The sequence below is a fragment of the Brassica napus genome, chromosome A6 (genome assembly GCF_020379485.1).
Source record: "Brassica napus cultivar Da-Ae chromosome A6, Da-Ae, whole genome shotgun sequence".
Taxonomy (NCBI): Eukaryota; Viridiplantae; Streptophyta; class Magnoliopsida; order Brassicales; family Brassicaceae; genus Brassica; species Brassica napus.
The window spans coordinates 9,833,785-9,902,590 of NC_063439.1; the positions used below are offsets into that span (position 1 = coordinate 9,833,785).

Sequence of the window (68,806 nt, forward strand, 5' to 3'; positions counted from 1 at the left end):
CAAATGATATAATGAATTCACTTTCTTTTAAAACATTTGTAACGATATCACCTTAGATTTCGGGATGATATTTAAACAACAAAATCATGTGATATATTTTTTTTAATCTGGATACATAATCTAACTTTCTTTTATTCTTTATATACAACCGTAATTGCAGATGAATGCTTACTGGTTATAAAAATCAATCAGTTAAAATTAGAAATTGATATGTAATTTAATTTGTCCAAGCAGAATAATCTAACTTTCTTTATATACAACCGTAATTGACGATAAATACTTAATGACTTTAAAAGCTAATCAATGAAAATTTTGAATTGATATCTAATTTAATTTGTCCAAGCGGACTAATGAATTTTTCAAATTGTAATAACATACGTAGCTAACCGGTGAAGGTTATAGCTTAATAAATCTTTCGATATATTCAATATAACTATACCTATAATGAGTTTATATATGTGAGGTTAATATCAAAAAAATTAACATATGACCACTGGACAATATAGGACTTCTGAAATAAGAAAATTAATACAAACCGTATAGAGCAAGCAGTCATATAGCTCCTTCTACATTTTGAAGATATTGAAATTTCCTTATAGTTGATATCATTTAAGTGAGACGAACCCTCTTACTTATACAAAAGCAGATTTATACTTGAGATTTCTATATTCTCAAATTGATTTATACAAAAGGAAAATAAGAATAATTGAGTAAATAATTATTTCGAAGAAAAATAGTGACCTTTTCATGAATAACTTGAATTTATAGGGTGAGTAATACAAATATTTTTTTTCAAAGATTATTTGTGTTGACCACAGGTTTTGAATAATTTTTGATCGAAGCTAAGTTGGAGACACTTTTAATAGAAGTTAAACAAATTTCTATATAAGATAACGTATAAGTTTGAGCACATTTATCCAAAAACACGGACCAATCCGTACTAAACTGAAAAACCAAAATTGAACTGAATTGTATAAATAATAGAGCAAACCATATATCTATGACTGAAAAATTGAAACCAATCCGAGAACCAAATGAGTACATGAATTTTCAAATAAAAATTATATATTTAAAAATATTAATTACATTCATTTTAAATAATCAAATATCCTAAAAATATTTATAAACCGGATAACCCGAAAACTTGAATTACCCGAATGTTTTTATTTGGTTGATAAATAATTTAGTTAACCGAAAGTAAAAATTATGTATATAATTATTTATTTAAAATATATATATATTTTTTTAATATAACACATAGTATCAAAACTATTTTCAAAATAATATTATGTTTTAAAATAAGTAGCTTTTGTTCTAGAACACAATTCTACTGCTAAGCTATTCTAAAGTATTGATATAGTGTTAATAAATAACAATGTGTTTTCAAAGTTTTTAGAAGTTATCACTAACTGATTTATAATTGGTTAGACTGAATATTTAACAGAACCAAAGATAAATAGCTATTTTCTGAAAATATAGCAGATGAATAGCTATTTATAATTGGATTCGTATAGGAACTGGTTTGCTATTAAATAATACAACCAATTTGGAATATTAAGTTGTGACAAACATTGTTTAGTTTGTGAATGATAATGCTGAAGTGTTCATATATATAACATGGTTAATGAAATCAGTTTAGTTAATAAGGTTGGTATAAAATAATGGTTGCTCTCTGTAAAAGATGCAATTTTTTTACAATGGATATTGTATTATGTTTATAGTCTTCGAAAGTATTTACTATTAAATAAATCACAAGTAACCATATATACAAATATAGGGTGGACGTTATTTAGTAATAACACAAAATAAGTATGATGGAATAATGTGTATATAATAAATGTATGTGTAGAGAATTAGGTTAGTATCATTTTGTATGACTAATTTGTCTTTAATGAAGAATAATGAAGTTCGTAGTATGAGAAATAATAGAAATTCTAGTTAAATGAAATGATTTTACTATGATTTGTTTTAAGTAAATTTTTTAGCACTCCTTCTCTGTATTATATTTTTTGACAAGAAGTGTTGCCTAAGCCATGAAGTACACAATTGGATAAATGAGAAGAAGAAAAATTGTATGGCCCCACTTAGCGTCTTCACAAAATTTCCAAAATACTAGTGTTACAAATTTAAAGAGAGGACATATTTTATTTCAGCAAAAATGAACAAATCTTCTATCTTCCAGACTGAAACAAAGAACTTGGTGAAAAAACCTTTCGATTTAACCATGGACTGGAATATCAAAGAGTGACGAAAATAACAAGTTTTAACCTATGTTACATGGAAACGGAAGCGGGTACGTGGAAGCGGAAGCGTAATGAAGCACAGAAACGAGATTTTTTAAAATATTAGGAAGCGGGTACGTGTTGGAAGCGTATATCCATATAAATAAATTTATATATATATATATATGTAAACTTTTTTAAAAAAATTAGGACTAAAAATTATATGATTTAAATTTGAAATAAAACATTTATTCATTTATAATAATTTTGAAATGATTTTATATTAAAACTGTAAAATACACATAAATTAAGTTTACAAAAAAAATATTATATTAATTATTTTTAATTTTTCATAAATAATTGACACAATGTGTTTCAATATGTGCTATATCTTTAATAAAAAATCTCAATGTATAAAGATAATTTATAGTATTATTTTTGATATTTGTATATTTATAACTCAATATTCATTACTATTCATTTTTTTATTTTATATAGATTAAAACTATGGTTTTATATTTTATTGATATACATTGTATTTTTTTAAAAACGGAAGCGTGATTCCAAATCGGAATCGTAAGCTTCTAACATGTTTTAAAGATAATATTTTAGAAACGTTTTGGAAGCAAGATTCTGCAAGCTTCCACAAGGTTCCGATTCCAATTCCGGTTCCGAAGCGGACCTCCGATGAAGCTTCCGTGCAACGTAGGTTTTAACTAGGAAATAACATGCTTTTTAATCTGAAGGCAACATTAATAAATAAAAAGTTAGGCAAACAAGTATACAGAACAAAATGCATGAAGATTTTACAACTTCAAGTATATTAGAAGTTTGCAGTTTCGATTGATAAGGATATGCCTGTCTAAAACTCACAAAGAGTAAAACATAAATATTTCAAAGAACCGGTAAAGATAACAAGTTTTAAAGACCAAAGTAGTAGTAGCAGAGAGAAATAAAAGTATCCAGAACTAGTAGTCTAGAGAACAAATTACAAGTTTGCATAGTACTCCAGATTTCTCCCGTTCGATCTTCGTTGCCATGGAGGAATCGCAGCAATCACTCACTGCCTTCCCGAACCTGAGGAGATAATTTACAACAAGTTTCAGATTGATATGTTTATCAAAAGTAGTATAAAATGCAACTTTTTGTATACCTTGGCAGGAGATTTTGAAAGAGACCTGGACCTGGACCTAGACATTGCCCTAAAATGAATTCAATCAAAATAAAAATTAAAATTAAAAGAATCACTTTAATCACAGAAGTAAAAGAACGGTTTAAAAGGGGGAGAGAACTTTACCTAGGGGGACTCATCTTCCTGTCAGGAGAAGGCGACCTAGATTTTGATACCGATCTTGAAAGGGATCGTCTTGGTGATTTACTGCAATAAAGATTTGATAACACACAGCTCTATTTCAAAGATATTGTTCAAAATGGGATTATTATATATAAACAAAACAAACGCACCTCAGATCCTTTCTTGGGCTCCTGCTTCTGCTAACGCTGCGGCTAGGGCTGCGACCACGGCCTCGGCTACGGCTCCTGCTTCTACTTGGGCTCCTTGACTGAGAGCTTTCATATTTCGTAACCTGTACGTAAGAACATATTTTTATGGTTTACAGTCTGAAGAAGGCAAACATATACATAAAGGTAAACCAATTAAGACAGTACCCGGATATAGCCTCTAGCCCAGGGGTTTCTGAACTCTGTATCATCCAGTTTCCTTATCTGAACGAAAAACAAAATCGCAAGTTATGAACACTGGAAACAATACAGTTCATAGCTTCATAAACAGCAAGAGGAGAAGAAGAGAGTGGGAAAACTTACCGCATACTTCATGTCATCATAGTTGGTGTAGTCAACAACACCATAAGTTCCTGATCATATTATTATTAAAGATGTAAGAGAAAAAGAAAAGAAAAAAGACATAACCACAAACGCTAATACTGGTAAGAAAGTGTAAAGTAACGCACCTTCACTGTCTCGAGTGACCTCAGCAAAGCACACATCACCAGCTTTCCGCATATGATCCTGAAACGATTGTTTTAATATGAAGAATAAAAAAAAAAGACAGCAGAAACATTAGAAATCAATCAACACACCTTCAAATCCTGCCATGAGGCAGATGATGGGAGCCCACGTACAATAACTGCATCCAAGAAAACATTCAGAAAGAGATGCAGTCAAACTTTACCAACAGCAAACAATTACACAAACCTCGGAATTCGGAGTGTCGTGAGACACCAAACCGGGCTGATCCACCACCACCACCACCTCCACCGCCGCCATAGCCACCACCCCCACCACGGTATCCACCACCGCCACGACGATCACCTGAAGACTGTCCTCGACCACCATGAGCAAGCTCAACCTGCTTTCATAATATGATTAGAAACAACGAGAAGAAAATATATAAAAACCTGAAAGGGTAATGTAAAGCAGACTCAAGTAATATTACCCTCAAACGACAGCCGTCAAAGTTGTACCCATCACGGCCATCGATCGCATCTTCAGCATCCCGAGCATGCTCAAACTACAAAACATCCAACACAAAGCTTGGTTAACCGTAATAATATCTTGTAAACTGATTAAGAACATGTAAGAAACGTACCTCAACAAAACAATAACATGGAGGACGAGGTGGAACCTTCAATTCGATATCCACTATGCGGCCGTACTGCAATTGCGATAACTCGTTCAAAACATTCTCTTACAACAGTTGGAATGTCATCCAAAACAAAACAAAAACAAGGTAGCCAGAACTGACCTTGTAAAAGAGATCTTCAATCTCAGACTCCCTAATGTCACCGGGCAAGTTACCAACATAGATGGACCGAGAAAATCGACCACTCATTGTTTGCTGAGGTTGTTACAACAAAGAAGAGTGGTAACTGCAGATACAAATTCAAGGATTCAAATAAATAAAGAACCAAAGTTTATTTATAATGACAAAGAATCTCCACTCAGAGACAGATTCCAAATCAGCATCACTGCATGAGCATATAGAAAAGATGATGATGATAAGACCAAAAAATATAATGAAGCAAACCAAGTGAGAGCAATCCATGGTAAAGAGCAGTGCTCCACAAGCTCCACAATGCTTATTTGCTCCAATGTGCTCCCAAAAGCTACTATAAAATTTTGAAATCTATTTTTTTTTCTCCACATCTTCCCATGATTTAAGTAAACAAACTCCAACGCTTAGATAAATAAAATAAATGAAACAAGTCCACATTGATCTCCCATTCCCTCTCTATATTCCTATGAACCATTGCAATGCTCATGTTCCAAGCGCTTTTGCCATCTAAAATAAAGAAAGCATGTGTCATGACATCATGTAACATAGCCTCATGCATCTATCTACCTTCCTTACTCAAAACATAGAAAAAGTTCGAAGCTTTATAATTCAGCAATACAAATTGTTTAAAGATCAGGAAGAAGTTCGATAAAATTCGACAAATAAAAGATATATACAAGATCATAGATAATCCCACGACCAAAGCCCAAAACTTTTTCACGGTCTTGACATGATTCAAGAACAAGCTTCTCGGAAACAAACAAACAAAAAAAAGAGTATATTCTCACGGAGCGCATCGGAAACACAAAGATATATAATCAAACGAACAAAACATTAACAGTACAATGAACGAAAGCAAACACAACAGTAACGCTCAAACAAAACACAATACGAGTAATGAACGGGGAGAGAGAGATAGAGATGTGTGTAATAATTCGTACCAGGGATTAACAGCACCGGACAAGATTCGGACGAACCAAGGCTTGGTAATTAGATATGTCGGCCTTGAAAGTTTGTTTATCTAGGGACTAGGGTTTCTTTTATACATGAGCTTATGTGAATTACCAGATTTGCCCTTCTAACTTTTATCCCTTACTAAGTCTTTCTTTTTTTTTCATTTTGGTCCCTAAGAAATTTGAATACCAACAAAAAGCCTTATACATTTAAAAAAGGTTATATTTGAGGATATCATATGTTACAATGTTTTTAAACCCGACCCGGACACTGAACCGGACGACTTACCGGATCGCTTGGTCACTGGGTCGACCGCGGATGAATCACGGATTAATAAATTAATTAATTTTATTATATAGTAATATATTAGCAATTACACCTAACCAATTACACAAGTTAAAAAAAATAATGGAAGCTTACATTATATAAACATGCACAATTTTGTTCAATATTTCATTATATAACATGTAATATTTGTGACTATGACTTTTAACTTTTTTAATATATATTAGTTTAGAAATTATAATCTTTTTTAGTACACCAACTAGTTTTTGTGTTATTAGCTAAATGAATCAAATTAACCATAGTGAGGAAGAAGAACGTGACACTTTCATGAGATGTGCAAAGATAGTGGAAAACAAGATAAATCCCGTAGAAGAGTTGGGGCCAAAGAAACAGCTTACAATTTCTGCATAGTTTCAATACAAGCAAAGATCATAATATAAGTATATTATGTGCTATGGTTCACTAGAAATACACAGAATTTCTGATTTTTTTTGTCAATGTGGTTTATGTTGTTTGAACATGGGCTTGGTAGATTTAGAGACAGTGGAAGTCGAAGAGGTTGGAACTGATCACTCCGCTTTATGTTTGTGTTTTTCTTGTCTTTTACGGCTCAGTGATTTTCATTTTCTACTTTAATTATGCCTTGGCTCTTTTTCTGAAACATACATTGGCATCAAAACATGTAAAATAACATTTGATTAATTATTATTAGTTCTATCAAAATACTGATAAGAGTTGAATTTATGTCATTTTTGTATTGATTTCTTTTCTTTTCTTCTTTTTGCTTAACTGTATTAAGGTTTATGGACACTTTATATGTTTATTTGTAAGATAGTTGTCTCTTCTTGATGCAAAGATTGATGACAAAGGTCCTCATGACATAATGGTCAAGGATCCTTTTTCTTGCTTGTTTTGGTTTCTTCGTGAGAATTTATGTTTTCTTCTCTCTTTCTGATGCAGAGGTGACAAGTAGAAGACCATCAATGAAGCAACGAAGGAGGTTGGTCTTTTTGTGGATGAGGTTTCAGATGAGAAGGAGGAGAAGGAGATCATGCATGCTTTACCAAGGAGGAAGCGTCGGAGGACGAAGTGTAAACACTCCTTTCACCAGTTGTGGCGGTAGTGACGGTGGTGGCGCCGGCGGTAATGATCCCCTACCGGGGATAATGATCCTTTAATTTATGCTCCATATTTTATTCAAATATAAAAATACTAGTATCACAAAAGAGTAAAGAAGGTAAAGTATGTTTTTAACTTTAAAGTATGTTGTAAGCCACATTTAAAGTTTTTACTATTTCCTAAGGAACATCTATCAACAAAATTGCAAAGAAGAACATGAAATCTTTAATTAACTAATATTTGTACATGTTTTTAAAGTATATGTAAATGTTCTTTGTTTGACTAAATCTGCAGAAACAAAAAAAAAGTCAAAACAGTTTACCCACTGATACCCAAGACGAATTCTTCTCGTGACTTGTCAAAGTAATTGAATGACTTTTTCTTTTCTCACATTGAATGAGGAGTTTTCAACATCTACAAGTTAGTGATACCATTTGAAGACTTGTTTTCCTCTTGTAATTATGATAGTTTAAGAAAATATATATATATATATATATATATATATATATATATATATACTTTGTCAACACACGTAAGGAGTAAAGAATTAAATATAAACATAAGTATCCACTAGTAGGTCTGGGAATTTGAACCGAATCCGCCGAACCGATTCAAACCAAAATTTTGGTTAATTCGGTGAAAAGTTCAGTTCGACTCGACATGTATATAAAAAGATCTTTGGTTTTAAGTTCGGTAATCAATTAATTCGATTTTTTTAATAAAAACAAATCGTTAACCAAATTTTGAATAGAATTAACCAAATTCACCAAAAATTTTAACTGAAGTAACCGATCAAACCAAAATTACCCTAAATATAATTGAAACCAAAAACTTCAATAAGTTTTGGTAAAAATAATTAAAACCAAATTATCCTAATACCGAACCAAACCAAACCAAAATGTTTCTGGTTCAATTGGGTGAGATTTTGATCAAACTGAACTATCTGAATTTAAAACTACCCGAATTCCAAACTACCTGAACTGTTTGAACCTGTTGGCCTATCCACTAGGATACTACCCTCGTTGAAATGCATTTTTTTACCAAACCAATAAACATTATGTATATGTACAGTAGGTTTAGTTGGATATTCATTTTGTTTTATCTTAAATTCATAATTTGTTCAATACAATATGAAAAATATTCATGTAAATTTATTTCTCTTAAAAATAAATTGATTGTTCTTTCCATGTTTTCATATTAGTAGAAATACATATGAACTTCATATTGCTTGTGTGGTCTTTGAGATCATTCACATTTTACGGAAACGTATTAATAATTATTTGGTAAAGAGATTTTAAAGAGTTCACTATTGAACGGTAATACGATCTGCTGGCTGGGAAGAACTACTTAGGGGGTGACTGGTTTTCCCGCTACCACCCGCAAACGCAGCTTTTGCGGTTGGTAGCGGTTGTCGGCTGTTTGCAACAATCACTCAAATCGCTGTAAACCACTTCAAACCGCTCCGAATCTCATAAATTCAAAAGCTGGCTCCAGCTAGCGTTTGCGGTTGCGGGCGGTTGCGGGAGGGTAAATTTTTTTTTCTTTTTTTAAAACAATATATATACAAAAGTAAAAATATTTAATAAAAAATTAAAACTGAAATTATGAAAATATTAAAATATATCTATTATATTTTAATTAATATTATAAAATTTTATAATAAAAAAATTTCAATAAATTTTCAAAAATTAAAATTATAACTTTCTAAATATAAATTTTATATTTATTATAATTTTATGATTTTTGATATTTTTATAATTATATTAAATGTAAATATTGTTAATTTATTATTTGACTGTTACCGCATTTGGTAGTTAACTAGTCATAAATCACCCGCAAACGCACCAATTTTTAACCGCAGTACCAGTCGTACAAATCTCTTAAAACCGCTAGAAGCCGCAACCGTCCGCATCCACAAACTTCCGCAACCGCTGCGTTTGAACCAGTCAGGCCCTTAGTAAGGAGAATCTCGTTTGTTACTTCCACCAATTCATTCGTATTGTAAACTTTTTTCCTTTTGTTGATAAGTAAATTTAACATTTTAACAAACAAAAACGGCTACATTGTCTTTTGACTTGTGGAACTATAATTTTATTTCTTAGTTGATCTAATTAATTATATTTAAATATTATATATGCAAATTTATCACAATGAATCAAGTAATTAACGTTCTTTTACTATTGAATATCAATTTATCCAGATGATTGTAAATGTGACATATTTTGAATAGAGAAATTTTCTAAAATATTTTTTTTTTAGTTTTTTTTAACGCTGATTTATTATGATATTAAAATTATGATATGAGAAAGATTACGTAGATGAATTGACAACCAACAATACTACCTGCTTTATGAAGACTTATGCCTAAATGCATCACTGAGCCGTCCTATGAAGATTCACGTCTGACCATATTTACTTGCACCATGTTGAAGATCTCTTGTGAAATTTTTTTTCTGTAGTCTGGAGACTTGAAACATGGATTTCCTTTAATCTGTAAAAAAATTTCATAGTCTCAGATTCGAACCTTAGACTTGAGTTTATAAGCCTTTAAACTATAACCAGTGGGTTACTGTGCTTCCACAATCCTTTTTAGTTTATATATTAACAAAATAGCCATCAATGAAGAAAATAACAAAAATAAGTTTTATTAGAAGGTAAAAAAATATTTTTACCCTAGGGTTAACTAATCTATACTTAGGATTAGAGTTGAAGTGTAGAGTTTGGGGATAAAGTTTTAAATTTTAAAAAATTAAAAATAAATATTAAAAAAATTAAAAAAAGGTTTATTTTGCTCATTTCTGTAATAAATTATTTTTACAAATCTAGTTGTTTTTATGTCTTTACGTTTAAAGACTTTTAACAAATTACTAGGGTCGGTGTCCGCGCTTCGCGCGGATTACATGTTTAATAAAAGTCTAGTGAATTAAAATTGATAATTTTGAAGTATCCGTAAGGGTAAGTTAACTTTTGTATTTTTTTTTATGATGGAGAGACGTTGGAAGGGGTGATAACTATCTTTTATAAAAACATAGTGAGTTTGAGTAAATAATTTTGTTGAGGACTGGTGGCGTTTGCTATGAGGCTTAGGATAGCAGTTTATTCCTCTTTTGGAAGCGTTGAATGATTTCAATTTCGTTGTTAAAGTAGAAGCGTGTTCCAGGTGTTGCTGTGAGTGATAGTTTTCCTGAAAAAGGTGAAATATTTGTTAGCATTTAGTTTTTTGTGAAGTTTATGTTTAGTTTATTACCTTCATGTATCCGTGGAATGATACTTGTGATGATTACGACATGTTTTTTCCTTGTTGATATGCCATTTAACTCCCTGAAATTAGACGCCTCCTTGTCCCATAAAGTTAGACGTACCAATTTTGATCTACAAATAATTATTGTATTAGATTTTGTATAATTGTAAACCAATTATTACTTAATTAAAAGTTTGTACCTGTCTAAACGCAATCCAATGATGATTTTTGAATCTGTGTAGGGGTTATATAAATCACTACCTTGGATGAGGCAAATGCGGCCGACAACATCTGTAGGAATAATTTGGTTGTTTTAAAAAAAATTAGGATTTATTTTTATGTGGGAGAGTTGTAGTTTTTTTTTTACCTGGTAGGAAGTTGGTTTCACTTGCTAAGATGATCAACTGGGTGTAGCGTTGGGGCCGGAATATGTATGAAGGGATCGGTGGAATGTTTTCTTTAATCAGTGTAATAGTTGTTGTTTCTTTGATATTGATTATGTATGGTTGATCGGTAAGCCTGTAACGTTGGTTATTGGGGAGGAGATTAAAATATCTAATGTGATAAATTTTCCCTTCCTCGAAGCGTTGGGACATTGTGTCAGATGTAGAAGTAGGCACCCTACCCTCCATTTTTTGTTCCTGTTTAGTGGTTAGAAGCAATTATTTGAAATATAGTTGGAATAATTAAAAATATGAATTTTAGACAAACCTGAATGTCAAGACAGATGAAAGTTGTTCCTATGAAATCATCTTTATTTTTGTGATTTGTGATGGGCCAGACCCTAAGGATCCTAACGATTATTGGATGAGGTCCGATGGTGTTGCCCCAGTTGCTTTGATCTTGTGCTGCATGTGCTACATTGATAAGAAATAATATTTTTTTTTTGCGCAATATTGTTTTAATTTTTTTTGAAGTGAACATAGATAGTGTTTTTTTTTTTTTTTTTAAGTATTGTAAGGGTTTTTTAAAATTTTAAGTAGGTTGGGCCATAATTGTAGGTGGTAGTAGTAAATTAGTTGGGTGGGTTTGATAGTAGGATTTAGTTATTTTTAGTAATTTACAGGGGCTGTGTGTGAAATGAGGAGACTTTATTATCTTGGACGTACTATTTAAGATTAAAGGGAACTTAGGCGGTTCGCACTTTGTTATAGAAAACATTTGAAATTAAAAATTATCTGAAATAATAGAAAATGCAAAAGATAATAGTTCGACAGTTGAAATAAGTAATTCTCTGAAGGAAATAGTATTTGATAGGTAACGAAAATGAAATAAAATAAGATAAGCCGTAGACGATGGCTTGTAGGGTTATTGTGAAAGGTCTTGTAGAGCGGCGATTTTCTATTGGGGGCGGACCTATAGATAAAAACAATTTTGTTAGCACAGGTTCATTATTGGGTTTGAAGAGTTTCGGACTGGAAGACTTACTGGTAGCTTGCATCTTATGGTATAGGAAGTTGTTGAAGATTCCGGGAAGCCTGCTCTGGGTGATCATTGGATATTGATTCTGGAGGAGAGAGAGAAAGGAGCTGAGTATTTTTGGATAATGTTGTGAACTGGGTTGCAAATAATATTTGATTACCTGGTAAACCGTTGTATATTTCTTTGTAGACAATGTTTTTGACCCTTCCTATCTTTTGATCCTTTCCTTGTATAATTTTGAGGCCTGACTTGGTAGTAACTCGGGAAAGACCAACATAGAGCTGCCCATGGGTGAAAACGGGCTGGGGCAAATACAGTACGATCAGCTCTGTTGCTTTTCTGCCAGTGAGCTCTTTCCCAGCATCTCCGAGAATGATGAACGTGCACTGCTCCTCATTATCATAGACAGACATCTCCACCCGGTAGCTGTTTCAAAGGCAAGTGATTAATACATTGTAGGATGAAACATGTTAGAATGGAGAATCTTACTTGGCTACTGCAGTTGCATTTTCATTGTCGCATTTTGGACAAAGCAGTGTTGTCGGCCCGCGGTTTAGCTTCGTCTGGCAATCCTTGCAAGCAATGTAATACCACTCAGTGCCATGCTTGACATCATCAATTGTGGCAATGCAGTCAAAGTAGGCAACCTGAAATCACATACCAAAGGTTATCAGCAACTTAATTCAGAAAATGTTTGATTTTAATAACCAAATGGGGATTACCTTAGCAGGCTCACGCTTGATGAAGGCAGCAATCTCACTTATTGTCAGTGTTTCAGCTTTAACCACCTCAACAGGATTGACTGAAGAAGTTGCACCAGGGTTCGTGGTCAACCTTGCCAAAAAAATTAACAACAGGCGATCATCAAGGTTCTTAAAAGTTTTTCAAGAAAAATATATCTGAACAATAACCGAGTGTAACTGAGTGCGAGTGATTAGTGGTAGGGTTATGTAAAATACTAACCAGGCCAAGTATTCCTTGGTGGGGTCAACCTCTTCATCCAAAAACACTCTTGATGAAGACATTGAGCTTAGGCATAATTTCCCTGGCAATACAGAAGCAGTTAGTGATAGAGCTATCTAATTGAATTTGAGTAATAACGAAGTCTAATATGGAGTGTGAGATATTACCACCGAGTCTCTTCGGATTGACAGTTGTAACCAACAGAACCGTTGGAGTTTCTGCACATGCGTCAAATTTGACGCGGAAATTCTCCGCAGCCTCGTCCCATAGGTACACGTTAATCACTGGACCACTGCAAAGTAAAAAAAAAAATAGATGTTTCAGTAGTAAGGATCATAAATTTAAAAACAATGGCTGAATTATAGTAGCTTACTCTTTAAGTTGCAAATGAACCATCACTTTCCGAGAAGCTGAGTCATCCTTGATGCACAAAACCGGACGCTGATGAAGAGGATGCCCATCAACCAGCTTAAGGTGGCCGACAACATCTACAACACAAAGTTACACTCATTGTTACTCAGACAGTTACAAACAATCAACTGGGAAGCTGTACTGGTCTAAACTTGGTAAGAGAACAACTAAATCTTACCATGAAGATCTCCTCTGAGATCACAGTTGGCTTCAAAATCTGCAAAGGAATGGATTCTGAAGCGCTCTGTCAAAATGGCTTCATTGTCTTCTTCCACCTTCCTCAGCTCAGAGGCGTGTGAGATGCAAATGACCAGCCTCTGGTCAGCAACATGGTACATCACCTTGCTGTTCGATGCATAGTAGTTGGTCAGTGTGTAGATCATCCCACGCTTGAGCTCTGTCTCGTATTGGTTGCGACGGTTCAGACCGATGAACCCCTGAGCCACAGTACCCTACATAACAGAGAGACATTATTGGGTCAGCCACTGATCATTTCTTTAATTTAAAAATACGCTTAGAACCGGAACCAACCAATCAAATTTTCAATCAACAGACGCCTATATATAATTTAATATCAAACCAATCTATTAAGTTTTTATATAGTGGGATACGCCTATATAATTTCATCCCAACACAACTGATCTTTTTTTTTTAAAAGACGCTTAATACCAGAACCAACCAATCAAGTTTTCTATAAACAGATCTCAAGTGAATAATGAAAAGAGGAAAACCAATCAAAGATAATCTAAATCAAGATTTTTACGTATCAACCAAGTTGTTATTTTAATCATGCTACTTTTTATTTACCAACATACGCTAACATAAAACGAATCAATCTAGGTTTTTCCGAAAAGAGATCAAGTTTTAAATTTTAGTCAATCAAGTTTCTTACGAATCAATCCACTTTTTTTTATTTTAAAACCAAGTTTTTGTTTTCCCACATACGGTAACATCAAACGAATCAATAAAAAAAATTTCTTTTTTTTTTTAAAAGACGCTTAATACCAGAACCAACCAATCAAGTTTTCCTAGAAAATAGATCACGTTTTTATTTTTATCAATCATGTTAAACGAATCAATCAAGTTTATATTTAAATCAATCAAGCTTCTGTTTTCCAACATACGCTAACATCTCAACCTATTGGACGCAAAACTAATTAAAAAAAAATACCTCCGCATTGATCAACAGCATCTCGACCCCAAGAAGGATCTCTGGTCCTCCTTTGACGTTCTTCCGAGCATTCCAGAAATGGAGAAGCCGAAACTGCAGGGTGGAATCGCTGGGTCCGGGAGAAACTTGTCGGAAGAGGAGGGGAGGGGAAGATTCGCCGGTGCGGATTGCGATCTCTTTCGACATGATTAGGGTATACAGCTTTCGATCTGAGGTAGGAGATTGTAAAGGATGAGCTGAGGTAAGAGAGATAAGGGTATAAATAGGATGGTAGATATAAGGCGGAGGGGGGATGTAGAAGGTCTGTAGGGATCTTGAATGGAGGCTTTAAGGTCACGCATTGAAGTTCAACCCCTTTCATCGGAGGCGTTTTGCGGGGAGATTAGTGGGAGATGAAGAGAATCGCCATGCGTGAAAGAGAAATGGGGGATACGGCGTTTAGGGTTACTGAGTATCAGAAAGCTTGAGACGTCGTTTTAATCAAATGGCTATAACGGGTTATGGGATGGGCTGGGAAATTTTTATAAAATCTGGCCCAACTCCAAAGTGAAGGAGACATTTGTTTTGTAAACGAAACCATATACCCGATTACTTGAGATTAATGGTTTGGTTAGCTGGGCTGCATTTACGATTTTTTTTTAAAAATCTCTAGTAAAAGTAATATATTCAAAACTATACGAATCATGTAACAACATTTTTAACAGTAAAATGGATTTGTAGCATGGAAATTTATAATGATGTTTTGACATGTCATTTACATGTTATTTATGTGTATAGCGTTGCATTTTTTCATGGTTAATGTTTGGCATATGTATTAATATTTTTAATCACTTGGTTATGTTTTATGATTTATTTTTTCATAGTGCTGTTTGCTGTTTGCTGGACAATATCAAATTCCAAATCCTACACATTTATTTGGCTATCAAAACTATGTTTATAGTGAACACTATAACACATATTAGTTCAAAGATGTTGTCATGTGAGTTATATAGTTTACGTAATTTTAATATAGTCTTACACGAAAGGAAAAATATGTGTATCCACCTAATATCCACCTAGGCAAAATATGCCATTTGGCCCAACTCCAAAGTGAAGGAGACATTTGTTTTGTAAACGAAACCATATACCCATTACTTGAGATTAATGGTTTGGTTAGCTGGGCTGCATTTACGTTTTTTTTTTAAATCTGGCCCAACTCCAAAGTGACGGAGACATCAAACGAAACCATATACCCGATTACTTGAGATTAATAGTTTGGTTAGCTGGGATGAATTTTCGATTTCTTGGTATGGGTTACCAGTGACGTGGCAAAACGATTGGTCTGGAATATTTTGCCTAGGTGGCACCCTTCAGAAGCTCCAAAATTAGTCCCTATTATATAGTGGGATTTACAAAATAGGGTATCAATATAGATTATAACCCAATTAATATTTTACACAGTAGATTAAATGATTCAGTAGTATATTGTATAATGAGTAAATAACATTATGAATAGATCCAAAATTTAAATGAAAATTTTTATCATCAGAAAAAACATGACAATTGCAAATCTAATCTTAATAAAATAGAATTATTAGAAAATAAGTCGTCGATAACATGGACAAATATGTTTTATTTCTCTAGTGCAGCGACTTAGCAAAATAGAAAGATCTCATTACAAATTATTGAGGTGGCTTTGGTAAAACTCATAATTTCAAGTTTTCTAATTTGTACCAAATTTTTTAAAAAATACATTAGAGATGTACTAAATCTATAATTTTGAATGATTTGTGTATTTAAAGCATTTATATAACTTGTAGTTAGGTTAATTTTCTGGGTTTTAGCTATTATTGTAAAGAAAACCTTCTGTTAGAAAAAAAAGAGTTTATATAACTTATGGTAAACTGAAAAGTGCTAAAATGTAACCATAATAGTTCAACTACTTGAGTAAGGGTATGACTGGTTTTTCCGCTACCACCCGCAAACACAGGTAGCGGTGGTTGGCGTTTTGCAACAATCGCTCAAATCGCTCCAAACCGCTCCAAATCGCTCTGAACCTCATAAATTCAAAAGCTGGTTCCAGCTAGCGTTTGCGGTTGCGGGCGGTTGCGGGAGGATAAAAAAAATTTCTTTTTTTTCCAAAACAATATAAATACAAAAATAAAAATATTCAATAAAAAAATTAAATAAGAATTATAAAAATGCTAAAATATATCTATTATATTTTAACTAATATTATAAAACTTTTAAATAAAAATATTTTCTATAATTTTTAAAAAATTTAAAGTATAACTTTCTAAATATAACTTTTATATTTATTATAATATTATTATTTTTGATATTTTTATAATTGTATAAAATGTAAATATTGTTAATTTATTATTTAATCGCTGCTGCATTTGGTAGTTAACCAGTCATAAGTATCCCGCAAACGCACCAATTTCTAACCGCAGAACCAGTCGTACAAATCTCTTAAAACCGCTAGAAACCGCAACCACCCGCATCCGCAAACTCCCGCAACCGCAACCGCAACCGCTGCGGTTGAACCAGTCAGACCCTAAATCGATAGTAAGGCAGCAATTGCAAATTTTCATTTTTAATATTATTAAAATTTGTAATTAACAACTTATTTAAAATTTTGTTTAGTTAAAATTTAAAGGGAAATATATCATTAATATTTTTCTTTTAGCTTTTGTTCCCAAAATAGAAGTTAAATGTCAATATTTATTTATTTTAATATGTTAAGTGATTTACCTTTTTAATAAAACCTATTTTGTTTAATAAAACTAATCTTGTGATACTTTTCGGGTTATGGTAGGGTATTTTTCAAATTTAAACTAATACATCTTAAATTTAGGGTGAGTTATTAATTTAATTAAAACCAGGTTTTCTCCTTAAATTTTATTTATCTAACCTCTTTGTTGACTATTTATCTAGTTATCTATATTATTAAAACTGAAATATTTTTTGTACTGATCGAAAACATATATAACATTATAAATGAGAATTGTTTGGAAACATAGATAACAATAAAAAAAAAAAGTATAGTGTCTTTTTGTAATGTTATTTATATTATTATATTAATTTTCTTTCCATTTTTCAACTAGTTTAACAATTTCATTAATTATATTACATTAACAGTACATCACATGATTAATTATATTACCATAATAATAGTGCATATTTTATTTATTAGTTAATCAACATTAGTTTTTTACCAATTATAAAATAAAAATATAAAATAATTGGGTTTTGCATATAGTTAAACGGTATGTTTAATTTATTTTAATAAAACTTTTTTTTAGTTTCAATCAGTAAAAAATTACGTAGCCAAAAACGTAATATAAATACATGTTTTTGTGAATAAAATAATAAATTAAATCAAAATAATAAAAATATATTACATTTGTTATGTCATTTAATTTTTCACTCCATATAATAATTTTACTAAATATTTTTTTTTCTATTTCACTTAATTTAGCCAAACACATAGAAAGAATCATTTTTATTAGTTTATAAAATCAGTAAGACATGAACATTGACTATCTATTTAGGTACGGTTTTTTTTTACGGGTATCATCTTTTTTTTTAAATTAAGCCTCTTTCAAATATTATAAATGTATGTGTGGATTTTGAGTTTGGTCATTCTGAATCTGGATGAGTTCAGTTATGATGTATATAAAAACCTAAAAATATTTAAATAACAATGTATCTGAAACGAATTCGGATATTTATACCAAAAATAATTATATTAACCGATTCGGTTCATGTATTTTTAATACAATTCGTTATATTACGACTTATATAAAATATATAAAAACAAATATCAGTAAATAAAAAATGTAAAAACAAATATCAATATACAAAAACAAAATATCAATCTCTTTTTTTTTTTTTTTGAACAAAAAATATCAATCTCTAGTTTCCCTTAAAACTCTTTTTTTTTTAATTGCTTTGTGTCGAGTGGCTCTTGTGGCTGATTGATATAAAGTTGGGTTTTTTCTGACATTTATGGAAAACCATCGATAAGTCTCAGGTTTCGTATCGATTCACATTCCTCTCTCTCTTTTGTGTTTTGTTTTTACAATTCTTCTGTTTCTCAGTTTGGTTTTAGCTTTTGATGCAGAAATCGGCAAAGCTCGTAACTTGTGTCTGAGATTCACCTCTTTGTGTCCGATCATGGCCGTCGCTGAGAATGCTGGTGTCAAAGTTGAGTCGTCTTCCTCAGCAGCCGACACGAAGCCTTCATGTCCTGATGATGATCAGAGCCCTAACTCCGATTCCTCGTCTCTTGACTCATCGGATCCTCCGACTCCAGATTCCGACGATCGGACTCAGACTCAGACCACTCCAAATGGGGAGAGTGGAGGGAGTCTCAACAAGAGTGAGATTAAAGATTTGTCTGATGCGTTTTCGAAGCTCAACCCGATGGCTAAGGAGTTTGTTCCTCGAACTCAATCCGTGGGGAATGGATTCGGCTTTACTAACAATTTTGCTGACGGGAGTGATCATCTCCCTACAAGGGTATGCTTTTGTCATTAGTGTGTGTTTTGATGTTACAATAATTATAAAGGTTTGACCTTTTCTGTGTGTTTTGCTTACCATGATGAAGCAGTTATACTTTGAGTGTGGTTTGTTAAGTTACAGTTGTTTGCTGTTACAGTTACAATTCCTTTTTATATGTATGACTGTTGAAGTTTTCAGGTCTTTTCATCTGCTAGAAAAGTGTGTGATATCAATTTTGTAATCCTTTTGTTTTACCTGCTGTGGCTACAGAGAAGGAGCTTTGGGCAAGGGAAGAGAAGGATGAACAAAAGAACCAGCTTGGCTCAGAAGGAAGATGTCATCAGGAGAACTGTGTATGTCTCTGAAATTGATCAACAGGTGAAAATTATTGGCTTTTAAAATACCATTTTTCTTGTAACGGAATCCATTTTGTATAACCAAATGCCTCTCTTAATTTGTCCCCTGTGTGTAGGTTACCGAGGAGAACCTCGCAGGGGTCTTTGTTAACTGTGGACAGGTACTTATATAATCTTAGCTATGTTTAGAATGTTTTCATCTGCAATAACTCGTTTCCTCATTTTGGGGATGCAAAGGTTGTTGATTGTCGTGTATGCGGTGATCCAAAGTCTGTCCTCCGTTTTGCATTCGTTGAGTTTACTAATGAAGGTACATTTTTACCTTTCTTTACTAGTTGACAGTACTGTTTGTTAGCTAGTGTAAGATATATATTTGCTGCAGAGGGAGCTAGGGCTGCTTTGAGCATGTCGGGAACAGTGCTTGGTTTTTACCCTCTTAAGGTGCTTCCCTCCAAAACAGCTATCGCCCCTGTTAACCCCACTTTCCTTCCCCGGGTAAGGTTCACATAATCATGGTCTTAAACTTTGCTTATCAGTTTAATCGAAGCTTGAGCATAATTATGATGCTTCTTTCTTTCTATCAGTCTGAGGATGAGCGTGAGATGTGTGTGAGGACTGTTTACTGCACCAACATTGACAAGCGGGTAGTTTGATTTTCCATAAGAAACTGTTAGCTGTTCAAAAGTAATTTGAGAAAACTAACTAAACTTTCATCAAATGTCTTTTGTTTCTTGAATCTGCAGGTTAGTCAAACTGACTTGAAAGGCTTCTTTGAAATGCTTTGCGGAGAGGTAAGGATTTGGTTTACGCTTTTTATATGTGTATATGTGTTTTACTGTTCAAATATTTGTCTCATAATCTTGTTGTAGGTTCATCGTCTGAGGCTTGGAGACTATCACCACCAAACCCGCTTTGCTTTTGTTGAGTTTGCCATGGTAACTCTCTCTGCCTTGTTTCTTTAGTTAACCTGTTCCTGTTTCACTTTCATTTGGTTGATCTCATCTAATGGGAAACTCACACTTTGTTCTAATGTCTCAGGCGGAGAGTGCAATTGCTGCTCTTCACTACAGTGGTATTGTATTGGGAGCACTCCCAATTAGGTAAAAAGATTTATGTATTGTATCCCCTTAATGTCAATTTTTTTTGCATGATAGGTTGTACACTATTAGGCATTACTAGATTCTATTTGTGATTTCATTTGGGAATGTTGTAATCAATCTATGTGTATGTGTGTTTGAAGGGTAAGCCCATCAAAGACACCAGTAAGGCCTCACCTTCACCGCCCTGAGTGCAAATGAAATGTTGGCAAAGCTGTTGCTGGAGATCCCAAAAGATATATATAGAAAAAGAGAGAGAAAGAAAGAGGAGAAGAAGTCTAAAGAAGAAGAAGGTACTTGAGGCGTTTTAGTTCTTTTTTATTTTTGAGTTTGTTTCGCAGTCGCAGCAGAGCCTGCCCGGTATCTTTGAACAACTTTTAAGAACTTTTATCTTTAACTTTCTCCTCTTTTCTATAGAGTCTGCTAAAAACCAAGATTGGTTTCGTTTTTTCTCTTTTGTTGATGTTATTGTCGAAAACACCTTCAAGACATTTGCACAATTCACTGTTTTTTTTTTCTTTGGGTTCTTGATTTCAGTTAGATCTTGTCTTAGTACGGGTCTAAGTTTGGCTTTCTTAATCTTTGTATTGTGCTGCTAAGCAAGTAAGCATTCGTTAGATAGATCGCATCATTCGTTACAATGTACCCTACTAGGTTTTCGTCTCATATGGTTTTGATATTTACCTGTTTGGTTAGCTAAACTGTTTAATGTAGTTTTTTTATATCTTATTTGTTCTAAAAATGAAATAATTTTAAAATATATTAAAACAAAAACTACAAAGAGAAAAAAAAGAGTTAACCACTTTCTGTTTGCCCTATTTCTTTACTTTTTGTTGTGTTCACAATTTTTGACTGGTATTGTTGTTAAGTAAATTAATTAGTTATCAAACTGTTTTAAAAGTATTTTGATCTAAGAGTTTTATGCATGATTTTGGTGAAGTCATATATTATATTAATGCATTAGAGAGTAGAGTATAGGTTTAGTAATTAACATACTTTTTTTAGTTCAAATGCAAAATGCTAGCACAATTTAACATGCCTTCATTTTTACCAATTAAAATGTAGTTGAACTGTCATCTTTTACGCATCACCATTTCCTAATATTGACCCTCTTACCATTTTTGTCTGTGTTTATCAGTACTTTTTACCGCACTTTGAGACGCTTTATCGTTTCACCAACGGATAACTATATTTTCATATATGGCTACGTTAGAACGTCTCCATTTTCATATGTGGTTACGTTGGAACATTGGAGAAGTCCTCAAGTTTGGGTATCTAACAAAAATGAAAAAAAAAAGATTTAATTAAATAATATTTCATGTCAAAAACTAAATAGATAATATTCCAACATTTGAAACGTTCATTTTGTTGAAATATTATTAATTAAACACTACAGTATTTTTGTACATTTTTGTTAGGTTGAGTCAGAGAATTCTTTTTACTGGAGGTGCTCCTTAGCAATTGTAAATATACTTTAAAGAATATGATCATATATTTGTCCTTCTATTGTGGATCGCAATCAACTTCCCAAACAATCGAAGCTATAATCACAGTGAATACACAAAGTCATGATAAACGAGTCAAATAGCGACGTTAATGGCTAAAGAAATGATTATACTTATATGATAACGAAAGAAGAGGAGGAACAGCTTTCTGCACTCTCGAGGGATGCATTTCACATTCTTTCATGTTACAAATAATTCCTATTTCTGACACAAACCTATCTAATTTGCAAACACAAAGCATGCCTACCTACCTATTCCACTCTTCTTTTGTTTCCTTTACCTTTTACTTTATTTTCCGCTTCGTTATTCTTCTTTTACTCCCAACATCTTTCCTCTTTCTCGCAGCTTTTTCGGATACATTATGTGTTTGTTTTATATCTATGGATACACAATATTCGGATATTCGTTTTGCATTTGGCCGTTACTTGTGAGTTGTGATGGCTACGAAGCATGTACATGACAAAAACATATTTGTTCTTGTCGTAGAGATAGTGGATAACTACACATTTGAATGGAACTGTTAGTCTGTTATACGTACGAGACACTAACCCGAGCAGAATATTAAATAAAAATTAGTATAATAACACATAAGATCAATATAGGTCCGAGTTTCACTTTTTATTGCATCACCAAATAAATGTACATGTTCCGAACTTTTTAATTTAATATTGAGCAACAAAAAGGTTCATGCTCTTCATTTATAAAGGAGGGTGTTCCTTGTCGGCTTAATCTTACCATCAAGGAGGGTGTTCCTTCTTTGCTCAACCATTCCTTACTGTTCCGTTGCTTCCGTATTACCAAGAAAGTGACAATAGTTAACAAAGATTAAGCCGACAAGGTAAGATCTTGATGGGGAAGAACGGTGGAAGTTCGTGGCTCACGGCGGTTAAAAATGTTTTCCGGTCACCGGAGAAGAAATGTCCCAGAAGAAGAGAACGTCAACAAGACAACGGCCTTGTCCAAGAAGACGAGGAGGAACAACAGCAACAAACGGTACTTGATTTACACAATTATATATAGTGGACCTTTCTTGATTTTTAAGCTTCATTCATACTATATACACTAATATTTACAACTTTTTAATTCAATATATTCCCAAAACGTACCTTTTTCCCTTCAGGTTAGTATAATTGAAAAAAAAAACAATCGTCATTAGCATCAAAACTGAATTTTGATGAACTGAAATTTTTGCATTATATAAACGGATCTAGAATTTGGAGATTTACATAAATCTTTCATACTAAAAAGCTTATAAATAATAATAATTTTGTTGGTGCAGAAGAGAGGAAAAAGAAGATGGCTATTCAAGAAAGCTTCTTCTGATTCTTGTGCAAGAGACGTCGGAATAAACATTAAAAATGCCGTCAACACTAATTCAGCTTCTGTTGACGCGATTGCGGTCGATGAAACGGAGAAAAAAGCGTCTCCGACGGCTAAGGAAGCCGTCTTTTTCTGTCGGACATCTGTCTACCTTAAAAGACACTTGGCTGCTATTCTCATTCAGACAGCTTACCGAGGATGCCTGGTAAACTTAATACTTACTATTGCAGCCTCCATACTTTTATATCATTTCCAGTTTCTGGTAACATAGTTTTAGGAAATACTAATAGTGATCATACAAACTTGAAAGTTTTAAAATAATTTTATAATTTCAAACCATTTTGAGGTATATTTATGCTAAAATCGTTAAATATATATCAGTTTATAGATGAACATGAGTTTGATTTTGTTGACTTGTGACTCAAGGCACGAAAGGCCTTCAAAGCCCTAAAGGGAGTTGTGCTACTACAAGCCTTAGTGAGAGGCCACAACGTGCGTAGAAGAGCTAGCATTACTTTGTTTCGGGTTCAGGCCTTAGTTCGGGTCCAGGCTCGGGTTCTAGATCACCGGAAGAAACTCACGGCCAGTCCCGGCGACGGAACTACCTTGTCTCGTGCTTTCTCTAAACAGGTGCAATTTCAATCAAAGTAGTGTACTATTTATTAGTTTTCTGGTTTTCTACATTTTAATTCAAATTATATTAATAAGCGAACCGGTCTTTTGTTTGGTTTACAAATGAAGATGTGGAGAATCACAGCGAGAGAAGCACATAGTGAAAGCGAGTTAGAGGACAAGAGACCAAGTAGATTAAACCGGTTCGGTTATCAAGAAATCGGAAGAAGACTGTCAACCGATCAGACAATTGTTGAACCGGTCAAGATAGTTGAGATCGATACGTACAATACATACTCACACCATCAACAACTCAACGACCGAACACCGCGTGGGAATTCTCGCGTCACGAGGCAAGGCCATTCGATACCAAATTACATGTCTACGACTGCCTCGACCGTGGCTAGGTTCCGACCACAAAGCGCACCTAGGCAGAGATCAAACCAGACCGGTTTAGATGACAACGAACCAAGATTACAATTGGTTAGAAAGAGATTGTCATTTCACAAAGATATTCCGCAATCGCATGGTTACTTTTGGTACGATAAGAAAACGGATGATCACGATCACGAGGATGTTCAGCACTAAATTAACTTGATCGGTTATGGGAGCTGATTGAACCGGTTCACGATTGAAATTTTATATATGTATTGAGTATTGACTGACCCATGAGATTTTTGGTTTTTCATTAATTAATATGCACCAGGCAAGACTTCTTTAACGTTGATTATTTAGATGTATCGGTTGACCCATAAACATAATTGTAGTTCTTTTCAGCACCAAACAATAATCAATTTATTTAGACTTCTTCAAAGCTCAAACGACGTGACTATTTCGATGTCAAATGGATTTAACACAGTTTTATTAGAATTTAAATAGATTAGTAGGTAGCCGTGACTGTTTCATTTCCGCGTGTTGCAAAGTAGGGAATAATATTTTTCGTCAACTATGCTGAATCACATATTCTCTTATCTACTATTTATTACTATATATTCACTTAATTTATCCAAATTACGTTACTCCAGCATATAAACACCCTTTCTAATTGAAAAGATTGTCAAAGAGATTTTTTTGATTTTGTATTAAAATATTTTCTACTTATACAATTTTTTTTTTATTTCGTCCTTTTTTTTTTATTTTGGTCAAAGAGTTTATCAACTTTTAACTTCGATAATATTAAGATGTCTAACACATTATAATGATCTTTTCATCGAGTTTTCCGTTGGTTTACATGATAAAGAACTTAATTACAGCATAAAAATTTTCACAAGGCAACGCACTGTAATGAAATCACGTCACCACGCTCACTTGGCTGTTGTAGGAGTCACGTTTCCGTCGCTGTCGTTGTAGCAAACCACCGGCACTTTTTCAACGCCTTCTCTTCCGTTATTTTTCATTACAAAAATCTTCCTGAACTCAAACTTTGTTTTGTAATAATTTAATTAATTATTTATTATTCATCGCCTTGTTTTCTTTTTTTTTTTCTCCTGTCTCCTCATCGGCCGTTTAAACATTTCTCTGGTTCTGTTTATCTCTAAAGCTTACTATTCAACGTCGTTTCCTGACCGTCCGATGATTTGACTTTTTACCGATCAGCTAGTTGACTTCAAACCATACGGCGACGATGGGTCATTGTTACAGCCGGAACATTTCCACCGTTGAAGATAAGGACGGCGATGTCCCCAACGGAGTCGCCCAGCTTCAAAACAACCACCGTACGTCAGTTCCCAGTTCTCCAGTTGCGTCTGGCTCTACCGAAGCCAACCCTTACACCATTAGCCCATTTCAAAGCCCGTTGCCGGCGGGAGTAGCTCCTTCTCCGGCAAGAACTCCGGGAAGAAAGTTTAAATGGCCGTTCCCGCCTCCTTCACCAGCGAAACCGATTCTGGCGGCTCTGAGACGGCGAAGAGGTACGGCTCCTCAGCCTCGAGACGGTCCTATCCCTGAGGAAAGTGAGGAAGACGATCACGGAACAGCCGGCGGAAGCGGTGAGAGGTTGGATAAGAACTTCGGATTCTCGAAGCACTTCGAAGGGAAGTACGAGCTCGGGAAGGAGGTTGGTCGAGGGCATTTTGGTCATACTTGTTCGGCTAAAGCCAAGAAAGGGAAGATCAAAGGACAAACGGTAGCAGTCAAGATCATCGCTAAAGCCAAGGTTTGTTTCTCTCTCTCTTGACATATTTTGTGACAAAAGATTAATGATCAAAGATATGTTCTTTGTATTGATACAATGTGTCAAAGGTATCTTTATTTAATACGGTGACGAATTTGAGGGGTTTGTTTCAGATGACATCAGCTCTATCCATTGAAGATGTTCGCCGAGAGGTGAAACTGCTGAAAGCTCTGTCCGGGCATAGGCATATGGTTAAGTTCTACGATGTGTTTGAGGACGCAGATAATGTCTTTCTGGTTATGGAGTAAGTATGTCTCTGTCTAGTTAATGCTAATCTCTTTGAGTTAAAGATTTACAAAATTCTTTTGTGGCTTAAAGTTTTGTTTCAAGTAATTTCTTATAGAGATACTAACAGTAGAGTTGATTTAAGTCATTGATCTTCCACTATGATTCCAGGTTATGTGAAGGTGGAGAGTTATTGGATAGAATCTTGGCAAGGTAATTTTTTTTTTTTTTTCATTTTTAGTTTTTGTTTCCTGTAATTAGCTTAGCTTTGTATTGCGTCTGGAGTTTATACTTGTACTGACTATATCTTACTACAGAGGTGGTCGGTTTCCAGAAGCAGATGCTAAGCGTATTCTTGTGCAAGTTCTATCTGCAACTGCTTTTTTCCATCTTCAAGGTGTTGTGCACCGTGACCTGAAGCCTGAGGTTCTGCTTCTACCACTGTAAAAAATATTATAACTGTGTAGCTTGTTTCTTAAGTAAACCCTCTACTCTCTGTCTCCAGAATTTTCTGTTCACCAGCAAAAATGAGGATGCAGTACTCAAGGTCATAGATTTTGGTTTATCTGATTTCTCCAGATTCGGTAGTGATCTTTGTCTTTGCTCCCTCCTTATACATAACTTTTGCTTCCAGAGTTTTACTTAGGGTGCTGACAAATGACTGTGTTAATGTTTTAATCAGATCAGCGTCTCAACGATGTGGTAGGAAGTGCATACTACGTTGCGCCTGAAGTACTCCACAGATCATACGGCACTGAAGCAGATATATGGAGCATCGGTGTCATATCTTACATATTACTCTGTGGAAGTAGACCTTTCTACGGACGAACCGAGTCTGCCATCTTTCGATGTGTCCTTAGAGCGAATCCTAATTTTGAAGATATGCCGTGGCCTTCTATATCTCCTATTGCCAAAGATTTTGTGAGAAGGCTACTGAACAAAGACCATAGGAAAAGAATGACAGCTGCTCAAGCTTTAGGTATGCTCCTTACTATTACTAGTGTTGATTAGTGAAATGAAAAACATGAGTATGGTTAAAAACTTGCAGCTCATCCATGGCTTCGAGGTGAAAACCCTGGTTTGCTTCTTGATTTCTCCATCTACAAGTTAGTGAAGTCTTATATTCGTGCATCTCCTTTCAGACGAGCAGCACTTAAGGTACTTGTCTGATAATAAGAGATGTGACCATATTTATACAACAATGTATACATCTTTATTTTGCTGTAACTTTGTACGCACAGTCTCTATCCAAAGCTATACCAGAAGAGGAACTTGTGTTCCTTAAAGCACAGTTCATGCTCCTTGAACCAGAAGATGGAGGCTTGTTTCTTCACAATTTCACTACGGTCAGTGTGTTATTTCCACTCTCTTTTTTTTTGAATGGCTAAGAGTTTTTGAGCCAGACATACATCATCCCTTAGGGCAAGTTCCAAACCATTTTAAATTCACCCCTTTTAGGAGAGCATACCATTCCCAGCTGAAATTGAACCAATGAAACTTTAGATTCATACTAGGTAATCCAAGAATTTTATGTAATATATAGGTCAACTCCTCGACTGTTCTTCCTGGTTTAACCATAGCTTCTAATCCATTTTTCCTGGTTTAACCATAGGTTTTGATACAACTGTTCTTCAATTGGTGAATGCTACATTCTTGTGATCCCTGATTGGCCGTTTAAATTCTTGTGGTAAGTGCAGGCTTTGACAAGATATGCTACGGACGCTATGATCGAATCTAGACTTCCTGACATTTTAAACTTGGTACGCACGCAATAACACATTGATCCTTGAGTCCCAAGCGTTTTCAAGTCTCTTGCATAATTACATCTTCTTCTTTTTTTCCTTTTGGTTGCTTGAAGTTGCAACCCTTAGCACATAGGAAACTCGATTTTGAAGAGTTCTGTGCAGCTGCGGTTAGCGTTTATCAACTAGAGGCTCTTGAAGAATGGGAACAGATCGCAACTACAGCATTTGAGGACTTCGAACGTGAAGGAAGCCGAGCCATTTCAGTCCAAGAACTCGCTGAGGTATGCAGGGACTTCAATATATCTCTGAGATCTGTAAAACCACAATCATTGGCATGAATCTTGGGGTTTACGAATGTGCAGGAGATGAGTTTGGGACCAAATGCGCATCCTTTGCTCACGGATTGGATCCGGAGTTTGGATGGGAAGCTGAGTTTCTTGGGGTATAAAAAGTTCTTGCACGGTGTGACTGTTCGAAGCTCGAGCTCGAGACCTATTAGGTGACTTCCAACTTTGCAAATCACACCCTAATAATACTGTGTGGAGAAGAAAAGGTACCTCTTTGTATTGAGCATTTTGCTTTCATCGGAGCCGTTCCAAAACCAAAAACAAACAAACATGGAAAATATATATATATATATATATTTTTTGTATTTTCTTTTTTAAAATATTCATTTCGGTTTGTAGAGAAAGAGTTTATAAAATGGGTGGTGGTTGTTTGGCTCTGGTTTTGTTTCCTCTAAGCAGTGGTATTGGAGGTGTAATAAATCAACTGTTTAGGTATAAAACTTTTATGATATACACATTGAAATGTTGTATTAAGACATGGTATCATGCATACGCGTGCACTTACTACAGACTGTACTATTGATTTTGGGGCCTTGTCGGTCTTATTGGCAGTCGCTACTCGCTAGCGACCAGCGACCGCATTTAATTACTGTTCGTTTGGAACGATCGGTCGTTAGTGATATGTGATTAGAAATTGGTAGCAGATTTTTCAGTCTTCCGACCAAAAATTTGGCGCAAATATTTTAACCATCAAATAACAAAAGTATCCTCAAAATGTTTACAAGATCACAAACAAATATCCCTAAAACTAATTTTATTCTCTCCACAGTCACGCTCCATAGAGTTATAGATATTGGAGATTCTTTCACCCACAGTTATTATTATGCCTTTGATTTCGGTTTATTTGGTCAAATTGATTCAGATCATTCATTTCTGATTAGTTCTGTTTATCCAAAATCTCACCAAATTAGAAAAACTTTGTAAATTATATTCACTTTTTTTCCTTATTCAAAATATTATGCCATCAAATTATAGATATGCATAGGTTATCATTTAAACAACCTTGTTATTTTGGATTCATATAATAAATTAACATGTATAATATATTTGAAAATTGATTATATAGTTTTTGTAATAAAATTAGTAATTACATGATATTTTGTAAATAGTATTGACAAGTTTTTATATAATCTATGAATATAGAATGTTAAATCAGTGATAAATAAAAATGACAGTTTATCACTTACAGTTAATAAAAAAAATGTAACATAAAAGATTCACAAAAAGAAGAAGAAAATCGAACAGACAAACCACACCCTTATGTTAAATCAGTGTTAAATAAAAATGGCAGTTTATCACTTACAGTTAATAAAAAAATGTAACATAAAAGATTCACAAAAAGAAGAAGAAGATCGAACAGACAAACCACACCCTTAAGACACAGATACAAGTGCATTTCACTTGTTTTCTTTGAATTTTGTACCCTGTTTTGATATTTTTATAATATTTAATTAACACAATCCCGCCCGCTGTAACACCCACAGTTTACATTCATAACTTAAGGAGACGTACTTGTTAGCTTTCCGAAATGACATCAACAACTTGACGTTTTGCACGGTAAGCTTTTAAATCACAAGTTCCTATTTTTTGTATTTTCTTTTTCTTAATTTTTTTTAATTTCCGGTATGTAGAGAAAGAGTTCATAAAATGGGTGGTAGTTGTTTGGTTCTGGTTTTGTTTCCTCTAAGCAGTGGTGCTGGAGGTATATAAATAAACTGTTTAGATACAATAAAACTTTTATGATATACACATTGAAACGTTTTGTATAAAGACATAGTATCATGTATACACGTTCTGATTTAGTAACTCCAAACTGTATTTTTGATTTTGGGACCTTGTTGGTCATGTTCGTTTGCCAGTCGCTAGCTAGCGACCGGTTTGATTGTTGTTCGTTTGCTTATCGCTACATATGATTTGTCGTTGGCAATATGCGACTGGAAATTTGGGTTGTTGATTTTTCAGTATTTCAACCAAAAATTTAGCACACAAAAATTTGAAAACATTAAACTAACAAAAGTATCCTCAAAATGTGCACAAAATAACAAACAAATCTCAGTAACCCTAATTTTATTCTCTCCATAGTCACTCTCCGTTGATTTGTTTTTCAAATGCTATAGAGTTATAGATGTTGGAGATTCTTTCACCCACAGATATTATTTCGCCTTGATTTCAGTTTATTTGGTCAAATTGGTTCTGATCATTCGTTTCTGATTAGTTTGGTTCATCCAAAATCTCACCAAATTATACATAACCTTTTTTGGTTTAACTTGGTTTTTAGTTTTCAATTTTTTTTCCGAACTGAACTGATATTTTGATTTAAACTATTTTAAAAACTCAAATATTTTTGGTTAAATTTGGTTAGTTTGATTCAATTATTATAGTTTGATCGAGCAATCGGATTGGTTCAAGGCCACGAGTACTGCTATGGGACAGGCCCAATTTGATAACTGAAAAATTCAGTTCACACGCCAGCCCAGCTAAGCCCAAGTTCATGTAGATTTCGTTTTGGTTATGGTGTTGGGGGGTTTTCGGTGGGATTTCCTAAACTGTGTGTATCATGTCATATCCTGACGCATAGCTCAGCTTTAGTTCTTTCAAACCTTCATGGCTCCATCACTGTAATACTGGAACTAGAAGCTTTTGTCTTAACTCAATGTTCGTGGCTTCCTTAGAAGTCCTCGTCCAGCTCCATTCTATTTTCATTGTCATGGATATGGTCTTTTTCTCTTTGTCGAATTCACCTAGTCCATGCTTTCAAGCCTCAATCGTCTCACCATCCTCTTCACGATACATTATGCTCTCCGATGTTTTAAGCTTTATTGGTTTCAAAGTTCTCCGTGTTTGTTTGAGTGTCAAATATAGTCAGATAGAATTTTATAATCTCGATGTTACCTATGGTTCTAGAGCTTCTCACTAAAAGTTCTTGTCGGTCGATATTTAAACTTTTTTTATGGGTGCATCAACGTCGTTTTATTTGACTATCATTTGTTCTTTCGAACAATCGCTTTAGGGACTAAGATAGAGCCTGCCACATTTCTTCATACTCCTGAGCTTGATTCGCCCTTTAACAATTCTATCTTCAAATTATTGTAATGTTTTCTATCTACGTTTTACCATATAGCATGTCTCTAGGATCTTCGGTTTCAGTTGTAAGATTTGATACTCACTGAGGTTTTTATAATATGGATAGTTGCAAAAAAAAAGCTTTTGTATGTGGGTAGTTTTTGAGTTTTAAACTTTTTTTTTTGTGAAATAGGTGTTTTTACTGTTTAGGATATATCATTTTTTTTATATACGATCATGTAATTTAGTTACCACATTATTAAAACTCTACAACATTTCTTATAATAAATTTCCCAACTAATTGGGCTACACACTTTACTCAGCCTAATCATCATGCGTTAATATAGCTCTCGGATTGGATATGAACAAAACATAGGTTCACCCTTAAAGTGAACCTTTAAATTTACCTCTTATTTTATTACCAATCAAAATGCTACATAGATTAATAATAAAATATATTATTTTTAAAAAAAAATTAAAAAAATTAAAAAAAATAATAACGTTCATTTTAATGACGCTAACGCCAATAACTAAACCCTAAATCTTAAATTCTAAACCCTAAACCTTAAATCTAAACCCTAAATTCTAAACCCTAAATTCTAAACTCTAAACTTTAAATCTAAACCCTAAACCCAAACCCTATATCTTAAATCCAAATCCTAAACTCAAACCGTAAACTCTAAACCCAAACTCTAGACCTTAAACTCAAACTCTAAATCCTAAACTCAAACCTAGACTCTAAACCCAAACTTTAAACCCTAAAGAAACAACATCAACATTAACCCAAACTTTTAAGATATAGAATTTGGGTTCAGAGTTTACGATTTCAATTTATGGTTTATGGATTAGGTTTGGGTATATAATTTGAGTTTAGAGTCTAAGATTTGGGTTTAGGATATAAGGTTTGGATTTAAGGTTTACAGTTTGGATTTATGGTTTAAGATTTGGGTTTAGGATATATAGTTTAGGATTTGGGTTTAGGGTTTAAGATTTAGGTTTAGGGTTTAGTTAGTAGTGTTATCATTAAAATTGACAATATTTTTTTTTGTTTCAATTATTTCAGGTTTTTTTAAATAAAATTAATCTATTTTATTATTTATCTAGGTGGTATTTTGATTGGCACTAAAATTAGTGGTGATTTTAAAGGTTCACCTTAGGGGTGGTGAACCTAAGTCTGTTCGTTGGATATCAATCGTATTCATATAACCTTTTGAGAGCTAACACACGGAGTATCGTGTAATCGTTCGAGATATTTTCTAGTAAATCTTTTGTAGTGTATATACTTCTTTTAGTTGTGTACTTGTGTTCAAAAAAAAAAATACTTCTTTTAGTTTTTGTTAGTAAATCTCTTTTGAAAAACTGAACACAACAAAACGAATAATTATTTATTTCTGAAAAATGAAATTTGAACTCTGGAAGTTGCGGTATCTAGGGCCAGACCCCAACAAACGTCTGTAGATTGCGCGAACCTATATTGTCTGGTTCTTCTCAAAAGCAGAAAAATATATATACGTACGTATTGGGCATTTACTTGATTTCGTAACGTGTAGAAAATTAGCAACGAGAAGCTAGCAAAATATCTTCTTCGTAACATGTAGAATATTCAAACGGAAAAACATGCACCGTATATGCACCTCACTTCATACGTTAATCTATAATCTCTATATAACACCACGTTACCATAGTTTCTTGGCAACCAAGTCATATAAACCAAAGCATTTATATCAAAACATCTCCTACTTTTCTCTATCTAAAAGAATGGCTTCGATAGTTTTCTTGATTATGTCCATTGTGCTGAGTTATATAACCTCTGGAGCCACATCTCGTGGAGGAGTCTTCAAAGCTTCCGCCATAGAGAAACATGTGCAATGGATGTCTCGATTCCATCGTGTTTACTCCGACAATTCTGAACAAGCGAGTAGATTCGAGATCTTTAAGAAGAACTTAGAGTTCATTGAGACATTCAACATGAATACGAACATAACGTTCAAGTTGGATGTCAACCAGTTTTCTGATCTCACCGACAAGGAGTTCCGGGCGAAGTACATGGGCCTAGTGGTCCCCGAAGGTACGAACGAAGTTTCAGAAACCGACAAGACTATGTCGTTCAGATATGAAAATGTCAGTGAAACCGGTGAGAGCTTGGACTGGAGACAGGAGGGGGCCGTTACATCTGTTAAGAACCAAGGCCAATGTGGTAATTAATTATCATAACTCTATATACTCTATAGTACCTTATAATTTTTTTTTAAAACAATACGTATTTTAGTAGATTTAGATTAAAATGATGACACAACGTGTTGATACTTGATACTAGTACAAAGTCCTAACATTATATAGTACAAATTAATGTTCTAAAGTTCAGGTGCCACCTTATGAGGCATCCCGCCTATACGGCAAATCAGTAATAACCAAAACAATTTTCTAAAAATCTGATTTAAATTGCTTAAATCGGTTAAAATTGTCTAAATCAGTTTAAATTTTTAAATCGATCTAATCTGGTTTAAATCGGTTAAATCACTTAACCTAAAATAGATTATGACTCATTTAATTATATCATCTTCACCATCAGTTATTTCTATAAATAAATGATTATCTTTTTTCCTCCAATTTTGTTTTTTCTATATCTAATTTTTAGATATTTCATTAAAGTAATTTGAAATTAAACACAAAAACTTAAGATATGTAATATAAATATAAGACACATAATAATTAAATAATTGCATTGAGGTATAGACGAATAAAAGCCCGAATAATCCGAATAAAGAATGTTAACCCCTAATTACCATCTACCGATTTCTTGGACATTGGTGCAATCATTAGCCCACATGTGGTCCACCAAATTTTTGGGTGTTTCTTTCTTATCACATTTCAAGAGAGAATATAAAATGAAATTTCTGGAAATATGGAACAGGATGTTGTTGGGCTTTCTCGGCGGTGGCAGCCGTGGAAGGTATTACAAAGATTGCAAAAGGTGATCTTGTATCCCTGTCAGAACAGCAGCTGGTGGATTGTAGCAGAGACTTTAACAATGGATGCAATGGAGGGATAATGTCTAAAGCTTTCGAGTACATTATTAACAACCAAGGAATCACCACGGAGGATAACTATCCTTACCAAGAATCACAAGGAACATGTTCTTCAGCCACCCAAGTTACTGATTTCATTGCTGCTACCATAAGCGGATACGAGACGGTTCCAAGTGATGACGAGGAAGCATTGCTAAAAGCGGTATCTAAACAGCCTGTTTCTGTGGCGATAGCTGGATCAGGGGCTGCGTTTATGCAATACTCCGGGGGGATATTTGACGGAGAGTACTGTGGGACGCACCAGACTCATGCGGTTACGATTGTTGGTTATGGGATTAGTGAAGAAGGGACTAAGTACTGGTTATTGAAAAACTCATGGGGAGAAAATTGGGGAGAAAATGGTTACATGAGAATCAAGAGAGACGTGGATGCACCTGAAGGAACGTGTGGTTTGGCCCATTTTGCTTACTATCCACTTGCATGAATCCTGTTATGTTGTTCGAATATATTTACATGGGGTTGTTCATAGTAATTGACAACATCATTATCGGATATCTTATGAAACTATATACCGGCGTTTTCGTTGGTTTATTTCTATTTTGGAATTTATGTTGATGAAACCATGTATGTCGACGTTGGTGTAGTAATGTATAACTATTTTGTGGTAATTATTAGATCTATGTCCAAACATATACTGACTAGTCTTTCTGGAAGTAAACAATGGAACTTAGCCACTTCGTAAATGACTCTTATCAAGTTATTAAACCTGGCCCTAGATTCATTGAAAATCATGATGACTCATAACACCAGCTTGAGGTTGAATTTTGGCACTCCTGTCTTGAACAACTTCGAAGAGACGATTTACATACCAATAGATATTTAGTTCAAAACGTTCTGCAGTTACATCAAAAAGCCAAGAAGGAGCTATAAGAAAGAACAAAAGATAAAAAAAAAATTCCGAGAATGCATTCACATAATAAGAGATCAGGCCTGATCCCAAACTAAAATCCAACAAGCTGATCTGGTGGTTGCGTTAAATTTAGAAAGTTACGGTTTCAACACATGTTTTGTGTGTGGAAATTTCTTGCCAAAACATTACGAAAAAATTCAGTTCTGCTATTTTCTGCCCAAATATTGCAATGGAGCTAGAATTATTAACAACATTACAGGCATGTCTACCCACGAAAACAGGATAAAGAAAATGTAACAATAAAACAAAAATGATGCCATCAAAGTGATTTTTACATCTACAGTATATAAGAACTAAAATTTGTTTGAATAAATCTGAAAAACACTACTGGATTCAATAATAAAAATAACAAAATCAAGCTTCGACTCCGAAACGATGACCCTCACGGTGTCTTCTTCTTGGTCTTGGTCCTTAGAGGAGGAGGAGGAGCAAGAATCTTGCCAGCATAAATCGCTATATCCGTCAAGATCTTCATATTCCAGTTCGCATAAACCATAGGCGTAGGGTGAAAGAAACTCGTCCTACACATCGAAATATTCACAAGCGCAAGAGCTTGATACGCTCTCATGAACCGATAATCTTTAAGATACAAATACTTCAACGCGTTGTCAAGATGAGCATCCACCAATCTATACGCTTTCCTGCAAGCAGCGAACTCTTCTTTGCTTCTACGGTCTTTGGCTTTGGGAAGAAGAGAACCTTCGATGTTGTCAAGCGTTTCTATGGCGTTGATCCATGCTTTTGCCGCGGTTAGCTTCGCGATTGTCTTGATGGATGTGCGTCGTCTGATTAGCTGAGATGTGATGGTTTTATTACAGAACTTGAAGTCGATTGTTTGTTTGCATATTCTGTTGATTAGGTCTTGTGTTGATGGGTCAGGGACGACGGAGATAGACGACGTGAAGGTAATGCAGATGAGAAGAGAGACCAGTAGGTGAACGAATGTCATTGTTTACAAGTAGTTAAATGATGTGCTCAAGAATAAGCTAATTGGTGATATGAATATTATTTATACTCTTTATCTCTCCACGTCTTTGTCTCCATAGAATGTATCGTATATATTCCAAAACGTAGTTGTTAGCCTTCTTTATATTATGATTTTACACGTCAATAATGATCGCGTTTTCGTGATTAACGTAAGAAAAAAATGATGATGAAAGATTTGTTTGGTGATTTGGTTGAATGCAATGATGTTATGCTTATAGACTACATTTGTGAGTTCCTTTGGTTTGAAGTCTTTCCAATGAAAGTTTGTTGCGTTTCTTTAATATTGGTTTGCCATGTTATTTTCATAATGTGTTTAAGAGCTAACTTATCTAATACTTAAGTGGGAGTGTTTATGTGAAATTATACAAAATCTTTTTGTGGATGTAAACACTCAGTCGTATTAATTTGTTATGGTTAGGGATTTAAATATAAAAAGGGTCCCACGAATAAAACTTAACAATGAGTTTGGTACATGGGGATCAATTAAATATGTTGCATAACTTGGGAAACAAACGACTTTGTTTACCAAAATGTGAGTGTGGTGATCAACCATAGTGGTAGGTCAACCAATGATCATCAACTCTATCTACAATTCCCAAGAAAATAAAGAGATTTAGGTTCCAAAAAAAATTAAAGTGGAGAAAAGTGAAAACAAGAAACGAGACCGTTTTAAAAGCAAAGACTAATGCGAGACAAATCATTATGGTTCCAATTTGCTAGATTTGTTAGATTAACAATGTTGTGGGATTAAGTTTTGAAATTGACTGTGGTAACTCCGTGAATTATAACTCGAGGAAGAAATGAAGATTGCTCCTCCCATAAAATCTGTTCTTTACCAGGTGCAGTTTATGCAACGAATGTTGTAAGTTCCATTTCTCTTAAGCCAAGAGTTGTGTTGTATGTGCAGGATGAATGATAGAAGCGAGAACTGGTTTGAGAGCCGTAGAGCTTTGCCAGTTTACATACATGGAATTAGATTAAACAAAAGAATACTCACTCAGAGTTAAGGAATTAGACGTCTAATTTTGTTAAGTCAACATAGAGTTGAGGAATTATGTTGCATAGTCAAATAGTTTGGGAATGAAATGTGTTAATATCAAATTGTTGAGGGAATTAAATGATCATTTTCCCAATATTCTGATATTTGTTTCCTATTATTACAACTGAATATCCGTATGACTTTAAATCCGATAGCCCGGATATGTAGGCCTATTCAGTCACTCACTCAAGCTTATTATGGCTCTCTAACTCTGAGTGGGAGAGAGAGAAGCAAAAGTAACAATGGAGGTATTCTACTACTTGGTGTTCGGAGTGATGGCTGCCGTAGTGGCGGCTTTGGAAATGAGCAAGAGAAGCAAGGATCAAAACACTTCTTCTTCCTTCAATTCCTTCAAAAACAATTACATCCTCGTCTTCTCCATCATGATGGGTACGTGCCTCATCATCCACTTGTGTACTCGATTGAATCAGATGCAATTTATGTATACGTTTGCTACTCTATCGTGCATATGATTTTTATGTTGCTACAGCTGGGGATTGGCTTCAGGGACCTTATGTGTATTATCTTTACAGCACTTATGGTTTTGGTAAACGAGATATTGGTCAGCTTTTCATTGCTGGTTTCGGCTCCTCTATGTTGTTTGGAACCATTGTTGGCTCTCTTGCTGACAAACAGTGAGAATCCTCTTTCCTTTTTTTTTTCAAGTTCTATGTGTTGTCAGAGGAGAACTTATATCTGTGTGTGTTTTGGATTCAGTGGTCGGAAGAGGGCATGTGTTACGTACTGCATTGTTTACATTCTTAGCTGCATCACCAAGCACTCTCCACAGTACAGAGTTTTAATGGTCGGTCGTATCTTGGGTGGAATTGCTACTTCTCTCTTGAATTCTGCCTTCGAATCTTGGCTCATTGCTGAGCACAACAAGGTCTGCCTTACTCTTATTTTTTTCTACTTGTGAATGAATCATGAGTCTAGCTAGGTGTTCGAACTCTATGTTTCTTAGATGCTTGTTAGTGTTTTGATAGAACATAGTCTAACTCCATGCCATGTCTGCTTCTCTGATGAGTGGCACAATCAATTCTTGATGGCTGTAAAAACAATAGTTTCTCGAAATTGGATTGTTCTAGAACATAGCAAAGCTCATTTGATTTTTTTTTATACAAAGTAGGATGTTGAAGAAAGTAAAGACTCTTAGTGTTAGCCATGGCTGATGTGAATTTTTTTTTTGCTTTTTCTGAAAAACTATGCACAGAGGAACTTTGACCAACAGTGGCTGCCACTGACAATTTCTAAGGCTGTTTTCTTTGGGAATGGTCTGGTGGCTATTCTCTCTGGGTTGTTTGGTAATTTACTTGTCGACATTTTTTCCTTTGGTCCTGTTGCTCCCTTTGACGCCGCTTCTTGCTTTCTTGCAATTGGAATGGTCATCATATTGACAACATGGTCTGAGAATTTCGGAGATCCATCTGACAGCAAAGATTTGATGACTCAGTTCAAAGTCGCTGCAATAGCAATTGCTTCAGGCAGGTTCAAAGTTAACGTTAAAAACTGTTGATTTGAACTGTGCTTGCTCATTATCTCTAACACAGTCTCTGTTTATTTCTCAGACGAAAAGATTGCATTGTTGGGTGCTATTCAATCTCTGTTTGAAGCCTCAATGTACACATTTGTTTTCCTCTGGACTCCGGCTCTTAGCCCAAACAATGAAGAAATCCCACACGGCTTCGTCTTTGCAACCTTCATGTTGGCTTCGATGTTGGGAAGCTCCCTTGCAGCTCGTCTCATGGCCCGCTCATCTCTCAGAGTAGAGAAATACATGCAAATTGTATTTCTAGTATCCGCTGCTTCCCTTCTGCTTCCCATTACAACAAGTGTATGTCTCAGGGTTGGTCTGAACCTACATTGTTATCTCTTATGTTTAACCAAATATTTTTATAATAAAAACATGTTTGGTCAGGTCTTGGTGACTCCGTCAAAGGTGAAAGAGGAAGGCTTGTCATTAACTTGCTCCATCCAGCTACTTGGTTTCTGTGTTTTCGAGGCTTGTATAGGAATATTTTCGGCATCGATAATGAAGATGAGATCACAGTATATCCCTGAAGAAGCGAGAAGCACCATAATGAACTTCTTCCGTGTTCCGCTTAACCTCTTTGTCTGCATCGTCTTGTACAACGTAAGAATAAGTCTGGTCTTCTTCTTCTTCTTCACATAAATCTTTTTGTTTTTTGTTTTTACTATAAAAAAGCTTGTGGTTGTGCAGGTTGATGCGTTACCGATCACAATCATGTTTGGTATGTGCTCAATCTTCGTCTTCGTAGCTTCTATATTACAATGGCGCCTTATGGTCATCTCCGAAAACCCAAGTGCGTTACTTCTTCCCTTACGGTCTTATAATCTTAAAGAATAAGATTCCAAGTTGTGTTAGCTTTTTTTGGTAAATGGTAATGCCTTAGTAGTATAAGAAGACCTCTGTATGTTTGTGTACTTGCAGAGGGAGAAGAGCTGAGTCCAATGAAGGAGCCAGACTCAGAAGTTGACCCTCTTACCCTATGATTATGTTCCTTTCAGTATTTCTTATTTTAATTAATACTAGGAGTTAATCCGCGCTATGCACGATGCTATTTTGATGTTCAAATGTTAACTATATAGCTATTTTCTTGGATATTGTATTCTGAACAACAATAAAATTTTGAATTGTATGTTTGTGTGAATACACATCTCCTTAGAAAAAACCAGAAAACTATACATTTTTTAGATAGATGTTTGATATATTGTATATTTACTTATTATTTAATTTTTCGTATATTGTAGGGCAATTCTCTCAAATAGATCTTTTTAAGTTTTTTGTCACGAAACAGTCTTCAATAACGAAAATGACAAAAATAGCTCGTTTTTATTTTGAAAATTTTAATATTTTTTTTTAAATTTAAAACTCTATCCTCAAAACCCCACCCCTTAACTCTAAACCCTAAGTCTAGATTAGTTAACCCTAGGGTATACATGTATTTTTACTCTTTAATAAAACTTCTTTTGGTCATTTTTCTCATTGAGGATTATTTTTTTGACAAAAACTTAAAAATGGCCATCGTAGGAAATTTCTCTATATTGTATATGTATTTGTTATAATTTTCTTGCTTTTATATCAAATGGTAATATTACGATAGATGTTTAATGTAATATTTTTATTTCTTATACTGTATATTTTCTTATTATTTATATAACTATACATTTTTCCATGTAATTATACATTTTTGAGATAGATGTTTAATTTAGTTTTTCCAGTTTTTATATTGTATACTTACTTATTGTTTATCTTTTCTTATTTTGTATATTTACTTATTTTAAATTTCTTGCTTTGATATCAATGATAATATTACGATATATATTTAATGTAATATTTTTATTTCTTATATATTATATTTACTTATTATTTATTTTTCTTATATTTTATATTTACTTATTATAATATGTAACATTTCTATTTCTTATATTGTATATTTACTTATTATTTGTTTCTTCCTATATTTTATATATATTTACTTATAAAAATATTTGTAAATAATAAAAATGTAAGACAATACATTTTCATATAGATGTTTAATGTAGTTTTTTCATTTCTTATATATATTTATTATTATTTTTTATATTATATATTTACTTATTCTATTTTTTTGCTTTTATATCAAATGGTAATATTATTTATAGATTTTTAATGTAATATTTTTATTTCCTATATTGTACATTTACTTATTATTTATTTTATTGTATGTTTTCAGATGTTTAATGTAGTTTTTATATTTCTTATATTATATATTTACTTATTATTTATTTTATTCTCATATTACGATAGATGTTTAATGTAATATTTTTATTTATTATACATTATATTTACTTATTATTTATTTTACTATACATTTTTCAGATAAATGTCTAATTTAGTTTTTCTAGTTCTGATATTGTATATTTACTTATTGTGTATTTTTCTTTATAATGTATATTTATTTATTCTAGTATTACGATAGATGCTTAATATAATATTTCTATTTATTCTATTATATATTTACTTATTATTTATTTTACTATACATTTTTTTGAGATAGATATTTAATTTAGTTTTTTTTCATTTCTTAATTGTGTTTTACCTATTGTTTATTTTTTCTTATATTGTTTATTTACTTATTCTAATTGTCTTTTTGCTTTTATATCAATTGATAATATTATGATAGATGCTTAATGTAATATTTATGTTTCTTATATTGTTTATTTACTTATTATATTTTTTCTTATATTGTATATTTACTGATTTATTGTTTGATGTAATATTTCTATTTCTTATATTGTATATTTACTTATGATTTAGTTTTCCTTATATGTATATTTACTTTTTATTTTATTTTAATTTTTTAGTAATAATATCACGTGTCATATTTCGGAAGAAGATTTTTTTTGCTGATGAGGACGCTCCATGGAGCCTCAAAATGTCTCTTTTATTAGTATATATATACTAGATATGGACCCGTTCTTTGCACGAGTTTTATTTGATGTTTGAACTTTACGAAAAACATAAAAAAGAATAAAAATATTTTTTGCATTAGTTCTTGAATTTTTCAGTATATATTGGTGTAAGACTTATTTTAGTATAATAATCAATTTTCCTACATAAATTTTGATTAGTATTTCTACTTCAATAATCATGGTGTTTTAAAATAGTATATTATTTATTTCTGTTAAATTCACTTTAAATTATTTTTAATATTGTAGTTAATTGAAACATATAGAATTGTTGTAAACTATCTATATTATTTATATTGTGTAAGAAAATTCAAAAAAAAAAATCAAAATTGATATTTGACGACACCAATAAATATGTATGACAGATATTCAGCTAAATATAAAATATATTGCTTGATAAACATCAAATTTGTTTCATGCTACTCTACTTTAGCATCAATAGTGTGACTATAACATCTTTCTATATATCATATATTATTGAAAATTTCTTGATATATAATATTTTGTAGAACACTATTGATATGTTTTGTGTCTACTTTAAGAATGTTGAGTCATGCCGTTGTAGTGACTCTTTGATAGTGAAGCATACAATTGTCCATGAGAGACCATCTTGCATCTGTTAGTGTGAGACTTATTTTGGGAATAAGAATATGTTGATTATTGATCTTAGTTAGGATTTATGCTTCCGTAATCATGTTGTCTAGGCTGGTTATTAGTATTCCATTGCAAATTTCTTTTCGTTGATTTAAATGCTTTAATAACATGACTGAAATATCTATTTTGAGATCAAGTTCGTGATTTGGAATCCTTGAAAATTTTAACGTATTTAAATATATGAGATACAAAATATGCTGATTTGTAATTTCTTCTTTGTCGTTACTAATACTATCAGAACACAAATATTCTTTTTGCTCACCGTCTAATCAAATTAACATATTATTCACTTTACCAACCTTTTCATTCCTTATCTTTTGGAGTAAACATTGTTTTTTAGATGAGATAATTCTTGTCTATATATATGTTGTAATGCATTCAATAGGAGCTGCATTGTTTTGCAAGAAAAATTTGTTGTCTATCTCAGAAAGTAAATTATGTGAACATCAGTTTAGATGTGAAATGACATGCATAAAAGCTCACCCAAATATAAAATTCTATTATTCATAAATAAATTGACATTGACATTAACTTAACTACAACATTATATTTTGGATAAGAACAAACACATATAAACATAATAGTCACATTAATTTTTATACAACAACATAACTGCGTACCATCTATTTGGTTGTATGTACAAACACCAAAGTATAATTGTGGCAATAACTAATGTACATCAGCATGACAATTATGACAAAAAAAATTAACATCAGTTTAAGAAGAAAAAAAATGTGACGATCAGGAAACCTAGTTATTTCGTCAACATGTGACAAAAAAAAGATCACGCAAAGATATGAAAGAACATGCAGAAAAACTCACCTACTATTTTTTTTCTACTCTTATTATGTTTGCTGGCCAAATATGAGAGCTTAATCCAAAATACATATGTAAATAATTGTAGTTCCTTTTGGTTTATGATTTTTAAACAGAAAATTAAATATTTAATTAGAAAAGTTGATTATTCATAAAAATACTGAAATAATTATTCTACAATTTATTTTTGTTTAGGGTTTGAAGAAAGGAAAATTACAAATAAACACTCTTTTACAATTTTCCTATGTTTACAATTTAGAAAAGGACAATTACTATCAAATAGTTTTTAAAGTTATCATTTCTTTAGGATTTTAGAAAAGGAAAATTAGTGTTAGATATATTATTTTACAATTACTTTGTGTTTAGAATTTTTAAAAAGAAACAAATTTATTAAAAAAATACTATCAAGCAATTTTTAAACTTACTTCTTTTTTAAAATCATTTTTTTATCTTATCTTCTATGATTATTAACCATGAGATATTTTAATATACATCACAATTTTAAAAGAAAAATTACTATAATATTTTACAATGTTGACAAAAATATATATTTTACAATTATATTTTCTTTAGGATTTTAGAAAAGGGAAATTAATATTAAGTATGTTATTTTATAAATATTTGTTTTAGGATTTGTAAAAAGAATATTTTCTAGAAACAGCTAATATTAAATAAATTTTGAAATTAATTATTTCTATTAAATTATTTTCAAATTTCATATTGATTATCTTAGCATATATATATATATATATATATATATATATATATAATCATGAGAGATTTTAACACATGTCGACATATTAAAAGGAAAATCGATATCATGTAATTATTTGCTTAATATTTTTAAAAAGGGGAATTATTATTAAATAATATTTATAGTTACTTTTTTACAAATTGGGTTTTTGTTATTATCTAATTACATATATTTTTAAGTTTAACACATGTCACAATCTTAAATATATAATTGCCATGTGTAACAATCGTGTTAATTAGCAACTTTGAAGAACCAAACTTTCTATAATAAGTTATCTAATATTATGAGAGATGTTTAATGTAATATTTTTATTTCTTTTACTCTATATTAGTTATTATTTATTTTAGTATACATTTTTCAGGTAAATGTCTAATTTAGTTCTGATATTGTATATTTACTTATTGTGTATTTTTATTTTATTGTATATTTACTTATTCTAATATTACGATAGATGTTTAATATAATATTTTTTTTCTTATATTATATATTTTTAAAGAAAAAATAAATAATAAGTAAATATAAAATATAAGAAATATAAATATTACATTAAACAATAAATAAGTAAATATACAATATAAGAAAAATAAATAATAAGTAAATAAACAATATAAGAAAAAAATATTACATTAAACATCTATCATAATATTATCACTTCATATAAAAGAAAAAAAATTAGAATAAGTAAATAAACAATATAAGAAAAAATAAACAATAGGTAAAACACAATTAAGAAATTTATATTTACTTTTTATTATTTCTAGTTTTTGTAGTAATAATGCCACTTGTCATCTTTCGGAAAAAAAAGAATTTTCCCTGATTTGGACGTTTCATGGAGCCTCAAAAGGAGAACATGAAAGAAACCATATTCTTTTAAACAGTGACCAGAAAAAGACTTATGATGCAGTCCTAAATTCAATATACAACAATCTTGGACAGTTTTTTTTCCTCAATGGTGCTGGTGGAACATGCAAAACATTTTTTTACAAAACTATCATCTCCAAGCTTAGATACTAATAATATTGTTTATTTACTTATTCTAATTTTTTTATTTTTATATCAATTGATAATATTATGATAGATGTTTATTGTAATATTTTTGTTTCTTATATTGTTTATTTACTTATTATTTATGTTTTTCTTATATTGTATATGTACTTATATATTGTTTAATGTAATATTTTTATTACTTATATTGTATATTTACTTATTATTTATTTTTATTTATATGTAAATTTACTTTTATTATTTTTAATTTTTTTTAGTAATAATGTCACGCGTCATGTTTTGGAAGAAGGCTTTTTTGCTGATGTGGACGCTTTATGGAGCCTCAAATGTTCTTTTTATTAGTATAGATTCAAAAGAAAACTCTTGATTTATTTTGTCATTTTTCTCTTTTGGGTTAAACTGATTCGCTTAATCATTGAGAGTAAAAAAGGAAACAGTAAAAAAAAAAGGTAATGTTTTTCTCTCAGCTTTTTACGTGTATGGTCTAGGGATGCTGATTTTTATAATAAATATCTTGTACCTCATTCCATATTCATCTAACTAAATTATACCTAGGTATGACTAAAACAAAAATATAACTAGATAGTCAAAAAATGGTAACTATAGAATAATTTTCACTTTTCATCCATGATTTTGTTTTTAATTTTTGTAGATTATGATCATTAGTGAAAAGTAGATCACATAAATTAAAGGTTTTCTTTATACCTCATAGTGACATTCAAATAAATGGTAACTACAGAATAGTTTTCACTTTTCATCCATGATTGTGTTTTTAATTTTTGTATACTATAATCATTAGTGAAAAGTAGATCACATAAATAAAAAGGTTTTCTTTGTACTTCATATATCCATTTACGAATTGCGATAGACAAACACCTTAATAAAGGAAACAATCTAATAATATTTTACTGTTTTACTTTCTCCATTTTACAATGATATAATTTAGTGTTTTCACACATATTAGGAAAAACACATTAAATCATTATAATAAATGTATTGTTTATGTAATTTTAAAATTTTAATATTTTTTAACCAATAGTAATTCTATAAAGTTAATTAATTTTTTTGAAGATCACAATTTTTTCATAGAAAATACAAAAAGTCTACTTTGTAAAATAATTCTTTTAGAAATATTTTTTTCCTAAAACTGCTAACTTAATAAAATGGAAGGAGTATTATTTAGCAAATTATATGAAAAGAGGTCATAAACTATAAAATATTTCCACATAAACAGTGACGCACTCATGAGGATTTAAACCGGGTTCAATCAAGTATTGAAAGGGTCAAAGATACAGATGTATTGAATCTTGGTTTAGAAAGTTGTATTGAATCTTGGTTTAGTGAGTTTAATAGACACATTTTGGCAAGTAGGCTAGTATTTTTCTCATTTTATATGCAATTAAATAATATAAGAATTTGTGGGGGTTATGTAACACCATATATTTATGAGAATTTGTACTCCCTACACACCAAGTATCCCATATTTGCACTCCATACACTATATCCCTCCAATTTTTTTTCCCCTATCATTACCATTTCCCCCCCCCCCCCCATTCTATGGTATCTCACCTTTTTTAGTATATTCAGCAAATTAGCTCTATATTTATTACTAGTAGGTCCACCACTGCATATAAACACTATTGTTTCAATGTTGTTATCAATTTGGTTATAATTTCTTATATCTAGTATGCTTATTCTTTTTTTTTTCTGACAATCTAGTATGCTTATCTAAAACAATAATTGTGTACATATAATATTGTGGATACAGTACCTTGTACAGCTACAATTCTCAATAGTTTTAGACTGTAAGTATTGTAAACATAATATTGTTGATGTAATATCACTAGCATTTTCATAGTAAACACTTTAAATTAGTTTTTTTTTTAATTAAACTTTGTCATAAGGCTCTGATAAGTATTAAGAAAAATGAAAAACAAATCGGTTGATCCGACTTTACATGCATGCATTCATGGGCAGATCCAGGATTATATGTAGATGGGAAATTATACATTATATACAATTGTCTAATTGGGGGCACTCCTTCTGTCTTATACAATTATACATTATATATGCATGACCCCATACCCTTGGCTTTGCATCCGCCACTGTATGCATGATAAGTCATTTGAATAGAAAAAGGAAATTATATTTTGAAAACTATAAGAAGTCTCTGATTTAACACTTCTTATACAAATAAAGAAAGGACAAAATCCAAAACTTTCTACTCACAAGATCAATAGAGAAAAATGTTGAGAAGAACGCTTTGACAGTTTGACAGAGCAACTGAGAGGATGGTTTAGTGTTTGCTAAGCAAAAGGGATATAATAAACAAGAGATAGAGAAGGGTATAAGAAACAACAGTTATTTTTTATATAAAAAATGCATAATAGTTTATAGTATCTGTAATGTGCTAAATATTTTGAATACCTTTAAATGTAAATTCCTTTATGTAAAAAATAATAACCAGATTTCTGATGCTAGTTTAAAGAAGTTTCTTTTTTAATACAATTTATACTTCATCTTCGTATGCTGTTTCTGTTTTGATAAGTCACTGCCTCGTAGCTAATTTTTTTTTAACTATTTGTTTTTCTATACAATAAAAACTCTATAAATTAATATTGTTGAAATTTTGATATTTTCCTAGTTTATAGAGTTATTAATTTACAGAATTATATTTAGATTTTATATATTTTAAAATATGATTTATGTAAGATTATGAAGAATACTTGATTTTACGGTATATGCATTGATTAAATTTTATAGATACAATATATTTTTTTATACAAAACGAGATCATTATTAATAGATGGAGCTTACATATTTAAAGTGTAGATCATTTGAAATAAATATTGGAACATAATAATGATAAAAGTAAGAGCTATGGTCTTATATTGTTTTTATTCGATTATATTGTGTTAACATAGTAAACATAAATATTCTTAAGTGTAAATAAAATAATATAAATATATTTAGAATTATGAAACAAAACTTAAAATAAAATTTACTGTAGATAAAAATATAAAAAATATTTATTATATTTCGTATAACATTTATATACATAATTATTAGTTTATCTTTATATTAGGATTATATATTTACATAAATATTTCAAAATTTCATTGTCTCATTATTTTATTGAAGTATGGTGTATTTTATATTTTCCCAACTCAATACTGGTGAAATTGATTAATTTATGATGTTTATTAATTTATAGATTTTTTAATTGTACCTCACTATGACATGACATCCCTATTAATATAAATTATGTCACTCTAACTTTTTAACGTAATAAAATAAATAAATAAAATATTTTTATTGAAAGATTTTTATTATATTCATTCTAATTTTTTAAATGATAGCCTATCCGACTAAAATTTAAAAGTTTTTTAATATTTATAGAGCCCGCAAAAGTGAAAAAAATTGCTAAGAACCATTTTGAAAAAAAAAACAATATTCAACTTTCAAAATCTTAATAAATGTTCTTAGATTTTATATTTAAGATGTTAATATAGAAACTCTCTCCAAATTAATAATTACGTTGAATGGAAAGTGTAAATGACAAAAAGAAAGTGCATGTAAAAAAAAGTTAAATGCAAAGAGACTATAAATTGGAGATAGATGTCACCATCGAAGTCATCTTCTCCACAATCATCACAAAATAAGCATTTTCATTTTTATTGATAGAATTTGTTTTTATATTTATTCTTATTTTCTTAATGGTAGACTATCCGACTAAAATTTACATATATTCTAAAATTTAAAAGTTTATTAAATATTTATAGAGACCGCAAAAAGTGGACAAATTTACTAAAAACCTTTTTGAAAAAAAAAACACTATTCAGCTTTTAAAATCTTAATAAATTTTCTTAGATTTTATATTTAAGATGTTAATATAGCAAATCTCTCCAAATTAATAATTATGTTGAATGGAAAGTGTAAAGGACAAAAAGAAAGTGAAAGTAAAAAAAAAAGTTAAATGCAAAGAGACTATAAATTGGAGATAGATGTCACCATAGAAGTCATCTTCTCCATATTCATCACAAAATAAGCATTTTAATTTTTGTTATTTCATCTTACATCCCATTGCTTATTTTAAGAGAATTTCAGTCCCTTCAATTAACGTTTCATAAAAACGTGCATCCACAAGGATGAAGTTGGTGATTTTCATCTCGTTGTTGCTTGTATTTCCATTGTGTTCTTCAGGTATTCACAAATTACGTTATCAAAATCCATCTCTAAGTATAACACATTAATTAAACTTTAAGAATTAAAATAGAATACACTACAACATCTGTTTCAAATTAATATATGTATTAAAAAAATTCGCGTATGTTAAGAAAAACAATGGTTTAGCATTTTAGCAATTTAGTAAATTCATTTTTAAGTTTACAATGTATCATCATCAAGACATCAACTAATAAATATATTTCATTTTTCTTAAAAAATAATTATTTTAAATCAAACAGCATTTATGAAAACTATAAGAAAGTTGTTTTTAAGTCTATATAAATAGTTGTAACCATTTACCCAAGTTCTGGTGTAGTTTATACGGATTTCAAAATTTTAATAATATATTTGATTTCAGTAGAAATACTAATATACACCTTTGATTATATTAACAAAAATAAAAATATATACATGTACATATATATATATATATATATTTGCATTTGCATCTGCTTTTTCGTAGGATTTGAAAAGGACGATGAAGTTACTCAAGTCAGCCAACATTCATCAGACAAGGTAAGCAACAGAATTACATGTTCAGTCTTATTTTTTGTCAACTTATGATAATAAAAATAATATTAAGCTGCGACTAAATTTGGTCAAACTAGAAAACGATTATGGTGTTTTTTTTTCTTCTAGATTATATTTTCTCTTTACCATGAAATGACACTATTTTCGAATTATCTTTAATGTTTGCTAAATATATCAGTCCAAAACTGTCGTGGTTTATATAAATCTATAAAAAAAATTTAAAACTAATGGTGGTGCAAAATATGTAATGCAGGTTGTTGACAACCTGATGGACTATGGATACTTATTACCTCCCCCTCCCAGAAGTCCACGACCTCCTCACGCGTCGCCCACTGATCCTCCACCGCCGCCACCACCGCATCCACCAATAAATGATATTTTACAGTAAAGGAGAAATATATGTAATAATGGATCAGTCTTATCATTAATTGTAATAGCAATTATGTCATAGTAATCCATGACTAGACTGTCTAAATATAAATTTATTAAGAGACTTATCGTCATTAAACAAATAATATATTTTCAAAGATAGAAATTCAACAAGCAGGTTTTTTTCTGATGTATTTACAAAATCGTAAACAATCTGTTATTGATCTGAATCGAAGCTAAAATAGCATTGAACCAGGAAAATCCAGTATTCGGAATGCTAAATTACCGGTTTGACCAGTTTACCTACATAACCAAACCGGTACGACTGATCCTGCAGAGTGTTTAAGCAGAGCTTTTTTTTTGCTCAAAAAGACAAAAGATCACCGGGTGTGGGCAAAAGTCACGCGCTACCATTAAGCTAAGACTGCTTTGATAGCAGAGTTACGGAAATTTAACGGCTTCTATTCACGGTGTCGCTTCGTCTCTTGATTTCTCCCTTTACGGTGATACTTTTTTGACGATTATTTTCATCTTCGTCGTCGGATTCAACAGCAATCAAACCTCTGCTTCTTCTGTATCCATCGCACGTTTCTCAATATGCTCCTTCTCCTGAATCTACAACATTCATGGCTCATATGATTCCTCTAATGGTAGGAAAGTACTCTCTTGAAGTTTTTTTTTCAAGATTCTGTTAAACTCTCTCTGTACATAATTGGCTGTCTGCATCATCTTGTACAACGTAAGAATAAGTCCGGTCTTCTTCTTCTTCACATAAATCTTTTTGTTTCTTTTTTACTATAAAAAATCTTGTGGTTGTGCAGGTTGATGTGTTTCCGATCACAATCATGTTTGGTATGTGCTCAATCTTCGTCTTCGTAGCTTCTATATTACAACGGCGCCTTATGGTCATCTCCGAAAACCCAAGTGCGTTACTTCTTCTCTTACGGTCTTATAATCTTAAAGAATAGGATTTCAAGTTGTGTTAGCCTTTGTGGTAAATGGTAATGCCTTACTATAAGACCTCTGTATGTTTGTGTACTTGCAGAGGGAGAAGAGCGGAGTCCAATGAAGGAGCGAGACTCAGAAGTTGACCCTCTTTTACCCTCTGATTATGTTCCTTTCAGTATTTCTTAGTTTAATTAATATTCAAAAAAAAAATCTTCATTTATTTTTTAAGGGGTCATTTTTTTTCTTTTTGGGTTAAACTGATTCGCTTAATCATTGAGAGCAGAAAAGGGAACAGTTAAAAGAAGAAAAAGGTAAATATCTAGTATGCTTATTCTTTTTTCTTAAACAATCTAGTATGCTTATCTAAAACATATTTTGTAGATATAATTTTGTGGATACAGCATCTTGGACATCTACAATTCTCAATAGTTTTAAACTGTAAGTATTGTAAACATCATATTGTTGATGTAATATAACTAGCATTTTCATAGTAAACACTTTAAATTAGTTTTTAAAAATTTTTAAACTTTGTTATAATAATAATGGTGTCTCTGATAAGTATTAAGAAAAATGAAAAAAAAATCGGTTGATCCAACTATACATGCATAAAAATGCATGTCATTTGAATAGAAAAGGGAAATTATATTTTCAAAACTATAAGAAGTCTCAGATTTAATACTTCTTACAAAAATAAAGAAAGGACAAAATCCAAAACTTCTACTCACGAAATCAATAGAGAAAAATGTTGAGAAGAACGCTTTGACAGTTTGACAGAGCAACTGAGAGGATGGTTTAGTGTTTGCTAAGCAAAAAGGATATAATAAGCAAGAGATAGAGAAGGGTATAAGAAACAACAGTTATTTTTATATAAAAAAATGCATAATAGTTTAACTACAAGAAAATGATCTTATTGTGACGAAATTTTGATACAAAAATTATTTGTCACAAATTTGTTACTTTTTAAATACGTTATTGTTAATAGACAGTCTGAGCCCATTACACTAGCTCATGTTCAGCCCAACAAAGTGTCACGCGAAGCCCATCACCATACTGCGACAAAACACAATACAGTCAGTCAAGACGTGTGTGTTAACGGTACACGAGATAGGAGAGTGCACGGCTTGACTGCAACGGTCTCCAATCCAGCTCATCATATTGTCACTACCAATAGATTCGATGTGCTCCAATCATGTGTTAGGGCATACTAGAGATAAGGATGAGAGCTTTGTATAAATAGGAGACTACGTTGTATCTTTGTCAGGTAGTTGAATAAGATAAATCTCTTTCAGTAAAGTTATTTCTATCTCCAAAATCTTGTGTTTCACATGGTATCAGAGCACAGCAAGTAGATCTTGAGCCATGGCTGACATACCGGAGGCGATCACCGCGCCATCTCTGAGTATCATTCAGTGCGTGACGTTGAAGCTTTCCGCCACAAACTATCTTTTGTGGAAAACACAGTTCGAGTCTTTCCTCTCAAGTCAGTCCCTGCTAGGATTCATCAATGGGTCATCTCCTCGTCCGTCACCAACAGTTCAAGTCAGAAATGGTGAAGTTGTAACAGAGGAGGCAAACCCTGAGTTCGTACGATGGATTCGCTCCGACCAGCTTGTCATGGCGTGGCTCTTTGGTTCGTTGACAGAAGAGGCTCTTCGTTCGGTTTATGGCCTTACATCAGCTCAAGAGGTCTGGTTCAGTCTTGGCCAGAAATACAATCGAGTTTCAGCGACCCGCAAACTAGATCTTCAGAGAAAGCTTCAAGGTATGATGAAAAAGGATAAAACTATGTCTGTGTATCTTAATGAAGTCAAAGGTGTTTGTGATCAACTTGACTCTATTGGCTGTCCTGTGTCTGAACAAGAGATGATTTATGCTGCTTTAAATGGTTTGGGTCGTGAGTATGAATCAATCTCCACTGTTATTGAGCACTCTATGGACTCTTTTCCTGATGCTCGCTTTGAAGAAGCTGTTTTTAAACTTGTCAACTTTGATGACAAGTTGAAGATTTACACTGAGTCCACAGCGCCAACACCTCATCTGGCCTTTCACACAGGCAGAGGTTACTCTAGCAGAGGCCGTGGTGGTTCATACAGTAGCATAGGATCCCGTGGTCGTGGTTCAGGCTCCTATTCTACCAGAGGCAGAGGTTTTCATCAACAGTTCTCTGGGAACAACTCTAGACCAAGAATCACTTGTCAGATTTGTGGTCGCTTTGGTCACACGGCAGATAAGTGTTACAATCGTTTTGATCAGCAGTTTCAGACACCTGACAACCTTCACACTGCGTTAACAACGATGAAGCTCTCTGATCACAGTCAGTTCAATGGTCAGGAGTGGTATCCAGACTCCGCTGCTTCAGCTCACATCACTAATGATGGTTCACAGTTGCAGTCTTCTCAACCTTATCTTGGCAACGTTATAGTTGGCAACGGTGATTATCGTCCCATCACTCACATCGGGTCTGTTCCACTGCACACACCACAAGGTATATTACCGTTAGCTGATGTGCTTGTCTGTCCAGCAATAACTAAGTCCTTACTTTCTGTATCTAAGCTTACCTCAGATTTTCCGTGTGAAATAACATTTGATCATCAATCTGTTATGGTTAAGGACAAGGTGACAAAGCAGTTGATAACTCAAGGTCGCAGGCATAAAGATCTTTACGTCTTGAAGAATATCCAGTTTCAGGCCTACTACTCTACGCGTCAGCAAGCTGCTTGTGAGAAGGTCTGGCACCAGAGGCTTGGTCATGCGAATTCGGATATTCTTCTACTTCTATCTAGAAATTAGGCAATCATTTTCAATAAGGCTAGTTCCAAGACTGTTTGTGATTCATGCCATTTTGGTAAAAGCTGTAAACTTTCCTTTGTTGCGTCAGATTTTGTTTCTTCACGTCCTTTGGAACGCATACATTGTGATTTATGGGGTCCAAGCCCTGTGGTTTCTAATCAAAGGTTTAAATTCTATGTTATCTTCATTGATCATCACACAAGGTTTTCATGGTTCTATCCGTTGAAGCAGAAATCTGACTTTTACTCTGTTTTTGTGTCACAAATGAGTAGCTTTTTCGTCGCAGTATTCTTACGATTTTAAATCGTATCTACTTTTGTCACAGCCAGTGACAAAATTGAGACAAAACTAACAGTCGTAACAATTGTGACAATATTATGACAATACACATCGTCGCAAATCAGTTACGAACCTGTGATGGAATACATATAGTCTCACTATGTGACAATATGATGACAAAAGAAATAGTAATAAAATGTAACAGAACAATATAACAAATCCGTCATATTATTAAATCGATTTACAAATGTTTTTTATGTTCCTTTTACATAAACATTTCTAAATTGATTTAATTATATTTTTATAAAGTCAGTGATTAAAAAAAATATAGTTTTGATTCTTTTTACTTGATATGTATATATTTTTATATACTTCAATATTTTTAAACTTGCTTCATTTCATACTAATTTAAAATATGGTTATATTTACTATGTATTTTAGATGTCACTATTTTTTAGATGTGTGTTTAAAATGATATGAACAGCATATACTTTTCTTATTAGATATCGGTCATATGTCAAAATGAAAAGAGCTAGAAAATAATATCTTCAAAGCTGAAACATATTGAAAATAAATGATGCTATGTATGATCGATCCATTAAGCCAAACTCAAAACTAATTACAGCCCATTACCTATAAGTTTATAACCCTAATAATCAATAATGAGGACACGTGTGTGCATATATATATATATATATATATCTATCTATATACTCCAAGAGAATAGCCGCAGCCACCACCTTAGAGAGAATGAGAGATAGAAAAAAGTGAGAGATGTGCGTTTCCGTGAGCACCACCCTCGTTTCTGGTGTTGTGGTGGTATGTGTGTCTCGCGGTTGGGTTTTTAATAAGGAGAGGAAGAGATCGATCTTGAAAGAACTGGGCAATCAGCTGGAGGTCAGACAGAGGCAGAGAATATTAGAGCCATTGTTTTGAGATGGACACCAATCGAGAACACATCATGGAGTTGTGTCATTGCAAGAGTTTGTATGCCTTAGCCGCCATAACTTTCGATTCCTGTGCAAGAATCAACCGAAGATAAAAATTCAGGAAACCCTAACTGTTTTCTCTCGACCGCAGCCCAGTACCGGAAGCTGAATGTAGTAGCATATATTATAATTTTTTGTCGATATTATAATATTCTTTTAAAATTGTTTATATTAATTTAGTTTCAAATCTTAGTTACTTTTGTATTCTTTCACTATTATTACAAATATTAACTATAAAAATAAAGCAATAGTTTAGTGAATTCTGAATTAATCGTGATGACAAATTGTTAACTAATTAAGTCAAAAGTTTATAGATGGGGTATAACAAATTTAATTTGAATCTGTGACTATATATTAGTTATAAAGTATTACAAAATTAAAGCAACTAAAAGAGTCGCAAATGAAGATGGATAAGTGATGATTCTTAACTAGTATTAGTTTGTGACGGTTAGAGACTATATTTCAGTGGTAATCAGAGACGGAATTAGCACGTTGTGATAGTCACAAAATATGACAACTTTGTTACGTTAATTGTAGTTGGTAATTGTAACATTTTTATTACTTTTATATATGGTTGCTATTTGTGACTGAATAGTTACTATATGTAATGGTCGTAACATTGTAACGGTTTTTGTTACCAACAAAATTTGTGACGACCGTATTGTAACCACAATGAAATTGTCACAAATATGTCACAATATTTTTATTGTGACGAATTGTGTTTTATTGTGACAAATAATTTGGTCACAATATAACTATTTTTTTGTAGTGAATTAAACTTACAGTATCTGCAATATACTAATATTTTGAATACCTTTAAATGTAAATGCCTTTATCTAAAAATTAATAACTAGATGTCTGATGCTAGTTTAAAGAAGTTTTTTTTTTATACTTCATATTTGTATGTTATTTATGTTTAGATAAGTCATTGTTGCTAATTTTTTTAAAAAACTATTTGTTTTCTATACAATAAAAACTGTAACATTAATATTATTGAAATTTTGATATTTTCCTAGTTTATAGAGTTATTAATTTACAGATTTTTTTTAGATTTTATATATTTTAAAATATGATTTATGCAAGATTATGAAGAATACTTGATTTTACGGTAAATGTATTGGTTAAATTTTATGGATACAATATCTTCTTTTTAATACAAAACTAGATCATTATTAATAGATGGAGCTTACATGTTTAAAGTGTAGATCATTTGAAATAAATATTGGAACATAATAATGATAAAAATAAGAGCTGTGGTCTTATATTATTTGTATTCGATTATATTGTGTTAACATAGTAAACCTAAATATTTTTAAGTGTACAATGAAAATAATATGGGCAATTGTCAATAATCGCACCTTTTGAAGTTTGTGTCACAAAAATAGCACTAGAAGGAGAAAGTCACAAAAATGACATTCATTAAAGGGTAAAATATCCCTAATACCTTTGGTTTAAAATAAATAAACAAACAAAAATAATTAAAATAAATAAAATAAAAATAAATAAAATAAAATAAAAAAAAAAAATTTTATAGTTTCAGATTATATTTTTCAGATTCAAAATTTTTATAATTTTTTTTTGAATTTTTTTTTCGAAATTTTTTTTTTAATTTAATTTTTATAATTTAAAAATACTTTTTGAAACTGTTTTTAAAATTTTTATTTTTATTTTAGTATTTATTTTTTATAAAATTTTAAACCCTAATTCCAAAATCCTACCCCCTTAACTCTAAACCCTAAGGTTTGGATTAATTAACCCAAGGGGTATAAGTGTATATTTACCTCTTTAATGAAACCTATTTTTGTGACTTTGAGCCTTGAGTGCTACTTTGGGAACATAAACTTGGTTTGGTGCTATCTTAGTCTTTTTCTCAAATAATATCGATATATTTAGAAATATAAAACAAAACTTAAAATAAAATTTACTGTAGACATAAAAATATAAAAAATATTTATTATATTTTGTATAAAATTTATATACAAAATTATTAGTTTACCTTTATATTAGGAATATATATTTACACAAAAATTTGAAAATTTCATTGTCTCATTATTTTATTGAAGTATGTTGTACTTTACATTTTCTCAGGTCACTACTAGTAAAATTTATTAATTTATGATGTTTATTAATGTATAGATTTTCTTAATTGTACCTCACTATGACATGGCATCACTATTAATATAACTTATGTCACTCTAACTTTTAATGTTATAAAGTAAACAAATAAAATATTTTTATTGATAAAAAAAATATTCTATTTATTCTTATTTTTTAAATGATAGACTATTCGACTAAAATTTACATATATTCTAAATTTTAAAACTTTTTTAAATATTTATAGAACCCGCGAAAAGTGGACAAATTTGCTAAGAACCTTTTTTGAAAAAAGATACTATTCAACTTTCAAAATCTTAATAGATGTTCTTAGATTTTATATTTAAGATGTTAATATAGCAAATTTTTCCAAATTAATGATTATGTTGAATGGAAAGTGTAAAGGACAAAAAGAAAGTGCAAGTAAAAAAAAAGGTTAAATGAAAAGAGACCATAAATTGGAGATAGATGTCACCATAAAAGTCATCTTCTCCACATTCATCACAAAATAAGCATTTTCATTTTTGTTATTTCATCTTACATTCCATTGCTTATTTTAAAGAATTTCAGTCCCTTCAATTAACGTTTCATAGAAACGTGCATCCACAAGGATGAAATTGGTGATTTTAATCTCGTTGTTGCTTGTATTTCCATTGTGTTCTTCAGGTATTCACAAATTCCATTAGCAAAATCCATATCTAAGTATAGCACATTAATTAAACTTGAAGAATTAAAATAGAATACACTACAACATCTGTGTCAAATTAATATATGTATAAAAAAATACGCGTATGTTAAAAAAAACACTACTTTAGCAATTTAGTAAATTCATTTTTAAGTTTACAATTTATCATCATCAAGACATCAACTAATAAATATTTTTAATTTTCTTAAAAAGTAATTATTTTAAACAAAACAGTATTAAAGAAAACTATAAGAAAGTTGTTTTTTTAAGTCTATATAAATAGTTGTAACCATTTACCCAAGTTCTAGTGTGATTTATATGGATTTCAAAATTTTATTAATATATATTTGATCTCAGTAGAAATACTAATATACACCTTTGATTATATTAACAAAAATAAAAATATATACATGTAAATATATAATTATATATATATTATTATTTTTTCTTTTATATTTATTTATTTGCATTTGCATCTGTTTTTCTTAGGATTTGAGAAGGACGATGAAGTTACTGAAGTCAGCCAACATTCATCAGACAAGGTAAGAAACAAAATTACATGTTCAATTCTTTTTTTTTGTCAACTTATGATAATAAAGTAATATTAAGCTGACGATTTGGTCAAACCGGAAAATGATTACGGTGTTTTTTTTCAAAAATTGGTGACAGTACCTCCAAATGGAGCTTATATTAGTGTTTTACCCTGCAAAGAACCAATGCCTCTTCGTGACCATTTTGCCTCTATAACCTAACACTCTTATTATGCTTAGCCCCTCTGTGGTGTGCAGAAGGCATTGTTCAGTATATTGGACAATGTAAAGTCTCGAAGCTTTTCCAAAGTTGACAAAAAAGCTGGAGGTTTGTTACCTCATTTCATTTCATAGAATCAAAGTCTCTTTGAAATCAAAGAAATTAATATTATTTCCCCAACCACCATTTTGCTTCTTTATGTCTTTCAGAAAAATATCAATAGTCGTCTCAACTCGCCGAATCTCTCCCCAAAAGTCCCCCTTCTCAATTTTGATTATCACTCTAAATCCTTTTACTTTTTTCACTTCGAATTCTTCCTCATAGAATGTTCGATGTTGACAGAGGCTCGTATCACAAACTCAAAAAATAGAGTCTATAATTGACGCGCTAGGGCCTGAAGAATTGGAGTTCCTACGCAAGTCAACTTTTGGGAAGATCTTAGCCATAAGAGAATCCACCATTCTCGGGCGCGTTTGGTGAGTATGTTTTTGTTCGGCTTTTTAAGATTAACAAAATATACAAGATCTGGTTTTTGTTTGCTGGCTTTTTAAGGAGAGTCGCCTCATGAAGATCAGATTAACCTTATTGCTAGAATGTATTGTTTATATATCCAACAATTGTATTGTTTATCTTCTAAATTCTAGATTAACCGTTACATCTACTTTTTCATGTATGGAATTGATAAGAAACTTAGAGTCTTCTAGTTAAGTGCTAGCAAATATTGCTAATTTTATCAGATAATAAGTTATTTATCATCTCATAACCCATACAAAATATTAACATATGCTTCTGTTATCGTCTGTGTTAATTTATATCTAAAATGTCTCATCTACCTGTTAAATTCTAGATTATCAGCTATAATATAGAGGTGATAGAGTATGCATATACTTTGTTTATGTTAAATACAACTTATAGCCGCCAATCTATCCGTTGATGGATACGTATCAGTCTAGCGGTTAACAAGATTGATAGAATAAAGAAGTGATAGTATACGATGTACTGGTTTAGGGTTAATAAATTATTTACCTGCTAAGTTTGTTAGTAATGGATACTTATAATTTTAACCGCAACCAAGATTGACACATAGTGTTTACACATTTAATCTTGTTATTTGCCGTGTTGTTTTATAACAGTCTTTATGTGCACGCGTTGTAGGTGTCTGTCAAGTAAATTCTAGATAATCCGTATATGGTCAGTTGGAGCCCATATATCCTCAAATCAGTGGCTTTGTCAGAAAGTAATGCAGTTTTGAAGTCCTTTTCGGTTTTTAGATGTAAGGGAATCCCTCAAAACTGAAGCCCAACCAATGCAGCCATCACGACTGTCCTACTGATTGAAGCTCATGCAGCATTCGGCGTCGATGGATGTAAGGCTATCACTCTTTGTGTTCTCCCAGACGCCGCAAAGCAACTGGTTCTTAAATTTCATGAAGACATCTCAAAGTAGTGGTTGGTCACTGTCTACTACTGCAGACTTTGTTTATGATTTTAAGGATTGTTTGTTTCTTTATGCATATTATAGAATTTTTTGTTTTTAGCGGATAATTCATGTCTACTAGTACATGATTATGTACTTTATATTTACTATTTTTAATTGAGTTTGACAAATAATTGTTAAATCTAACTTTAAGCATCACATTTAAAACATATACATTCTTAACTTTCTGATTTTAATTCCGATTTAACCAATAATCAGTGATTATATGGTTTTACATGCGATTTTTTGAACATATAACAGCCCATCAATCTCCTCTAAAAAAAGATAACAAATTCCTAACAACAAAGTTATTCATCCTATTGTATAGTTAGCGACTAATCACCTTTGTACCAAACAAATCAACAGGCAAATATATTTATTTCTTCACTATCACACGAGTTTGTTTGTTAATGATTTATGTTGCAGGGAATTGGATCCTTTATCGACTGTGTGAACCTTTTGTTTTGTTGGTAACAGATGGGCTTTAACGCCATCAACCATTGTTAACACTTTTTCATAAAATCATCATACTCCTTTTCCCAAATACTCACATTTATGTTCTACTTAAGCACTTATTATCCACAAAGTTCACTAAATCATATTTTTTGGTATTGATACGCGTATGTGATAACACAGTGACTTATCTGGATAATACCATATGATAAGAGTACAATAAATAAGTTAAAGTCTAACATAAGACATTACGAGAACTGAATTCCATGAATGTCTGGTCCAGTCTCCTTGCTTTTGTCTTTGTCACTTGCATCTCCAAGTCTCCCGACAACCTCATTTGTATCTGTTAATAACAAATATAACACATAATGGTTCATGTATCAGTTAGGGAGAAAATTACCGACACAATCATCATCATAACGAGTACGATTCACTTCTTTATCCAGCAGTCTATCATATGTCCTATCATCTGACCCACTTTTGCTGTCTGACACGTCTTGTACTACCACTGAAGCTATTTTCAATAAAGTAGGGGTATTTGCATCTGATCCATGCCAAAAAGAGACTACTTTTTGGGTTATCTACAATAATAGGTATTTGACCAATTTAAGTCTTTATTGGGTATATTACACCCATTGTCTCTTTTTTTTCTTTTAGATTATACTTTTTCTTTACCATGAAATGACACTATTTTCGAATTATCTTTAATGTTTGTTAAATATATCAGTGCAAAAGACAATTACTTTGTTTTTAACTAGTTCTTAATTTATATCGGCCAGAATTGGATCTGAATTTGGCTATCTTACCTAACTAAACCTAATTAAAATTATCATGGTTTAAATAAATCTATAATTGTTTTTTATTTCAAACTAATAAATCAGTAATTGTTTTTTGTAATAAATCAGTAATTGTTGGTGGTGCAAAATATGTAGCCGGTTGTTGACAACCTGATGGACTATGGATACTTATTACCACCCCCTCCCAGACCACGACTTCCTCTCTCGCTAGATACTGATGATCTGCCACCACCACCGCATCCAACAAAAATTGATATTTTACAGTAAAGTAATATATGTAATAGTAGATCAGTCTATCATTAATTGTAATAGCAATTATGTCATAGTTATAAATGACTAGACTGTCTAAATATCAATTTATTAAGAGATTTGTCGTCATTAAACAAATAATATATTCTCCAACGATAGACATTCAACAAGCAGGTTTTTTCTGATGTATTTCTAAAATCTATTTTTCTAAAATCTAAATTTTATCCAATCAATATTTTCAAAAATGGATCCCCTAAAATGTAGGGAAACTAGTTTTTCAAATAATATTTTCTTAACACAAAAAATCAAAAAACAAGTTTTCATAGGTTTTCACTATTTACAATGAGTTTTCAGTTTTTTTCTTTTTTTTCTATATTTACCCATTAATTTAGGAAAAATAAATAAAAATACTAATCACTATATAAATAAGGTTTTGTAAGAAATCTGTGTTTTATTATGACAGTGCGTCTACTATTCATAGGCTATCAAGAAAAAAATGAATTTCAAAATTTGGTTAATTTAATATACGCTTTTTTGGTGGCATAGTATTTACCTAAGCATCAGTATTATATCTACGATAATTGAATCTAACATTAAATGTAATAAAATTAGTACAGTGTGAATGATATTCTACCTAAGACTATCAAAAATGGTTATATGTATTCAACACCTTGATTTACATTTTTAACAATCCACATCATATACTCTTTCTTCTACCTATTAATTCAATGTCCATACAAATTTTATCTCTACAGTAGTGGGTTAAAAAAATTCAACACCTTACCCCATTTTTTTATTTCTTTAATATTTTCATATTTATATACTAACAAAAATAATAAATTTTAATTAAATCAAAATAACTAATACTTGAACAAATTTTAAAAATAAATTCTAATTTCTTAAATTTTCCAAATAATAATTATGATCAAATTTTAAAATATTTATTATTGAAGCTGTTTCAAAAAAAAATTAATGTCCAAATAAAATAAAACAAATATCTATTTGTAGAGATTTTAAAATGATAAATTTTGATATAAAGAAAAAAGTTAAATAAAAAAATTTACTATCAAAGAACTATCTTTAAGACATTGGGGTGAAATAAAAATACCAAAATACATGTAGCCAATAAAAAAACACCATATATTTAATTTATATTATAATCAAAACATATTATTTCATATTGTGACATGTGTCAGTGTAGACCCATATTTGTTTTGCTTTCAATGGGGTGAAAGTTTTCAACACAGCTGAATCCACGTCAGATCAATTTTGTTTTCAACTAGTTCATTGTGTGCATTAAACTCTTGAAATTTTAATTCAACAGGTCAATTGCACATGGTCTACTAAAAATCTATTTTTTTATAATAAATTGATCTTCATAAAAAATTTGCTTTACTATAGTGAACTGCACAATAGTTCATGTACAATTTTTTTTTTTGATGATCCTGGTATCCGGAGCTTGAGAGGATCCGACTAACGCCAATGATCGTCCCTTGGAGCTTAGCCGGGGAGCCCGTCGAGGCATCCAATTTTAATCTTATCAACAAAATAAACTTCATAATTCAAAGTTAACTATTAAAATAATACGTAAATATTACTGTTAATAATTTTTTGTATATTTTGAAATTTTAATTTTCAACATTTTACTATTTCATGCCTATAAACTATAAGACTTTATAACGAATATAATACTTTGTGTATAAGAACAGTTTTAAAAAACTTGTCAATAAAATAAAGTAAATTATTATAACTAGTTTTATGTAAAGTTAAGTCAAGTTCTTAAAAAATAATAGACAACTTCTAAAATTAAATAAAATACTAATCAAAACTTCAGATAAAAATAAAAATATACAGAAAAGTTAAAAAAAAACATAAACAAAAATCAAAAAAAAAAATATAAAATCTAAAATCACCAATCATGTTTAAAAAAAACTAAAATCTACTACAAAATAAAAAACCAAAAACTAAAAACTGAAATCCAAAAACTAGAAACTAAAAGCCAAAAACAAAAAAAAAAATCTAAAATTGAAGTAAATAATAATCACCTAAAAGCAGCTTAAATTTTATATATGAAAATGCATAATAGTTTACAGTATCTTTAAATATACTAAATATTTTGAGTACCTTTAAATGTAAATGCTTTTATGTAAAAAAATATTAACTAGCTGTCTGATGCTAGTTTAAAGAAGCTGTTTTTTTTTCAATTTGTATTTCATATTCATAAGTTATTTCAGTTTTGATAAGTCACTGCCAGATGTTCGTTGCTAATTTTTTTAAACTATTTTGTTTTTTCATAGAAGTAAGAATTCTATAAATTAATAGTGTTAGATTTCAATATTTTCTAGTTTATAGAATTATTAATTTACATAATTGTTTTTAGATTTTAAATATTTTTAAATATAATTTATGTAATATTTGTGAAGAATACTTGATTTTACGATATAAGTATTGATTAAATTTTATACATAAAATTTTTATATTATCTTTTTTATATATAACAACTAGGTTATTATTAATAGATGGAGCTTACATAGTTAAAGTGTAGATTATTTGAAAAAGAATATTGAAACAAAATAATAATAAAAATAAGAGCTATGGTATATTATATTGGTTTTATTCGATTATATGATTATATGGTGTTAACATAGTAATAGTAGCTACTTTTAAGAGTGAATTGGAAAAAAAACATCAATACATTTAGAAATATACAAATAGTTATTATATTTATATAAAATTCATATTAAATAATTATTAATTTATCTTTACATTAGGATTATTATATTTACATTAAAAATTTAATTTTTTTATTATCTCATTTCTTTTAGCGAATTATGTCGTATTTTACATTGTCCCAACTTATGATTGGCTGAAATTTATTAATTTATGTAACGCCACTCTGTTTTTAACGTTATAAAATAACTATATAAATAATTTTATTTCAATATTTTTTATTGATAAAATTTTATTCTATTCATTCTTATTTTTTAAATGATAGACTAACTAACTAAAATTTAAAATATTCTATAGTTTAAAAGTTTTTTAAATATTTGTAGAACCCGCAAAAAGTGGACAAATTTTGCTAAGAAGTTTTTTGGAAAAAAAAACACTGTTCCACTTTCAAAATCTTAATAAATGTTTTTAGATTTTTTACTTAAGATGTTACTCTAGCAAATCTCTACAAAAAGAAAGTGCAAGTAACAAAAAGGTTAAATGAAAAGAGACTATAAATTGGAGATAGATGACACCATAAAAGTCATCTTCTCCACATTCATCACAAAATAAGCATATTCATTTTTGTTATTTCATCTTACATCCCATAGCTTGTTTTAAAAGAATTTCAGTCCCTTCAAATACCGTTTCATAGAAACGTGCATCCACAAGGATGAAGTTGTTGATTTTCATCTCGTTGTTGCTTGTATTTCCATTGTGTTCTTCAGGTATTCACAAATTACATTAGCAAAATTCATATCTAACTATAATACATTAATTAAAATTAAAGAATTACAATTAAATATACTACAACATCTGTTTTTTTTAGATTAATATATGTATATATGAGCAAAAAGTTTCAGGTATATTAAAAATATATTAATTTAGTTATAAATAAATTATTTTGTGATTGATAGTTTCTCATAAAGTTTTAGCAATTTAGTCATTTTTTATTTAGTAAATTCATTTTGAAGTTTACAATTTATCATCATCAAGACAATCTTTAAGAAAATTATAAGAAATTTGTTATTTTATTTTATTTAAAAAATATAAATAGTGGTAACAATTTAATACCCCAAGTTCTACTGTGATTTATATGGATTTCAAAATTTTAATAATATTTTTTGCTCAATAGAAATATTAATATACAACTATATTAAAAAAATTAAAATATATACATGTACATATATATATATATATATATATATATATATATATATATATATATATATATATATATATATATATATATATATTTTTTTTACATCTGCATCTATTTTTTCTTAGGGTTTGAGAAGGACGATGAAGTTACTCAAGTGAGTCAACATTCATCAGACAAGGTAAGCAATAAAATTACATGTTCAATTCTTATATTATGTTAACTTATGATAGTAAAGTAATATTAAGCTGACGACTAAATTTGGTCAAACTGGAAAACGGTTATGTTTTTTTTTCAGATTCTATAATTTTTTACCATGAAATAAGTCAATAACACTATTTTCGAATTATCTTTAATGTTTGCTAGATATATCAGTGCAAAATTTTAGTTTTTTTATATTTTGTTTGTTAAACTCCTTTTAATTTATATGTCTGCCAAAATTGTCTGAATTTGGCTATCTTACCTAATTAAAAAAAAAAAAAACTAATTACTATTGGAGACCCTTACTATTGTCATTGTTTAAATAAATCAATTTATTGTTGGTGGTGCAAAATATACTTATAATGCAGGCTACATTTAGTGTTGAGAGAATGATCGACTATCCAGGCCCATTTAATCCAACTCCCATAATTGTTCGGCCTCCTCACGGGCCCCTTACTGATCCTCCACCGCCACCACCACCGCGTCCAACAAAAACTGATTGATATCTTACAGTAAAGGAGAAACATATGTAATATTAGATCGGTCTATCATTAATAGCAGTTACAACATAGTTATCCAGACTGACTAAATATCAATTTATCAAGAGACTTATCATCATTAAACAAATAATATATTCCCCAAAGATGAAATTCAACAAGCAAGTTTTTTTTTGGGAAAATTGGAAATATGGAATAAAAAGACAAGTAGATTGTCCCTTTGCCATAATATGAATTATAAGTTGTCCTAATGCCATAATGTTTTCTGTAAACCCAATTAAACCCCTAATCTAATCTTTTAAACGTTTTTGTTAATTTAATTATGTTAAAAAATATTATTATTATTTTTAATTAATTTAATTATTAAAAAAAAAAATACAAAAGGGAAAAAATCGACCAAAATTTCCCCCAAGCTCGACGAACCCTAATTGCTCTCTCCTTCTTTGGCGATAGAGAAAAAGGACGATTTGAAGGGGATCTCGCCGTCGCCGGTGTCGTTTTGGCCGGTAATACTCCGCCGGTGTTCTTCTTCTTCTTAATCGAAGTCTCAGAGACCTCGTCTCACTTCGCGACTCGTTCTCAATTAAGTCGCCGAAGACCGCTGAAGCTCGTACCTCGCCGATAACTGAACTCGTGCCTCACCGCTCCGCTCTCACTCTCTCAGCCATAGTTTCAAGCAAACCAATCGATTCTCCTCAGGTTTGTTTATGAATTTTTTGCATGTCTTTGTATCTCTTACTTGAGCTTGTTTAAGATCGATTTTGAATGTCATAAGTTTCGATTCTTTTTTCTGTGAATTATTATTTAGGCTTCAATCTTATCAAAATTTCCTACTTTTTTGGTTAATTTGTTTTTGTAGCAACCGATCTCTAGTAACTCTTGTTTTATCTTGTGAATTATATTATGATGCATGCGTTTATAAATATTGACTGTAGTGATTGTGTTTCTTGCATTGTTTATAGGTATGACAATTGATCAGTTGCCTAAATGCTTATTCAAAGAGGGAACTGAAACACAAGTTGAGAAGGTCAACAACAGTTGTCGAACTTCCATACTTGCGAAGGTGGCGAAGTACTGTCCAGACGAGTACAAAGAAGTGTCGGAGGATCCGCTATTTGCTCAGATTGTGGCCATTCATGTACACAAGCTTCAGTTTTCGGCAAGAGCGATCCACACCTTCGTTTGCAAGCAGCTTCTGTCCGAAAAGCGTTATGAGTTGTGTTCCATTATGCTAGGAGGCCTCTCAGATTTTCAATGCAAGAATTCTATGCCATCACAGGTTTGAAATACAATGACGAGCCCGACTTGGAGATTGATGACTTGGAATATGATGGAGGGTTTTGGAGTAAGTTGCTAAGGAGACAGAAAAATATTTCGGTTCAGCAAATCAGGAAGGTTCATGTGAAGTTGTGTAATACATGGTCTCGTGTTGATAGGCTGCGGTTGGTCTATTTGTGTGTGATTGCTGGTATTCTTATGGCGAAGGATGAGAAGGTGTGGATCCCATACAAGTACATCAAGCTCGTGATGAACTTCGAGAAGATGAGGAAATATCCGTGGGGTCTTCACTCTTTTGATATGCTGGTGAGTTCCATTATCAACGCTAGGGATAAAGTGAAGACGCAAAACAGTTATGTCGTAGATGGATTCTCGTATGCACTTCAGATTTGGTTGATGGAAGCTGTTCCGGACATTGGGTCTCTTTTGGGTCAGAAACTGAGAGAAGGCGTGACTACCATGAGGTGCAGGAATTGGAAAGGATCTGCTAAGATTTCCTATGAGGATATTATTACCATAGAGTCTAATTTTGCTTCCACCGTAAGTTCTGTTTCCTTTAATTGATGTTATTGATGTGCATAGTTCTTAAATTGGTGTGTCTTTAACCTGTTTTAAATTTTTTTTTTGTAGGGAGATGTGTTTCCATCCATTTCTACATCTGGAAATTTCAAAGACGTGATTACTGATGCCGAGTTTGTTCGAGCCTGTGAGATGAAGGATGAAAGAGTTGATCTAATCATTGACATGCAGCGAAACAAGTATGACTGGAGTAAGCATGTTTGGGCTTATAAGGAAACAGTGAAACCATTTCAGTACAGTTCTGAGGAAGATGGTTCAGATGAGGAAGCGGCTGTAGAGACAAGTGAAACTGAAATTGAAGAAGAAATAGAAAGCACCCGTGTGTCTCCTACTAAGAAGAGGAAGAACAGGTTTCGGGATACTGGTGCGGAGTCGAGGAAGAAGAGGTTACTTTGCCAAAGATCAACCGAGAAATATAGAGATCTTGAAGAGGAAATGAAGTCCTATATCCAGAGTATGTTTAACTCTTCTTTTACTGCCTTAGGCCTCGAGGTACGCGAGATTATTGA

At 31.6% G+C, this 68,806-nt stretch overlaps 10 protein-coding genes and 1 long non-coding RNA gene across 15 annotated transcripts in view; 8 read left to right on the forward strand and 3 right to left on the reverse strand.

The window, feature by feature from the left end:
• Nucleotides 1–3,043: 3,043 nt before the first annotated feature.
• Nucleotides 3,044–6,065, reverse strand: LOC106347421 (serine/arginine-rich splicing factor SR34A). 3 transcript variants are annotated; one of them, XM_013786945.3, is made up of 14 exons: nucleotides 5,958–6,065; nucleotides 5,269–5,523; nucleotides 4,987–5,110; nucleotides 4,831–4,896; nucleotides 4,678–4,752; nucleotides 4,437–4,590; nucleotides 4,322–4,368; nucleotides 4,193–4,250; nucleotides 4,047–4,096; nucleotides 3,891–3,947; nucleotides 3,687–3,808; nucleotides 3,520–3,600; nucleotides 3,376–3,424; nucleotides 3,044–3,299 (listed from the first exon to the last, which is right to left on the reverse strand). In XM_013786945.3, the coding sequence occupies exons 3-14, from the start codon at nucleotides 5,071–5,073 to the stop codon at nucleotides 3,279–3,281; spliced, it is 867 nt and encodes a 288-aa protein (XP_013642399.2). In that variant the 5' UTR covers nucleotides 5,074–5,110; nucleotides 5,269–5,523; nucleotides 5,958–6,065; the 3' UTR covers nucleotides 3,044–3,278. The 3 variants fall into 3 exon arrangements, with proteins under 3 accessions (XP_013642399.2, XP_013642400.2, XP_048638552.1); XM_013786946.3 differs by lacking the exon at nucleotides 5,269–5,523 and having other exon boundaries at nucleotides 5,958–6,061; XM_048782595.1 differs by lacking the exons at nucleotides 3,044–3,299; nucleotides 3,376–3,424; nucleotides 3,520–3,600; nucleotides 5,958–6,065 and having other exon boundaries at nucleotides 3,688–3,808; nucleotides 3,891–3,942; nucleotides 4,043–4,096; nucleotides 4,987–5,943.
• Nucleotides 6,066–12,057: 5,992 nt separating this feature from the next.
• On the reverse strand, nucleotides 12,058–13,851 carry LOC111200755. The gene is made up of 7 exons (XM_048781534.1): nucleotides 13,374–13,851; nucleotides 13,168–13,292; nucleotides 13,001–13,082; nucleotides 12,760–12,871; nucleotides 12,527–12,684; nucleotides 12,198–12,463; nucleotides 12,058–12,122 (listed from the first exon to the last, which is right to left on the reverse strand). Exons 1-7 carry the CDS (start codon nucleotides 13,394–13,396, stop codon nucleotides 12,058–12,060), a joined length of 831 nt encoding a protein of 276 aa, XP_048637491.1. The 5' UTR covers nucleotides 13,397–13,851.
• Nucleotides 13,852–18,466: 4,615 nt separating this feature from the next.
• Nucleotides 18,467–21,037, forward strand: LOC106347422 (polyadenylate-binding protein-interacting protein 10-like). 2 transcript variants are annotated; one of them, XM_013786948.3, is made up of 11 exons: nucleotides 18,467–18,597; nucleotides 18,688–19,085; nucleotides 19,338–19,445; nucleotides 19,540–19,584; nucleotides 19,661–19,733; nucleotides 19,806–19,918; nucleotides 20,008–20,067; nucleotides 20,167–20,214; nucleotides 20,293–20,358; nucleotides 20,462–20,523; nucleotides 20,664–21,037. In XM_013786948.3, the coding sequence occupies exons 2-11, from the start codon at nucleotides 18,741–18,743 to the stop codon at nucleotides 20,719–20,721; spliced, it is 978 nt and encodes a 325-aa protein (XP_013642402.2). In that variant the 5' UTR covers nucleotides 18,467–18,597; nucleotides 18,688–18,740; the 3' UTR covers nucleotides 20,722–21,037. The 2 variants fall into 2 exon arrangements, with proteins under 2 accessions (XP_013642402.2, XP_013642401.2); XM_013786947.3 differs by lacking the exon at nucleotides 18,467–18,597 and having other exon boundaries at nucleotides 18,609–19,085.
• A 1,562-nt stretch (nucleotides 21,038–22,599) lies between these two features.
• Nucleotides 22,600–24,660, forward strand: LOC106351632 (protein IQ-DOMAIN 15). Of its 2 annotated transcripts, none has more exons than XM_013791406.3 (4): nucleotides 22,600–23,018; nucleotides 23,308–23,550; nucleotides 23,772–23,975; nucleotides 24,087–24,660. In XM_013791406.3, the coding sequence occupies exons 1-4, from the start codon at nucleotides 22,875–22,877 to the stop codon at nucleotides 24,543–24,545; spliced, it is 1,050 nt and encodes a 349-aa protein (XP_013646860.2). In that variant the 5' UTR covers nucleotides 22,600–22,874; the 3' UTR covers nucleotides 24,546–24,660. The 2 variants fall into 2 exon arrangements, with proteins under 2 accessions (XP_013646860.2, XP_013646859.2); XM_013791405.3 differs by having other exon boundaries at nucleotides 22,602–23,018; nucleotides 23,305–23,550.
• A 480-nt stretch (nucleotides 24,661–25,140) lies between these two features.
• LOC106347423 (CDPK-related kinase 6-like) lies at nucleotides 25,141–32,051 on the forward strand. The gene is made up of 11 exons (XM_013786949.3): nucleotides 25,141–26,112; nucleotides 26,244–26,374; nucleotides 26,527–26,568; nucleotides 26,673–26,781; nucleotides 26,861–26,939; nucleotides 27,038–27,334; nucleotides 27,404–27,513; nucleotides 27,597–27,701; nucleotides 28,053–28,115; nucleotides 28,214–28,381; nucleotides 28,463–32,051. Exons 1-11 carry the CDS (start codon nucleotides 25,582–25,584, stop codon nucleotides 28,601–28,603), a joined length of 1,776 nt encoding a protein of 591 aa, XP_013642403.2. The 5' UTR covers nucleotides 25,141–25,581; the 3' UTR covers nucleotides 28,604–32,051.
• Nucleotides 32,052–32,154: 103 nt separating this feature from the next.
• On the forward strand, nucleotides 32,155–35,136 carry LOC106351634 (zingipain-2-like). The gene is made up of 2 exons (XM_013791407.3): nucleotides 32,155–33,707; nucleotides 34,425–35,136. The coding sequence occupies exons 1-2, from the start codon at nucleotides 33,128–33,130 to the stop codon at nucleotides 35,021–35,023; spliced, it is 1,179 nt and encodes a 392-aa protein (XP_013646861.2). The 5' UTR covers nucleotides 32,155–33,127; the 3' UTR covers nucleotides 35,024–35,136.
• A 498-nt stretch (nucleotides 35,137–35,634) lies between these two features.
• On the reverse strand, nucleotides 35,635–36,631 carry LOC106351636. Its single transcript, XM_013791408.3, has one exon. The coding sequence runs from the start codon at nucleotides 36,456–36,458 to the stop codon at nucleotides 35,892–35,894; it is 567 nt and encodes a 188-aa protein (XP_013646862.2). The 5' UTR covers nucleotides 36,459–36,631; the 3' UTR covers nucleotides 35,635–35,891.
• Nucleotides 36,632–36,829: 198 nt separating this feature from the next.
• Nucleotides 36,830–40,290, forward strand: LOC106351637 (molybdate-anion transporter-like). Its single transcript, XM_048782596.1, has 7 exons — nucleotides 36,830–37,925; nucleotides 38,026–38,170; nucleotides 38,253–38,421; nucleotides 38,749–39,369; nucleotides 39,454–39,669; nucleotides 39,757–39,859; nucleotides 39,988–40,290. Exons 1-4 carry the CDS (start codon nucleotides 37,778–37,780, stop codon nucleotides 39,049–39,051), a joined length of 765 nt encoding a protein of 254 aa, XP_048638553.1. The 5' UTR covers nucleotides 36,830–37,777; the 3' UTR covers nucleotides 39,052–39,369; nucleotides 39,454–39,669; nucleotides 39,757–39,859; nucleotides 39,988–40,290.
• On the forward strand, nucleotides 39,154–40,049 carry LOC125609920 (molybdate-anion transporter-like). Its single transcript, XM_048781535.1, has 4 exons — nucleotides 39,154–39,369; nucleotides 39,454–39,669; nucleotides 39,757–39,787; nucleotides 39,988–40,049. The coding sequence occupies exons 1-4, from the start codon at nucleotides 39,154–39,156 to the stop codon at nucleotides 40,047–40,049; spliced, it is 525 nt and encodes a 174-aa protein (XP_048637492.1).
• An 8,530-nt stretch (nucleotides 40,291–48,820) lies between the features above and the next one.
• LOC106351638 lies at nucleotides 48,821–50,530 on the forward strand. The gene is made up of 2 exons (XR_007340339.1): nucleotides 48,821–49,980; nucleotides 50,249–50,530. It is a non-coding gene; the product is annotated as an uncharacterized LOC106351638 (long non-coding RNA).
• A 16,874-nt stretch (nucleotides 50,531–67,404) lies between these two features.
• Nucleotides 67,405–68,806, forward strand: part of LOC125609921 — a 2,964-nt gene continuing 1,562 nt past the window's right edge. The window contains exons 1-3 of the mRNA XM_048781536.1: nucleotides 67,405–67,592; nucleotides 67,676–68,258; nucleotides 68,349–68,806. The exon at nucleotides 68,349–68,806 is cut by the window's right edge and continues 328 nt beyond it. Of these exons, the coding sequence (XP_048637493.1) occupies nucleotides 67,405–67,592; nucleotides 67,676–68,258; nucleotides 68,349–68,806 (1,229 nt within the window). The remainder of the gene's footprint in view (nucleotides 67,593–67,675; nucleotides 68,259–68,348) is intronic.

What these genes read in the sequence shown, in the direction of transcription:
- LOC106347423 (XM_013786949.3), top strand. Translation starts at nt 25,582, where the DNA reads ATGGGTCATTGTTACAGCCGGAACATTTCCACCGTTGAAGATAAGGAC. An exon ending in TTCTTCACAATTTCACTACG is followed by an intron (nt 27,702 to 28,052) that starts GTCAGTGTGTTA and finishes TGGTAAGTGCAG; the next exon opens with GCTTTGACAAGATATGCTAC. An exon ending in TTCCTGACATTTTAAACTTG is followed by an intron (nt 28,116 to 28,213) that starts GTACGCACGCAA and finishes GGTTGCTTGAAG; the next exon opens with TTGCAACCCTTAGCACATAG.
- LOC125609920 (XM_048781535.1), top strand. Translation starts at nt 39,154, where the DNA reads ATGTACACATTTGTTTTCCTCTGGACTCCGGCTCTTAGCCCAAACAAT. An exon ending in TGCTTCCCATTACAACAAGT is followed by an intron (nt 39,370 to 39,453) that starts GTATGTCTCAGG and finishes ATGTTTGGTCAG; the next exon opens with GTCTTGGTGACTCCGTCAAA. An exon ending in ACCGATCACAATCATGTTTG is followed by an intron (nt 39,788 to 39,987) that starts GTATGTGCTCAA and finishes GTGTACTTGCAG; the next exon opens with AGGGAGAAGAGCTGAGTCCA.
- LOC111200755 (XM_048781534.1), bottom strand. Translation starts at nt 13,396, where the DNA reads ATGGTTCATTTGCAACTTAAAGA. An exon ending in TCAAGCGTGAGCCTGCTAAG is followed by an intron (nt 12,685 to 12,759) that starts GTAATCCCCATT and finishes ATGTGATTTCAG; the next exon opens with GTTGCCTACTTTGACTGCAT. An exon ending in AATGCAACTGCAGTAGCCAA is followed by an intron (nt 12,464 to 12,526) that starts GTAAGATTCTCC and finishes CCTTTGAAACAG; the next exon opens with CTACCGGGTGGAGATGTCTG.
- LOC106351632 (XM_013791405.3), top strand. Translation starts at nt 22,875, where the DNA reads ATGGGGAAGAACGGTGGAAGTTCGTGGCTCACGGCGGTTAAAAATGTT. An exon ending in CAGCTTACCGAGGATGCCTG is followed by an intron (nt 23,551 to 23,771) that starts GTAAACTTAATA and finishes TTGTGACTCAAG; the next exon opens with GCACGAAAGGCCTTCAAAGC. An exon ending in CTCGTGCTTTCTCTAAACAG is followed by an intron (nt 23,976 to 24,086) that starts GTGCAATTTCAA and finishes TTACAAATGAAG; the next exon opens with ATGTGGAGAATCACAGCGAG.
- LOC106351636 (XM_013791408.3), bottom strand. Translation starts at nt 36,458, where the DNA reads ATGACATTCGTTCACCTACTGGTCTCTCTTCTCATCTGCATTACCTTC.
- LOC106351634 (XM_013791407.3), top strand. Translation starts at nt 33,128, where the DNA reads ATGCACCGTATATGCACCTCACTTCATACGTTAATCTATAATCTCTAT. An exon ending in TAAGAACCAAGGCCAATGTG is followed by an intron (nt 33,708 to 34,424) that starts GTAATTAATTAT and finishes AATATGGAACAG; the next exon opens with GATGTTGTTGGGCTTTCTCG.
- LOC106347421 (XM_013786945.3), bottom strand. Translation starts at nt 5,073, where the DNA reads ATGAGTGGTCGATTTTCTCGGTCCATCTATGTTGGTAACTTGCCCGGT. An exon ending in TTGAAGATCTCTTTTACAAG is followed by an intron (nt 4,897 to 4,986) that starts GTCAGTTCTGGC and finishes TCGCAATTGCAG; the next exon opens with TACGGCCGCATAGTGGATAT. An exon ending in GGTCACTCGAGACAGTGAAG is followed by an intron (nt 4,097 to 4,192) that starts GTGCGTTACTTT and finishes TAATATGATCAG; the next exon opens with GAACTTATGGTGTTGTTGAC.
- LOC106351637 (XM_048782596.1), top strand. Translation starts at nt 37,778, where the DNA reads ATGGAGGTATTCTACTACTTGGTGTTCGGAGTGATGGCTGCCGTAGTG. An exon ending in CGTCTTCTCCATCATGATGG is followed by an intron (nt 37,926 to 38,025) that starts GTACGTGCCTCA and finishes ATGTTGCTACAG; the next exon opens with CTGGGGATTGGCTTCAGGGA. An exon ending in TCATTGCTGAGCACAACAAG is followed by an intron (nt 38,422 to 38,748) that starts GTCTGCCTTACT and finishes AACTATGCACAG; the next exon opens with AGGAACTTTGACCAACAGTG.
- LOC106347422 (XM_013786948.3), top strand. Translation starts at nt 18,741, where the DNA reads ATGGCCGTCGCTGAGAATGCTGGTGTCAAAGTTGAGTCGTCTTCCTCA. An exon ending in CGTTGAGTTTACTAATGAAG is followed by an intron (nt 19,734 to 19,805) that starts GTACATTTTTAC and finishes TATTTGCTGCAG; the next exon opens with AGGGAGCTAGGGCTGCTTTG. An exon ending in CTTTTGTTGAGTTTGCCATG is followed by an intron (nt 20,359 to 20,461) that starts GTAACTCTCTCT and finishes CTAATGTCTCAG; the next exon opens with GCGGAGAGTGCAATTGCTGC.